Raw genomic sequence first — 72,089 nt, forward strand, 5'->3', positions numbered from 1 at the left:
TCACTTTCTTTTGCTTTTTGTTCATGATTTTATCTTTTTATTCTGATTCTTCTTTCACAACATGACTGATATGGAAATATGGTTAATATGATTGTACATATAACCTATAAAAGATTGCTTGCTGTCTTGGGAAGAGGAGAGCAGGAAGCAAAATTTGGAACTAAAAATCTTATAAAGGTAAATGTTGAAAATATCTTTACATATAATAGGGGGGGAAATACCATTAAGGTGGGGGGGGAGAGGAATGTAATGGAGAGAAGATAAGAATTCAGGTTTTCTGACTTCTGGTCCAACATTTTTCTTATTATACCACCTTGTTCTCTTTGTTTATCCTTTACAAAGAAAGAAAGTAATTACTGGGGTAGCAGGAAAATTTCTTTAACAAGCAATTATGCTTTTATTTCTAGATGTTATAATTTATTTCATCAATGTTTTATTTTTAATTTGCCTTCTATTACACATACCAGGTCTCCACAACCAGTCCCAGAGATCTATTATCTCATTTGGCAATTTCAAGATATTCAGTGATAATAGTTATCAAATCTTAGAAAACAAGTAGATCCCATGAACAAAAGTTGGGAGTATAAGTGGATACAGGATATTACATGACATAGCTGTGGCTTAATTTTGAAAGTCCTTGAATGTTTTGATGACCTGCAAACCATTAATCCTTTTTTTGTGTTAAATGGAGAAGAAAAAAAACCTTTTCATACTTGGAAAAGTGGTCATAGGTAGATTTGATAGGAATACCTCTGGGGAAGCTGGATTTTTTTTCCCTAAGATGAGTGGCCAGATTGGCCAAGATCCTTGGATAAACAGGACTTCATGGTTTTAGAGTGCACGCTGTCCTGAAATGAAGATCCTATGTGAAAACAAGGGTGGAGTGCAAGAGGGAGTAGTCTTTGTGAAGAAGAAAAATGGACTTTTCAGAACAAACAGTGAGATGAAAAAAGCTTAGGAATCCAATGTGAACAAACTAGGACACTTTTTAATGAGTTGGCCGAACCATGAGTTGGTTATTGACTTAAGTTTTCATTTCCCAAATAAGAATATTAAGTTAATGGTGATGAGTACTAAAAGACAACAATGAGTTCTGGGAGAAATAAGAAGACGGGGAGGAAAAAGAAAGTAAGGGGTTCAAAACCAGAGATACAACTTGAATGAAAAATAAAGGCTAATGGAAGAATTCTACCAAATAAATTAAGTATAAGAAAGTCCAAAATAGGTGGTGATTGTGAGCATTAGATATTAGGGAAAATTAGGGAAAAAAAGGGGGAGAGAGAAAGTTCCAGGGCTAAGATGGCTAACTTCTTCCTGTTTTTCATTGCCACCAATTTGTGTCTTATCTTGAGTTTGCTGGAGTATCAGCACGGGAAGGCACCTAGGTTCACAGCCATTCCATCTAACCTGCTTCTAAAAGAAGAGCCTTTCTACCATATATCAGGGTTTATCCTCCATTAGCTTGAATCTCTCTCCTGAGGAAAGCACACTGTCATCCAAGGTAGTCCATTCCACTTTTAAATAACACTTTTGGCTACAAGTGTCTCCTTAATATGGAGCAAAAAATTGCTTCCCTGAAAATCCCATCAAATATTTAGAAGTTTGTAATTACTCAAAAAGTAATACTTTTAATAATCAGAACAAGTTTAAATTATCTCCCAGATGATAGCCCCTCAAATATACTTAAAAGTTTACAGTGCCTCAGTGAGTTTGTTTTCCATTTCCCGACCTCTTAGCTTTGTCTGTAGGAAGGAGATAACAAATTTCTAATTCTTTTTTGTCCATAAATGACTGCCTTTTTCCTCACAATCACCTTTAACCTTATAAAGGCATCTTTTTTGTGTGCTTAATCTTTCATGGGAAATATAACCGAATATTTCAAGTATCTGAAATTTCATCTGAATGGCACTCACTAATGGAGATTGCAAGGGGAATACCAACCCTAGAGTATTATCAAGTATGGAGGATTGTATAGGTTCCCTAAGAGAAAGGAAGCTTATTGGAATGGAAAGAACAATTGTTAACTATGAGTTATGAATTATTTATGCCATTCACCCTGCTTGCCTCATTTTATACATCTGTCAAATGAGCTGGAGAAGGAAATGGCAAACCACTTCAGTATCTTTGCCAAGAAAATCTCAAATGGGGTGATGGAGAGACATTCATGACTGCAGCAACTCAACAGCAACAAACATACTGCAAATATAGCCATGTTTTGCTCTCCTGGATACTTCACATGTTAACTTTGTAACTGATGGGTTGAGGATGACGTAGTTTCTTTGAATGACTTTATTATGGTCATATGAACAGCCTTGGTTATACAAAGCTTGAGTTTAAAAAATGAGACAAATTCTGATTTCATTATTTCCTCTGGTTTTCTTAATTTCAACCATTTTACCTGACTTTCCAAGTGAAATTATTTCTTTTAAGCCTAATCTTTATGTTGGGCTCCAGTATGATTTATACTTACTCAAGAATTTGTCAATGCAAGATAAGTAGAAAGACAGATGTGTACATGTGTTTTCTCACTGAAAAACGTTCCCCACTGGAATCATTTTTCACCTATATGTATATTAAATTTTAATTTTGTCCCTAACAATGTAATAACTACAATAACAGGGAATATTTTGCCCTGTGGTCGCTCTCTGGGAATATTCACCAAAATCCAAGGGGCAGGTTCTAAGTCTTATTGGCAGCTTTCCGAAGCAAAAGTCATTACAACTGACTAGGTTTTCTATAAAGATACAGTTGTCATTATTCTTTCACTGACTTGGGCCCACTGGTTAGTATGACATTTAAAGACTCCTAGATGGTTGACTAAAGGAAAATTATTGTTGTCCAATGATCCTGGTATGTTATTTCTAACAATACCATCTTGCTGCCTCCTTTGTCTTCACCTGTCCATTGACTATACTTGCTGATTAAATGACTCGTGGGTGAATATTAAAATTTTGAAATCAGAACTACTATTCTTTCCTTCCCCCATTTTTCTAACTTTCTAAATTCTCTCTCCTTTTCTGTCAAGTTTTTCATTAGCTATAGAATATAAAAATACCTGGGAAGAAATTAGCAAATGTCTAAACATCAAAGAGCAAAGTTAACAGTATCTTTAGATTTTTTTCTTTTGTCATTTTATTGTTGATAGAAGACAATATGATTTTTCTAGGAACACTTTTTAAAAAATAAACCTCCTGATCAGTGTCAAACACCAAAGTGAAGAGAATGAAGTCTTTCTATCCTTATAACAATTTGATTTTCAAACATCAATACGCTAATTAATTCCTGTATTAATCACTGGACAGATAAGAAATGACATCTTTCTCAGGATTTACAAGATATAATTGTCTAAACATGAACTGATATTGTGGGAAATTTATCCTAAATTACTTATATCAATTCATAAGATGTATATGATTGTAGAAATACAGTATTTTACTATAAGGCCAGGAAGTAGATTTTCTTAAATCGGTTTTCCTTCAGTCCTTACATACCCAGAATAGAAAAAGGCAAAACACATAATTTTCATCATTGGGTATGTGAAGAGATTTTCATGATGCTAAGAAGCTACTTTTTAATTCTCTAATGCCAAGAGATTAGGGTTGTGGAATAGGTGGGCTACAGGGAGTGAGAAGGTTCCCAAGAATGAGGGAGGATACCGACTATAAAGTTTCTCTTTATTAGAGTAAGGGAAGGGATGATGTTCTAGGCCAGAATTCCTTCTCCCGAGAATCTCTGCACATGTGAAAGAGGGAGCTGCAGACAACATCGATCAGCTTGGAAATCTCCCACTTGAGGCTTTTAAGCTACTGGTAGATTCCCATCTACTGGGTGGAGACCCCTGAACTATGTAAATAAATGTCAAATGAAACCGATACCATTTTTTGTTTATTGCCTACTAGACTATGCCAATAGTAATAACTACAGTTTCTTAGGTGAAAGCTTTTTGTGCTTGGCTATCTCTATTAAATGGTATGGTAGCATATGTTTAGAATTAAATTTTATGGTTTGTTGTATTCAAAGTCCATAAAATCAAGATCATAAATATATAGCAAAACTTATGAATACTTCAAATCCAAGTGAGAGAGATTATCAACAAAGCACTGCTCTCACTAATCCAAGAATTTGTTTTTATAAAGAAATGCCAATATCTCTATACAGCCTACTGGCTTCAGCCTGTCCTAGATCCAAACCTCAGGGTATGGGTTGGGTAAATGGGCTGAAAGGACCCACACTGATTCTGCTGTCCCTCTAGCTGACCTAAAATTGTGTAGCCCATGTAGCAAAGCCAGGATCACTGTATTTCTTCTGAACCCTTAAATCTGAATAGGTGTCAACATGGATCCATACTAATAGCTACAGTCTAGACCTTGAAGCTATTTCAGTTACCCTTGATATTTGAGGTGTAGAAAATGGACACTTACATAGTGATTAGAACACTCAATTTGCTTCTACTCTGACCTTTGTCAAGATAGTCAGATACCCTAAGAAGCCAACTATTTACTAGTCCTTGTATAAAAATTCCTTATCAAAATTAACTTTGTTAATGCTCTTAAGATTAGAAATATGAAATTAGGACCTTGATACTTGGCTTTAAGGGCAAATAATTTTGTATAACTGCATAAAGTAGTATTTTATCTCACTATACATAAATGGTGTAGTTATGTTACCACTTTTTATTTTTTGCAAAATAATATTAATCTATAATTTTTCCTTGGACTTTAAATTATGGTCCTATCTCTTAGGGGAATTACAGTCTCCTTGAGAGTGGGAAATATAGTAGATTCACATGAGTATAATACAAGGAGAATGTGACAGGGACAAAGGAGAACTTGGAAGTGCTTCAGGAAAGTCTGTGCTACACATATATTGTATCTAGGTTATATTGTAACACATGTAAAATGTATGGGATTGCCTGTCATCAAGGGGAGGGAGTAGAGGGAGGGAGGGGATAATTTGGAAAAATGAATACAAGGGATAATGTTATTAAAAATTACTCATGCATATATACTGTCAAAAAATTTATAAATAAAACTTAAAAAAAAAAAAAAAAGGAAAGTTTGTGCTAGGAAGCCACTTACAGTTAAAGAATCAGAGCAAATTTCTTGAAGGTAGAACCTGAGCTGGACTTTGAAATATTTCCAAATATTTCTGTTCTAGAAGGGATACAGGTGTTAACTGTAAAATAGTGTTTTCCTGGGGAGGGGGGTGGGAGGAGTGTTACAATCTGGGGAAGATACACCAAAAAAATTATAATGCAAGAAGTCTAAGGTATAAAGTAAAGGAAAGAGAGGAGAAATATGGTTTCTAATCTAGGTAAAGTTTCAGAGGTAGTAATATATGAAATGGGATTTTTAAATGGCTAGGCAGGATGGCTAATAAAGGTTTTGCACTCCTCTTCTGCATGCAGTATGATTATCTGTGTAAGTCATAGCCCTCTATTATGTCTTACACCCCTATGAAGACAAGGGCCACATTTTATTTCTCCCAACACCCAGCATCATGTTTTATACAAAGTAGTATATATTACATACTACTAGAAGACATCATAATTTGTTGAACTGAATATTTAAACTTTATCCTGACTCTGTAGCAATTAAGTATAAGCTTTCAAATTTAAGGTTATACAATAAACACAAATGTAAGTTTTTTGTGAAATTATTTCACTCTTTACTATGAAAAACTTAAAATGATTTTTACTGCAGCTAAGGACAATGTTTCAAAACACTGTTGTAAAAACTGCAAATTTGGGAGCCAGAAACATACCTCTTGGCATTTTCTCTTCCCCAACTATAATTTAAAACACACCAAAAGCACTTTTCAAAAAAGCTAAGTTTAATGTGCTATATTTAAAAGATTTACACTTTTATCTAGACATAAACAAAGGACTTGAAATTTATTGCTAACATCTTCTGTTCTTGATACAAGGCACCTCTCAACAAATATCTGCAAAATATTAACTTGTGGGCTTCAAAAGATTCAGTTACTAATCTTTGATTTGTAAAGAATAAAATAAATGTCTTAAAATTGAATTATTATTCCTAACCAGTTTTATAAAACATCATCCTTCCTTAAAGGCTAAATAACTAATTATATTTTAAAAGTAAATAAAGAGGAAAAGGTCATCTCCTACTTGTATTTCAATAGTCTTGGTGACTTTCTAGGCAAATCTTTGGGCTTCTCCCCTGATATCATCTGCCATACTTTGATTTTAAGTCTCTATGTTTAGGAATAAAAGAGGTCTGCATATACTATTAAGTTTTATGTAGTATTAGCACTGGGTTTGACAAGAAACTTGACATTGAATCCTGGAGCTTCTTCTAACTAGCTGAGTGAACTTAAAGAAATGATTTAGCCTATCTAGGCTCTTTTGCTTCATCTGAATTATTATTCAAGTAATCTTTATGTCTATGTCTATCAATTTCTAGCAAACTATAATTTTCAAACTGTACACATCTTTTGATCTGGTGAAACCACTATTAGGGCTGTATCCCAAAGAGATCATTAAAAAAAGATAAAAGAGATTTACATTATGTATAAAAATAATTTATACAACTGTTTTTGGAGTGGCAAAAAAATGGAAATTAAGGGTGCCCATCAACTGAGGAATGGCTAAACAAATTGTAGTATGTGAATATAATGGAATATTATCGAGCTATAAGTAATGATGAGCAGGCAGATTTTAGAAAAACCTGGATTTACATGAACTGTGGCAATGTGAAATGAGCAGAACCAAGAGAACATTGTATATATAATAACAGCAATGTTACACACTGGTCAACTATGAATAACTTAGCTCTTCTCAGAAATACAATAATCCATGAAAATTCCAAAGAACTTATAATGGAAATACTATCTACATCCAGAAAAAGAACTGATAGAATCTGAATACAGATTTAAGCATACTATTATCACTTCATTATTTTTACGTTTTTCCTATTTTGGTTTGTTTTTTCTTTCACAACATGACTAATATATAAATGTTTTATATGCCCACATATAACCTATTTAAAATTTTTACCATTTTAGGAAGGGAAAGGACAAAGAAAATTTGGAACTCAAATTCCTTTTTAAATAAATGATAAAAATTGTCCTTACATATAATTGGAAAAAAATACTATCCAAAAATCTGTAATTCTATTTTATGACAAAATCTAAATGAGACTGCCTTAAAAAAAAAAAGAGTAAATTTTCTCAAGTACAATTCAATTATCTTCATTTTGATTCACGATGCTGTTTATCTGCAGTATGGAAGCATTGGTTTGTTGCAAATATAATTCATCAAGAAACATATTCACTATTTAAATAGAATGACACATTCTAAAAGCAAATGGAGAAAGGATTTTTGTTTAATCTATGTTTCAACTTAACTCTCTCAGATAGTTGGCTATATTGGTATTTCTCTGATACACAACACTGACTCAATTCTATTATAATTAAGGGTGTTAGTTATGTTTGAATGTACTTTTCAATAGATTTTGATCATCTTATTGACTGCAACAAGTAATCATATGAAAATCATATGTGCTCTTGAACACAATTTAAATATATATTTGAACAGACTAATAATGAGTAGCTTCAATCTATTAGGTGCTACACAGAAGGGTATTTTGAAGTATGCTAAATACAAAAAGCTGCCCAATATTTATCCTTGGAAAAACCCAGAGCTGGACAGATTTATGGAAATGTGATTTTTGTGGTGGGATTTAAGTAAAAGACAAGATCAGAGTATAGATATTAAGTGGAAGTTTAATCTAGGTATCACAGAAGAATAAATTTAATGTATGGACAGATAGCAAAAAAAGGAGAAAATTTAGACTTCTGAGAAGTAACTAAGCTAAAATGGTAGACAAAATTTTTTTCATACAATATTTTGCTGAAAACGAGGGTAGAATAAGCAAAGCACAAGAGTACAGGTAAATAAGAGGCACATGAAAGATCTGGCTGCATGAGCAAAGAAAACTCTCAGGATCTTTGAATGAGGAGTGGAGTGAGGAGTCAGACAACTCATTCTGTATTAAAGAAAAGACTTTAGGTGAGAAAAGAATCAAAAAAGATTTTTTAAGTATGAGAAAAAGTTACTCCAATGTTTTTGTGTTTTCTTATCTCCAAAATAGGGATAAGCACTTGCACCATCTAGGACACTTCAGTGCTCTGAAGAAAGCACACAATAAATTATAAATTGACATGTAAATGTAAGCTGCTATTAGGGAAAGATAAGCTGAGGTTTCAACAGGCTAAGTTTGAACCATAAGGCATATACAGTAAGACTATGAAGACAACTAAAAATAGAAAGAAATCAAGAGAAGAAAATATTTCCAAAGATTCAAAAAAGTTGTTGTCAGACAAATACTAAAAGATGTACACAATGTCTTTTCAAATTAATGTTAACTTCCACATTCAGGTTAATAATCAGTAATGTCTAGTGTCACTAAAATGAGTTACTTAAATGCACACTAAATAGCTATATTACCTTTTCCTCTAACAGACACTTCATAATTTTTCATTTAATATCTTGGTACTTAAAAGTAAAAAAATATATATCCCTGTTTACAAAAAGAACATTATTCAATTAGATGTGTTCAGTAGGAAAAAAAGATAATACAGCCTGAGCATTACTATTACAATGAAGAACATGCTAATGAATCTGTTTATAAGTATGATGTTCCAGCAGATTGTTGAGCTTTATACAACTAGGGCATAAATCATTAAGATCATGCTGTAGTCATGGCCACAGAGCCCCTAACTTCAGAAGAATTTGCAGAACTCTAGCTTTTTTCCTACTGATTCCCCACTACCCCAGATAATAGTAATGAACCTCCACTGTCATGGGCAGGACCAGCCTAGCTGTTGAATGAAAAAAAGGAGTAGCTAAGGAAAGGAGTGGGGAAAGCAAGTAATCAGAACCTCATTTTTCTTCCTCCATTTCTTCACTTTAAATTGGGATATAACTATAAAATTATAACTATGCGTTATAACTATAACACATCACAAAATGGGTCATTTAAAAAACATAATGGACAATGATGAGCAGGGAAATGAAAATGCAAATTAGCACCATTGTAAAGTTTAGCAGATAGTACGATCCCTGACACCAGCCCTGCAATATTTGAAAGTGCAAAATATAACTACATTTTTAAACTCATATTTTCTTTATTTTTTTTAAAGTAGTAACATTCTCTCCACTAGAGTCAACATTGGAAATATAGATCCTAGGTGTAACCTGAAGTACCTTTTGCCTTTACTACTATAAGGACAGACCAAATTTCCAAACAAATTTACTAAAAATATCCATGCTGATCATTTTGGTTCTAAGAGGTATCATTTGTTAAGTTTTTTCTCTACACAGTCAAGACTTGCAAATCCATTGAATGATGAACACAAATCATTATTTTGCCCACTCACTTATATTATAGTATTGGAAGAAACCTCCAAAATCACCCATTTGAAACAGAAATACCCTTTACATTTCCAAGTTAACTAGTGAACCTTTGTTTAAGATAACCCACCAAAAGGAACTCACTCTCCCAAGATATCCCAATCTACTTTTGGATACCTCTGTCAAGAAGAGTTTCCTTACAATGAACCAAAATTGGCCTAAATCAGCATTGCTTTTGTCTTCTGTAGAGTCATTAGTTGCTTTCATAAAAATGTTTAATATCTTGATTTTAAATCTAAAGGCAAAATTATTTCTTTTGTCAACAGAATCCCAAACCAAGTTCCTACTAGTTGTTATTTCAAAAAAGAAGCCAGGGAATGTTTTATAGCACACAGATATTTATCTCTGAAATTAGAAATGGTTCTTTAAAATGCTATTAGCAAATTACAAAATACAGCAATAATATTTAGTATTTTCATCACTTGCAGGTATCCCAAATATCCCTTACTATGCTTCCTCTCTTCATATTCTCTCCCAATAGTTCTTCTTAGTACTGACTCTAAAGAATCAAATAAATGAATTTCCTAAAATAAGTAATCTATAGACTCATTTTCTTTACTAAATATTGACATTTTCCATCTCATAACTTATTTTATATTAAAAATTTGTGAAGATGTGACTTCTAGACACAAGGATACTTGGACAAAGCTGTGGCAAAATCATTCAGTTTTCATTGTGGAACTTCGCTGTGCTTTTAAATGGACTTTGTATTTTCTTTTTGGCATGCATGAAGAACACAACTATGTTAGCACAACTCAGATTAAGCTTTTTAAAAATCTCATAGCCTGTCTCTATTTATTAAGTGAAAATAGGTCAAGAAAAAAGTTAAAACTTTCAATGTTAACCAACACGTGATTTTTCAGGTACAGATGATCCCATCTGTGGATTACTCAGGCTCCCGGAGGTTTCTCCTAGATCCTGCTACTTGCTTTTTGGCCATCTTGTGGCAAATTAGCACTTTCTATTAGAGAATAAATGGTAAGCAGGGAAAGGTGATCAAAGTCAAAACAACTGACTTTTGTTACTTGTTAGCAGCTCTAGAAAGAGGGTTTATTGAGGGTGAAAAGTGGAACAAACTAAATAAAGATTTCCTTTATTAATCATCTCTTAATTTCTCTCCAATTATTACTGGAGAGAAATGAAAGTTGGCTGTTTTTTATTGCAATGTGCCCATATATAGGAGTCATTATTCTCAAACATTCCACTGATACTCTCCTTTCCTTCAATTTCATTTCCTACCTTAATTGTGCGAGACTGTGCTTTAGGATTGATCAGAATACATTACTATAGCCTCAAAATAAAAAAAAAAATAGTTTTCACAAATTCTACATACAGGCAAAATAGGTTTACTGGAATGTCTTTAGTCACAGTTGAAAGTAGCAATATTGAAAACATTAGTTTCTTCATAAATATATGGAAGCCATTTCCAAAACCTAATGTTTTTACATGAGAAAAATTATACATTTTGTAATTATTAACTGACTCGTTACCATCCCTTTTTACATAATGTTTCATCTCTTATGTCCCACCCTATCCCTGAACTTGATGCAATAAATCCCCACCTCTCTAGTTTACAGTAGGAAATTGTGTTAAATTATAAATATCATCATCAATGTTTAACTCTATATACAAATAACATATTGGCAAGTATCTAGTTTCAAATTAGACTCCTATAATATGGCAAAGTAGATGTTTCTGTTTTAAAAATAAATTAATGAGAGCCTATTTTAGTGAAAGGGAGGAGGCTAATCAGGAACTTGTCAATGCTCCAATCTGAACTCGACACTTGCCTCTTTTTACTTCTTGGGAAAAAAACACTTTTGAAAGTCATATACATATTTTTAAAATTATGCAGCAATCTTCTTCTTCTTCTTCTTTTTTTTTTTTTAAACTTGTCCCAGAACAGTTTTATTGGAGATCTCTGGTCACTGAATCAAGTCCGATATTTCAGGACAATAGGAACTATAAGAAAAAAAAGAAACCAAGTCATTAAGAAGCATTTATTAAGTCCCAGCAATTGTAATACAAAAACAAAAGTAAAGAAAAGTTTCTGTTCTCACAGAGCTTACAATTAATTGGGTAAGACAACGTATAAAACTGTAGATATCTACAAAATGTAGTTAAATGTAGATTATCTGAAAAAACCATATAAAACAAAAGGCATTGTAATTGTATGGGGATCCAACAGTAGCAACTAGGAAAAAGAGAAAAGATTCATAAAGAAGATAGCACCTGAGCTTAGTTTTGAAGGAAACTAAGGATTCTAGGAATAGGAAATGAAAAGGAAAGGATCCTAAGCAAGGGAGTTAGCTTGTAAAAAGGCCCAGAGATGGGGATGGAAGACCAGTTTTGTTGGCCCCTAAGATACATTAGAGTTAAATTACAAAAGAGGAGTTTATAGTTAAGCTTAGAAGAGGCTGTCCCCAGAATTTAATGAGTGAAAGAGTAACAGAGTCACAACTATGCTTTAAGAAAATTTCTTTGTCAGCTATGTGGAAGACATTCATGTAGGGAAATGCTCGAGGCAAGAGACAAATTAGAAGATTACTTTAATTGTTCAGGCAAGAGGCCTGAATTGGGGTAGTTGCTGTGTGAGTACAGGGAGGTAATCAAAGATGTTGACATAGAAATGACATGATGTGGCAACCAATTATATATGTGGGGCAAGTAAGAGTGAACAAAACTGGACATGTTAACATTACATTTGACTATCCACCTTTGGTGACATAGTGAAATAGAAGGTAGGGTGCAAAGGTTTTTGGGTCTTTAACTTTTATCTTTGACCTTACCCCCAAATGGGAAATGCTATATACTAACAAATAATAAATACCAAATTAGAGTTCTTCAAAAGACTACCATGAGGAAATTTCAAATTTTAAAATATCCATGAAAAGCAAAAATAACCTTATTTTATAAATGAAGAAATGGAAATATATTTAAATTTCTTGCTCTACCTTCAAAAAGACAAAGTCTAGATAAATAAAACCATCAAATATAAAAATCAATATTGAAATACCCTGACAATATTCGTCCATTCTTGAATCAAAGTATATTATTTTCATCAAGAGAATATACAAAGCTAGCTAAACAACAGTGTAGAGTCAATTCTTTGGTCTAGAGTACAAGAAGTATTTCTAACTGGATAAATGACGTGCTTTTTATTTAATTCTATTCTATCAACTGGATAAAAATGAAAAGCAAATTAAACTCAACTCCAATGGATATTTTGCAATATTCTCTCCCAAGAACTCTCAATACTTACTGATAATCACCAGCAAAAGGATAACTGCAACTAGAGCCATGATGGCCTTCATCTGTAACACAACAAAAAACATGGAAAATCATTAATATTTGCTAGTAATGAACAAGGAAGCTTTTTAAAAAAATCAGTGAAATCTCACTTAATGGCCCAGAAATAAGTTGTTTTTACTAATTAAAATTTATTTTTACCCATGGTTGTTATTTCTTTTTTCGGTTGCTTTAATAAATATAGTAATCTGCACAAGATTGAATCTTGCAGAGCTATAAAATCATTACTTTTAAGTCAAATCCTTGTAAAGTATTGTGAAGATTGAAGATATAATTCAAAGAACAAGGAATTTTTGGCTCTCAGATGAATTAACTTAATCCAGTTTACAGGAAGTGTTAAAATAAATGTTAACTCCATTTGTTTTCATGGTTGTGAAAATTTTTTAAGCTTTCAACCCATAATATCCTAAAAGGCCCTAAAAGATTCCAGGGACAAGAGATGTGCTTCTAAACAAATAGCACAGAGCAGAACAAATGAGAAATACTGGGATGCCTCCCCAGAGGCACAAAGGGCCACTGCATCCAGAATGAGTTAAGCAGAGTTCTAGAGGCAGTGCCTGTCAACATGGTTAAGAAAAACCAGGGGTGGGAAGCAAGAGAGCACAACCAAGAGTACAGAATGCTGAGAAGATGGCACAGAACATAATGGGAGGAAGGCACCATCAGAGTCCTAAGGCTCAGAAGGGACACAGCTCAGCGGAGTTGAGAAATGAGAAACTAGAATAGTATAATGGAAGGGAGGGGAAGAAAGATATTACAGTATGGTTTGATTATGATGTTTCACAACACAACACAATGAAACTTGGTCAAAGCAATGGTATTATGGGACATTCCTAACATGTGGGGGCTCTGGTCATATATACTTACTATAGCCCTTCTGCCCAAAGCGGTAAACAAATGTTGATTTTTAAAGGAACCTAAAATTTTAACTGGAACATACATAGGATAAGAATGAAAGACATATTTATAGCTTCAAAGTGAATGATAATTTTTATTAAATTATTTTCATTGCCTTATAATATGTGTATTTTCATTTTGAGGACTATCAATGTTTTCTACAAAATCTTCAGATGAACATTTTAAGTGATTTATATAAGGTGATATGAAACTGAGCCTTGTTCCAGCAAACATTGCTCCTATTAGCTATGTGATTTTGGGCAAATCACTGAATAATGATAATCAATCAACAAAGATTTATCAAGTGTCTATGATATATAGACTGCTTTCAAGGATTTTACATTCTAACAGAGGAACCAACATGTATGTATACAAAATAGTGTGAATTGGGGGTCACTGCCCTAACAGAGAGGGACAGGAAAAACCTCACGTATACTAGGAGTCTTGGAAATGAACAATTCCAAGAAATGGAAGAGGAGGAAAAGTACATTGGGGCATGGTGGACAACCACATGGAAATCATAGATGGAGTTAGTAATAGGAAGACCAAGAAGCCAGTTTATTAGGACTTTACTTAGAGGGTTTGGAGGAGAGTGATGTACAGTGATGCTGGACAGAAAGCAAAAAACAGACCATGGGAAATGCTAAAGAGAGAACTTTCTATCTGATCCTAGAAATAGTAGGCTTATAGTGATTTTATAGAACAACATAACATAGACCATTTCTCCTAAATGATTCTGTATGAAGTAAGGATACAACAAAAAAACTACTGCAATCATCCAGGTAAGAGATGATGAAGGCCTGAACTAAACTAGTGGCTGTATGAGTGAAAGAGGAGGAAATATTTGGCCAATGCAGCACAGATGGAACTGGAAAGATTTGGCCCCAAACTAGATATAGGGGGTGAGTGAGAACCAAGTTCAAGATGACACCAATGTTGTGAACTTCAATGAATGGAAGGATGCTGATGCATTCAAGAGAAAGAGACGTGTGGGAGAGGAGTGGGAATGTTAACAGCCAGCTTACTCAGTCACAGGTTTTGGTGAGACCAATATCCTCACTCTCTCTTTACATGTGCATTTGAAAATGTCACACTGATTGATAAACACTGAAAGTGAATTCAAAAATTTATTTTTTGATGACTAAAAAAAAGCCTTGAGTAAAATTTTCTATAATTTCTGTAATATTCAATTTCCTTCTCCATACAACTTAAGAAAGGCTAACTTTGCCTTAAAGTATATTGTTGAAATCATACTTGAGACCTGACTAACTCAGGGAAATAAAACCTTGGCACTGACCACTTCCTGATTGCTGGAATCAAGACAATCCTTCAGTCGAGATTGAAGATTTGGCTAGCACCCTATGCTAGTTTGCTCAGAGAAAGGCACACTTTAGTCAGATGAATCAACTTTCAGTGTCCTTGTTGCACAGCCTCGTGGAATATTCTTCTTTTGCTGTGGGTAACTATCTCCTTTTATTGTTAAGTGTCTCACATTCCAGTATTTTTAAAATAATATTTTATTTTTTCAACTATACATAATATTAATATTCTTTTTTTTTAATTAAATTTTTCAGTAAGCAATTTGTTACAGGTTATAAATCATATTCCAACATGAAACCTAAATTACAGGGCCTGACTCAGGCCCAGCCTATTATACAGTGTGTCTTTATATGCATTTGAAAATGTTCCACTGATTGCTTGACACTGAAAAGTGAACTCAAAAACTGATTTTTCTTGATGACTCTAAATAGAGGTCCTTCAGTAAAAATGTCTGTAAATGATGTGGACTACTTCACACTGAACAGAATACATAGAACTGTAATCAGGCAAAAAAATTATTTTTTTTTCCTGGTACCACAAATTGTAATCTTCTAGGACCTGACCGAAATCTCTTAAAAAGCAAATTAACAATCAGATTCAACATTGTGTGTGTGTGTGTGTGTGTGTGTGTGTGTGTGTGTGTGTGATATCTATGTGTATTTACATACATATATATACATCTCCAAAACCAAAAAGACCTAAAGGATGACCTGTAGATCTTTGATTACGATTAAATTATTATAATTGAGGAAAAAACACAGAGAATCAAGCCAGATAGAAACAAGTGCCATATTTGAAGAGTTAAGTGCTTTAATACTTTTTGTCTAAATATTAAGTTGATATGGAACTAAATTCTAAGTTTTATAACCTTATCCAAAAGACGTATTCTGTCAATTTGTGCTACACTCAAAATTCATAAGATAGGAAAGAAAATTCTTACATAACTTTTAAAACACTTCAATGAATAGTGTTTTCTTCTTGGAATATATAACTCTGCCAGGGAATGCCTAAATGCAACAATAGTTGTATTGTATCTGTGTATGAGAAAGAAAGGGAAAGGGTGCCAATTTAAACTAAAAGTCAAAAGTTCAGGAAAATGAAAAAAAAAAAAAAGAAGAAATTTAAAAGCTCTTCTAAAATCCAATCATTTTCACTTATTTTATAAAATTATTTCAGATGTATTTTTTAAATCTCTCTGGATCTTTCCTATAATGCAAGCCAGTAGAATTCAACACAATACAGACTAATTTTGAACTCTAGGTAAAAGAGTTTAATCACTAGTCTTGGATGGACAGATCTTATAATAAGGTTTCAGTTAATATAATCAGATTCAAAGCTGGAAGATTAGAGATCAAAAAGTAACAGCTTCATTTTACAGATGAGAAACACAGAGAGTTTATATGTATTCTTCAATGAAATCTTGCTCAAGTGAAAAAGTCACTGAGGCTTTAGAACTTTATTATCAATATAGAAGCAATGGGGTAACACAGAAGGATGAAGAGGCAGCTTAAATTGGTAAAGCAACCTGACAATCAGGGAAGCAATGGGCAGAGAAAGCAGAAAAATACTGTTAATCCCAAATGTGAAATTTGTGTCTGTAACAGGCACTAACAACAAAAAGGAATAAATCTCTAAAGTTCTAAAAGAAATCCAAGAATAACAAATAGGTCAAAGGCAGAAATAAGGGATTTGGTACCATGAAATTTCAAAGCCACCATTTACACATAAAAGAAATATGTTTCCTCTAATGCTTGGTAGTCAAACTAAATTAAAGAGGTTCACACAAAAATTTCTGCAGGAATGTCTTTATAAATATACTTTTCCCTGTTAAAAATTTCTGTAGACTAGCAAAATTGGCTGCAATAATGTTGGATTACTTAGATTTTTTGCTAAAAATGAATTTGTCAAATTATTGATTTTAACATTGCCTATTTTTTCTTCTCTTTTCTGTATGTTCATTTAAAATAACAGTATCATTTCTTCTCAGTTGCATTTTTAGGTAGAGAACTACATTCATACAAAATTGCATATGCTGGAAACAAAATCAATGTGATGGTTGATTTTGCTGACTTTTCTTTTTTCACTTTTTGATCATTGTTATGAGAAGGAGAATACGAAAATTCAGAAATGAATGTAATATTAAAAGAAAAGACATCAATTAAAAAATTAGGGGAAAGAATGACTAGACAAAGAATCCTGATAAGAACTTATAGGGACTGACTGAAAATTGTTATATTTTGTATAATGAAATTAATTGAAATATAATTAAACAAGTAGGGGCAGCTAAGTGGTGCAATAGATAGATGGTGGATGGAGCAGCTGCCCTAGACTCAAATCTGGCCTCAGACACTTACTTGCCTTAGTTTTCTCATCTGTCAAATGAGCTGAGAAGAAATGACAAACCATCCTGGTATCTTTGCCAAAAAAATCCCAAATGACGTAAAGAAGAATAAAACATTATTGAAAAACAAACAAAACAACAACTGCATTCACTGTACTAATGTTCAAAATTAAATTTTTAATGAAACATTCCACAATAAAAAAAAAAAAAAGATCCATTTTTAAAATCTATGAATTGTTTTTAAAGGGAAGGCACAATGTGGAAAAACCCTGAGGGCTACAATTTTTCTAATATGATAAATCTATCTAGAGGGAATAAGCGATTGAAAAGATCCTGTGTATTATGTTGTATAAAAGAAAAGAAAAGCTCCATCTTTTGAAAGGATTCTTGAATTCTTTCTGCTTCCCATTGCCACAACAGGATTTATCACACCTTTTTTTACTTCTCTACTTCACTAGGTGATGATAACCAGCACTTTCCCATGTACTTACTTTGCATCCACGCCACCACATTTGTCTTCGAAGCTGTTTTGATCTGTTGCTAAAAGCTGTTGCATTATCTGACAAGCTTTCTAAATCACAGAGAAGATAGAGAATGATTAAGAGACACAACAGATATCCTTATCATGTCACATAAGGTCAAGAAAACATCAATTTTTAGTTCAGCAAACTTACTCCCTATTAATTACAAGTGTAAAATCATCCCCAAAGAAATGTTACAATATCTATTCCAAATAACAGAATTTCAATAATTATGGTTTATATTGTTAATTTATATGAACTAGGGAATAACTTTACAAATAACAACTTACAAACAAATAAACTTTTACAAACTGCTGAGTGAATGACTACAAATCTTTATCACCACAATACTAATTTTGGTGAGGAAATGTTATTAAAAGTCAAGTGGCTTGAGTGTTTAAGTGATTAGGGGTTTAGAAAAGAAAATGGTTTAATCATATTGGATACTTGCCATCTAGGGGAGGAAGGTGAGAGAAGAGAGGGGAGGAGAAATTTGAATACAAAGTTTTGCAGGGGCTAATGTTGAAAAATTATCCATGCATGTATTTTGAAAAATAAAAAGCTTTAATAAACAAACAAAAAAAATAGTTTAAAGTAATAGTTTTCAATCACTTTTAAGCTAGAAAATGTTGGGAAATTAACTGAGCCAAACCCACAAATTTCAGATAAATAAACAAGTTACTTGACAAACAAATCCACAAAGGACAGACTATCTATTAATTATATATAAATACCATGTAAGGGGTCAGATCTGTGGATAAATGAAGGTAACCAAAGCAGGACCAGCAAAACAAAGAACATGAAGGACAGAAAAGCTTGATGGATATGAAGTAATTAGTGACCAGAAGTAATAAGAAGCCCCTGACTCTTTTAGTTACCCAAAGCAGAAATCCTATTAGAATTCTAGAAAAAAATTATATCTTACTCAAGACAGCTTTTTCTCTCAACTTTGATTTTTACTTTCAACTAAATACCTGACAGCTAATTTATATGGAATAATGAAAAAATGAGGGTTAATAAAAATATTTTACTTAAATGTACATCAAATGTTTTACTTGGAAAAATGCTGGCAACATTTAATCATATAACCTATTCTTAATTTTAAGTTATTTATGCTAATGTTGTATGTTAAATCTAAACCATTAAAATATGAATAAAAATATTAATCATAAAATATATATTCACACCTGATTTGTCTTGTAGTTCATCCAGTCTTTCTCCTCTTTCAATCACTTTTGTAATATTTTCTTGCATGACATCAATTACTTCATCTACCTGATTCTGTACACTAGATTGAAAAAAAAAGATATAAAGAAAACATTATTTCTCCTTAGAAACAGATTTTTTTCTAACCACTAATTGATAAAAAGAAGAAAATAAATGCTCAAACCCCAATATTATCCACATTAATAGACTCTAGGATAAAAGTGTCAAACACCAGGCAACAGAGAACCAAGATTAAAATATAGTTGGGAATTATTTAACAAAAGAAATGAAAATAAAATACAACAAAGATTACGTTAATTTGTGATTTTCTATATTAACATGCAGTTTGCAGAAAGCCATGTTTATTTGCATTTGACATCACTGCTCTATGATGTTACCTGGACACACCTGTGATCTAATGACATTACCTCCAAAAGTGCACACTATAACCCATTTGTTATTTCCTAATCTTGTTCAGTGGTATCAAACTTAGAAAGAAATGGCTATATTAATGTAGAAAACCACAAATTAACATTATCTAAGTTGTACTGTGTTCTTATTTTGTTAAAGGTTTCCCAATTACATTTTAATCTGGCACAAGTCACACTGGGAATCCATCTGTGGGCCATTTGCTGCCGAGTTTGACACCTCTGCTCTAGAGAACTTCCTTAGGATCCCTGATCATTCTTTCTACTAAATTTCCCTGACCCCAAACCTTACATCATTGCTAGGTTAGAGAAAGGATTTTTTTCCAAGCTTAATCAGACAGGAAGAACTCTACTCCATTTTATTTTCATTTTGCAATCTAATCAGAGACTCTTGCAGACCCCTAAGTAGAATTACCTTGTTGTCCCTACAAAGTTAATCTATCAATAATAATTTATTAAGCCTTTATTATGTGCCAGGTACAGTGCTAAGTACTGGGAAAACAAAAGAAAGGCAAAAACAATTCAATCCTCAAGGAGTTTACATTCTTATGGGAGAAACAACATACAAACAAGACACTTATGAGGAAGATGGAAAATAATCTCAGAGGGAAAGCCCTAATCTGCAAATCTTAATCTTGACTGATAATTTGTGAACAAATAATTGAGTTAAGCACATGCAGGGTTAGTTACTGCAGGAAAGATAAACAACATAGGATAATCCTAAAAATGAACTCATCCAATCAATAGCCAAGTGTTTCAATATTTCAGGATATGGTACAAATCACTAGATATGCAGTGACTATATCAAATATAGATTGATCAATACTGCTCTGTCAAAGATTTAAAAATACTTAGCTTACAATAAAAATGATATTGTTTATGTTTATAGTAACTCTATCTAGACCCTATTATTTAAATAAGTTGTAGAGTACTTAGCACTTTTCTTAGAGAATATGAAGCAATACAAAAGAATCACTATAATGAAAAGACTAAAAGAATTTACAAAATGGCTTAGCCATTGGGAAGAAGAGGGACAATAAAGGTTTAGAGTAAAAGGTAATAAGCAAAATGTGAAATGAAAAATTGCAAGCAGTACTGCCTCATAAAATATTAAAATGCATAAAAATATTAAAAAGCAAATGAGGGAAGGATGAGATTACTTAGTTCTTAGTATGGGACCTAGCTCATGCCAATAGAAAAAACTGCAAAGAAGATAACAAATAGATATAAAATGAAATTATTTGACCAGAATTTCTGTTAACAATTTATTTCACTTAGTAGCTATATGAATCATATCAAGAATTGGCAAGAATATGGAAATTGGAAGTGGGAATTTAAGCATCTGCAAATGCTTAAATATGTGCACACACAAAAATCCACATAGATGGTAATGTAGTTCTCCCTATCCCCAGACTTATGATTTAATTGGTGTAGTTTCCTGACTCCTCCAACCAATATAAAATGGTCTAATTTCTGCAACTTATACTCTTAGAAAGATGTCTGGGACACAGAAAGTTTTAGGGTCACACTGTCCGGTATGTGTTAGAGATGGAATTTGAATTCAGGTCGTCAAGACTATTTATCTATCCGCTATTCTTCACTGCCTCTCAAGACAAAACAATTTTTAAAATATCCACAAGAGAGTGGACAAATCTAAAAATATTAAAAAGATCACGAAAAGCACTATTACCACCCCAGCCAAAATAAAACAACTAAGGAAATGTGAGCAAACAACAGTCTTCCTCGTCTCTATAAAACCTTTGAAACTCATAGAATTGATGAAAAGGGAATAGACAAGCTTTTGTTAAGAATTTTCTATAGCAGATCACATTTTTACAGTCACACATCTGGGGGATAATACTGAGAATGTAAGATCCCACTCTAATTTGTCTATTACTAAAAAGCATTTGACTTAGAACAAAATGTAGCAATAAAGGCTACCTTACCAAATGAAGCTACCTTTCATCTTTAGCATATATAAAACTCTATGACTGCATAAAACCGTAAAAATAACTCCATTCAATGACCCATTGAGTCAACATCAAGCGACGCACTAAATAATAAAAATAGCTAGCAGATATAGAGCCTTATGATTTGCAAAGGCCTTTAAAGGTATTATCCTGACAATCATTTCTTACAGAACAATAATATTCCATAACATTCACAAACCATAACTTATTTAACCATTCCCCCAATGTTGGGCCATTCACTCAAGTTTCCAGTTCTCTGCTACTACAAAAGGGCTGCTACAAACATTTTTGTATATATAGGTCCCCTTCTCTTTTTTATGATCTCTTTAAGATACAGACCCAGTGTTTCTACTACTAGATTGAAGGATATGCACAGTTTGATAGTCCTTTGGGCATAGCTCCAAATTATCTCCAGAATGGTTGATCAATTCACAACTCCAACAACAATGTATTTTCCCACATCCCCTCCAACATTTATCGTTATCTTTTCCTATTATCTTAGTCAATCTGAAAGGTATGTAGTGATACCTCAGAGTTATCATTCCTCTGATCAATAGTGATTTAGAGCATTTTTTCATATGCAAGTCCATATTTAGAATGAGAAAACTAAGATCCAATGGGATTGAGTATTCTGCTCAAGGTCACAGGCAGTAAGCAAAGAACTGGGATTTGAATTCAGGTTTTCTGGCTCTAAATCCAGTTCTTTTTTTCATTTTCTCCTGGCTATTATTAATTTAACTCATATATTTTATGCATTTTAGTTATTTCAAATGGAATTTCTATGATCATTTCTTTCTCTATTTTGAAGGGTGAGTAAAGTTTTTAATCATCATAATTGGTTTCAGCTCTGAATCTGAGATTTTCTAAGTACACTGCTGTGTACTTAGATTTAATTTTGTCTCCACTTTGTCAATATCTGCCTTTCATTTTGTTCTAGTCTTATTGATGTGGCTGGCATTTCTATAAGTATGCCAAATTATATTTTTATAACCATGCCAAACTAACTTTGGAGAGGAGAATTTATTTATATCCTCTTTGTACTAAGAAAGTTTCTAGTGTTCATTACAAATAATGTTAATCCTTAATCTTAAATGCTTTTTAAAAAATCTCATTAAAGTATTTTATTTCTGTGCACTTGAGAATCTTACACAAATGAGTTATTTTGTCAAAAAACCCTTTCTGCATCTACTGAAATAACTACATACTTACTATTTGTGTAATTATATTAGTTATTTTTCAAATTGGAATTAACCATGTTTATATCTGGCAAGACTCAAAATTCTATTGCATGGAACTATTTTCTAACTCTATTACTCTACTGTCCTTGTGAGGATTTATTGTAAAATTTTGCATCAGTAGTCATTAGTAAAACTTGTTTTTTTTTTTTGGCTTTGTCTCTCTGATTCCTCTGGTTGGAGTATCAGGATTGGGTTTCTCATATCAAAGGAGTAAAGGAAAATAAATTTTGTGAAGTATGATTTTTAAAAATATTTTATAGGATTTGCTTATAAATAAATCTATTTGGCCCAAATTTCCCCCAAGTTTTCTCTAACACTTTGGCAGCTCACTTATGGTTTATCATGATATTTCTTTTTCTAAGATTAGATTAAGACCTTTCCGTTTCTCAAGTTTTTTGATCAAAATGGTTGCCTGACTGTCCAACTCCCACATTCCTATTCTAAGAAAACTCTGAATTTCATACCAGATCAAATAATTATCAAAAAAAGCAATAAGGAAGTACTTCTCCCCCAGAATTCCACAAGAGGTCAGAAGCCTAATGACAATAATAAAAAAGGAGCATATGTAATGGGACTAGTATAGCCTCAAGTTTTTTGTTCAGAGGCCATTTCTCTCACCACTGTTCTGAACTGCCTTTCAAAGTTGTGACTGGGAACCAGAGGCTTTATCAAAAAAAAAAAAAAAATACAATCTCCAAGCCAAGGAAGATAAGAAGCCCATGAAATCCAGGTGTCCTCGTTTTTAATGCTATTTTCAAAGCCCGATATATAACCACTAAACTCAGTTTCTGAGCATAGCAAAAAAAAAATGCTTACTTTAAGAGCTACAAATTTCAGTCATGCAATAATTTATACAAAAATTCTGAGTTTTGTGCTTTATATGACTTAAAAGGACTCTAAGGAATAACAAAGAAAAATCTAGTAGTGGTGCTTTATAGTTTATGTAACTTTGTGATGGTCATTATCTTTTCTCAAGCAAACTTATTTATGGCCAATGAACTATTTTTCTTTTTCTTTTTTCTTTTTCTGGGTATATTTGGCAAATTTCAAAGTGGGAAAACAGTATTCTTGTCTACTATAAGGTCTAATAAAACTGACCTAAGAAATGATTCTCACATTTCCACAGCAAATATTAAATTATATCTGGTATTAATCATTTTGAGATAGTCAACTCAATCAATCATGCCAACAGTGGTATAAATAATCCATAATGGGTAAAAGATCCAGGAAGGATCTTGAAAATTGTTTGCATGCCTATTTTGCCTGCCTGTTCCTTCATTCATCCTAGGGAGGGAAAGTTCCCCTCTCAGGAAAAAAAATTATTGGAGGGCAATAAGTAACACTACCTTAAGGCAAACCTCCCCAATTAATAGATGAAAACAGTTTCCGAGACTATACCCTATACTCAACAGTTTTCTCAAATGCTCAGAAAAGGGAACAGCATAATTTTATCTTTTGGACACCTTGAACTATATAAGTCCTACAAATATCTCAAACTCAAAACAAGCAAAACATAACTTGTTATCTTTTCCCCAAAACTCAACTCTCTTTTGAATTTCTCTAATACAATGAAGTCATTCTATTATCCTTTCAGTCACCCAGGTTTATTCCCAAATTCCTCCTCAGTTTCCCCAATCCTCATGTCCAACTTTTAGTCTTTTTATTCCCATCTCTTTATCATTCACATTAATACATTTCTCTTCACTCACAGGACTATAATCCTCATTCAGACTCTCATTAACCAAGACTTTCTATGAAAGTCTACCTTGACTTGTTGATCCAATCAATTTTACTTCCTTAGAGCTGCCAAAAAGGTTATGCTAATGCACAGTTGGATCAGATTACCTCCCTGCTCAAAAATTTCCAATGTTCTTGTTAACTATAAATCACAAACTCTTCTGTTTGGCATTTAAAGTGTACCACAATCTGACTTCAGCCTACCTTCCAGATATTACTCTCCTATTTACACTTTATAATCATTGATGTATATTGCTCCTACACACATATTCATCATATCTCTCAATAAAATATAAGCTTCTTGTGAGTGGAAAATGCTCTAATCTTAGTACCCTAGAACCTTGCATAGTGCTAGGCCCAGAGTATGTGCTTATAATAAATGCCTTACAGAGAGGCTTGGTGAGATTTGCATCAACTGATGCTAAGTGAAACGAGCAGAACCAGGAGATCATTATACACTTCAACAATGATACTGTATGAGGATGCATTCTGATGGAAGTGGATATCTTCAACATAGAGAAGAGCTAATCCAATTCCAATTGATCAATGATGGACAGAATCAGCTAAATCCAGAGAAGGAACACTGGGAAATGAGTGTAAACTGTGAGCATTTTTTGTTTTTCTCCCCACGTTATTTTTACCTTTCGAATCCAATTCTTCCTTTGCAACAACAACAACAACAAAATCCAGTTCTGCACATATATATTGTAGCTAGGATATACTATAACATATTTAATATGTATGGGAATGCCTGCCATCTAGGGGAGGGGGTGGAGAGAAGGAGGGAAAAAATTTGGAACAGAAGGGAGTACAAGGGATAATGTTGTAAAAAATTACCTATGCATATGTACTGTCAAAAAATGTTATAATTATAAAATTAATTTAAAAAATGCCTTAACTTTAATGAATGATAAAAACTTGGTATGCTATTTCTGAAAAGAAAACTCTCCCTCAATCTAAACCCAAAGCTATAACCATTAATTCTGGTACTGAGTTAAATACTACAAAATTGGGAGGAAGAGAAGACCTTGGGTCACCATTGTTCAAAAGGGGAAGAAGCAGGACAGAGAAAGACAAGGAATAAAAGGGGATTGAAGAGCACAGTGGACAAGGATGAAGAACTTGACTCATTTACATTTTAGCTTTCCTTAGGAAAGTTGTAGAAGTCGTAGAACAACTACTTATCTCTAGTCATAGAAATTTCCTATATTAATGGTAGACAGAATTTCATCAATCAATCAATAAATCTAATGTTGCCTAAACCTATTGATTTCACCCTTGTAAAATCTCTCAAATATGTCCTCATTCATCCACTAACATGATTTTCTTTTTTTTTTTTTCCACTAACGTGATTTCCTTAAAGGACAGCTCCCATCATGTCACCTCCCTTAATCAATAAATTCCAATGGCTACATTATCACTTCTAAGAACAAATACAAAATTTCCTAGCCACTACCCTGAATTAATGAAGTCACGAGTCCACAAAGCAAAGTGGGTGCTACCTTTAGTTGTTTCTATCTGCTGAAAGAAAACGTTTGCTTAATGTCTGTTAAATTTCAAACTAGGCCAAACCCATTACTTCATGCTAGTTAACAACTTTAACAAGGCGTTCAATCAGGCAACAATCAAGCAGTTACTATATTCCAACCTGACACTGTGCTAGATGCTGGATACAAATAAGCAGCAAAAATAGTCTCTGCCCCCAAGAATGTTACACTCTAAGACCGGAAAGAATGTTCTAAAAACAATCTTGTCAAACTCTTCACAGGACTTTTTAAAAATCTCTTCTTGGCCTGCAATTAATATTGGTATAGAACCTGAGGGATAGCCTCTTTGCAAATAAATGTGATAGCAAGATGATATGACCAATTATCCCAAGAAATTCTGTTTCTTGTTGGCCTTGGCTACACAATGAAACCAATTCTGCTACTTCCTCAATTTGTTTTTTCAAGTAAACCTGGGCCATTCCTCCATTTTTTCTGCATTTGCCTTTTGGTTTCATCTAGAAAAATGCAGTACTGACATGGTTCAGTTTGTCCACTCTTATGACAACTCATTGTTGATTGGACAAGGATCTCACATTTAGAATACCAACAGTCTTTACAGACGCCTAAAAATTGTGTTTCTTAGCACCATCTCTGCTTTTATTCCACTTTTCCATTAAGAAGTGGAAGATGTTGGGCATATAGGACTGAGGTCAACCTGGCACTTTTATTTCATGGGTGATTGTGGCCACAGAATTCATCACTTCCTGGCCAACCTCTTTGGCAGTGAACTTCTCCATACTCAGGCTTTAGAACGAAATGATTTATCAGAATATCTAAAAATTTTCCAGTTTGATAAATCCTGGAAGAGTCTTCAAGAACAAAAATTGTCACTATGAAACTATAAAGGCATTATAATAGGGCCATTGGGAACTGATCAATAGAAAAAAATTGTATTATCTTACATCCATCAAAATTAAAACCTTAAGACATCATCATTATTGTTGTTTGGTCATTTTAGTTATATCTGACTCTGCAACCCATTTGGGATTTTTCTTGGTAAAGATACTGGGATGGTTGGCCATTTCCTTCTCCACCATATTTGACACACAAGGAAACTGAGGCAGAATAAAGTGGCTTGCTCAGGTCATGAAGCTAGTAAGTATCTGAGGCCATTTTTGAACTTAGGAAGAGTTGTCCCGACCCCAAGCCCAGGGCTTGTGTTACCTCAAAGTCTCGACAATATCTTCATCACACTGTTAATTATGGTATTATATTTTATATATATATATATATATTTTTAATATATGTGTATGTGTATATATATATATATAAAAATACACACACACACACACACACACACACACACACACACACACACACACATATATATGGCTATTTCATAGGGTGATTTTTCTCAGTGGGTTCTACTGACTCTTTCCGTGTTACAGTTCAGTTTTTAAAAGAGAGAAAACAGGGGTCTCCAAATGCATTGATGATCCCCTTATTTTCTTGCCTGTGTCATAGTACCATAAATCATAATAATAAAAGAAATATCATGTAGTCCATAAATCTTCATAGGATCATAGATTTATGGCTAAAAGGAACCTCAGAGGTGACAATCCACTCCTCTCATTACAGAGACATGGAAACTGAAGCTAGAGAGGTTAAATGTTTGCCCAAGCTCAGTGGTAGGATTTGAATGCCGGTCCTTTACTCTAGGGCAGCGTTCTTTCCACTGTAACACAGTGCTCTCTCAGTACAGATTGTTGTTCCCTGCTAAGTTGATGCTTTGATTATTTTTTCAGATTTTATCTTGAATTAATAAGCACTAAGCATAATCTAACTAGCAAAGTGCTACTTTAGTACTATAAGGTAATAATCAAACTTCTTTTAATTTTATCAGAATTGCCTATGTAAGTCTATTTTCTCTTTAGCACAATGCTTATGGGTATATACTTAAAAAAAAAAAAAAAAAAAAAAAAAACCTTCACTGAAGCAATGCTTAAATTCTTCTCAAAATGGCATCATCCAGAAAAGCAATCATTAAGCATTTACACAAATTTATTGTAGCCTTTATCTGGATATAGAAGGGCTGCATTAAGGGGAACAGAAGAAAAAAGGTAAATACTAGTGCCTAGTATCTACCAGATATTGTGCTAAACACATCTCATTTCATCCTCACAACAATCCTGGGTGGCAAGGGCTGTTATTATCCTCATTTTACAGTTGATGAAACTGAAACAAACATAGGTCACATGACTTGCCCAGGGTCACACAATTATTAAGTGAGGTCTTCCTGAGCCTCCTAACTGCCCTAAGAACGCCACAAATACACATGGTCTAATATCAAAAGGGAGAAATTATGTAAAATGTAGACGAATTTAATTCTCATTATATTAGAGAAAAATGAGTAACTAAAATACTAACTGTTAAAACATCAAACATATGAAGGTGAATAAGGTTTGACTTTTGTGGATCCCCCGACAGAAATCTGGTAAATATAACATCATGCCTTCATTCAAGTATTGATAAAAATATTAAATAACAAAGCCAAAAATAGTGTTCCTTTCAAATAACAGACTCCTGAAGGAGCCCTTCCAAGGTGACACTGAATTCCTTAACAGTTATGCTTCACAGACAGCAAGTCAGTCAATTCCCAATTCATTTTATTGAACCATCTTTTCTACAAGAATAACAGATTTCATCAACTACATGGCTAAAATCTATGTTCTATTCTCTGTTCTTGTTGAAACAATAGGCGCTTTAAGAATACTGTTTCCTTTTTAAGATGATAGCTAATTATTGCTTTAATTACACATCTGGTTACTTCACCAGACCAGGTAATCTCATTGGTCTATGGATGTAATTCTCTTCCCCTACCTCTTTTTTTTTTTTTTTTTAACTTGGACATTGTTTAATAATAATAATGACCTTTGTATAAGTAAAATATCACAAAATAAGAGAGAATTTGTGGCATTGGGAGCTGGAAAGAACTCTAAAAACCATCTAGTCCAAGTCTACCATTGTATGGAAAATAATACTAAAGTACCTCCACCTTACCATGGCCATGAAGTAATGTGGCAATTCTGAGAAGCAAACAAGTTCAGATTGTATTGATCTCTTTTGTTTTTATATCACTTTTGTTTTCCCAATGTATCTTCCCTTCCCCCTCCCAGAAAGTAATCCCTTGTATAACAAAGACAATTTTTAAAAAAGGAAAAAATAATTAGTGATATAACAAATGTGTAAAAACAGAATATCAGAAATGTTGACTTCACACACAGTACTCCACATTCACAGTCCCCAGTCTCTGCAAAGAAGGGGAAGGGCCTTCTCTTTTAGGGGGCCAAGTTTGGTTACCAATGCCCTTTAGTTACAACATGCTGTCTCTTCTTTAGTACCCTGCAGTGTATTCAATATAAGCTCCTCTATATTAAAAAAAAAAAAAAAAAAAGATCTGCTTAATTCAATAGTGTTTCTTCCTTTTCATTTGCTGCCTAGACTTGTACTTACTAACAGAAAATTGTTTCTCTTTCCAATATAATTTCTAAGTATATAACCATCCTTACAAAATCATGGCACTCTATCCTGTATTTAACACAACATCCAAAGGGCTAAAAATTAATTAAGCTGGTAACCTTTTATTAGGTAAACTTTAATCACATAAAAAATATCTGAAATTAAGCTAAACCAAATGCTTAATATTACTACAGTTAATATTTTAGCATAGATTCAAAATTCTGAAAATTACCACAATTTTTTTTTAAATGCTAAATGTAATCCTTTAAGATGTGATGTAGTTTTTTAATTCATTACATTGCTGGTAGAATTTTAATTACCATAAGATGTTACTAATGAAACATTTACTTTTGAGTATTATGTATGTTCATGTGTATGAAATAATTCAAAGGTAATAGATTCATTGAGAGTGTATAAAAACTGAAATACTGAGAAAATTTCAATATATTAAATAAATCAGGACAAAAGAATCATTTATCTACAATGGGGAAAGAGTCTACTGTGTATGTACCTTTTAAAATACCAAGGGTATTTGGAAACAAGAGATGAAATTATTTCACCTATAAAGTAGATCTGTTGATTGTAGAAGCCAAATTAGCTATTTCTATTTTATAACTTTTTCCTTTGGCTCAAAGTATCCTAGCTCGATCTCTCTCTTTGCTGTAAATTGTGTACTTTTGTACAGGAAGATGTTGTTTGAATACCAGTCTAACTTAAATAACTTTTAGGTAACCCTTCAATTTATTCCTTTATGTTTAAATTCAGACACTGGAAAAAATTTAGACTTGCCGATATACTGACCTCTTGAGTTAGTTAAAAACCACATCGTAAAGACAGCAATTTTTCCCCAATTAGTCAACAGCTTAATAAAACTCTTGGCAAATATAATCTGCTAAAATGAATTAGTGGTTTTAATTCCACAAGACTTGTAATTTAAAAATTACATAATTAACTTCCACTGGAAAATGTTGGAAGTAACTCAGGTAAAATGACACCATAATTGTGATATATAAGAAGGTAGCTTTCATTGAAGATAAAGGGCAACAGCATAAGGTAATATTTATTAAAAGCCCAACTAAAAGGGAAAGATTTGAGGTTTTCATATAAGGATATATTTATTTAGTATATTCTGGGATCAAACTGTAATTTAGACTTTTGGGAAAAGAGACAAAATGCATAGATATTGCTGATTACATCACAGTTACAAGATGAATAACTCCTTAGGATAAGACTTTCCTATAGCCTAATCAATCAATGAGGATTTATTAAGTATTAAACACTTCCTGTGAGCCAGTACCTGGCATCAATGCTGAACATATTATAAAAAAGATAAAATCACAGCCCTTATTTCCAATGAACTTAGGTTATAAGGAAGGATATCATATAAATGAAAAGGTAGATGCAATGTATGTAAATACTGCATGGAAGGGACAAATGTCACAGAGGTATGGGGGCAGAATTGTTGAGATGATGAAAAGAGTGTTTGCAGAGTTTGGTGAGAGTCCATGATGTTGGCTTTTTCAAAATTTTTATTTGACTCAAAACAATTAATCTAAAGAAGAGTACAATGAAAACAATACTAGACTTGTATCACAAGAACTATGTTTGAGTATGAAGTCCACCATATACTAGCTTATGATCTGGTCTAAATAAATCATTTAACTTCTGAACCATGGTATCCTCACATCTGTAAAACGGGAATGATATTCTCAAAGTATTCCTGTTAGGTTCAAATGAAATAATGTTTGTAAAGTGTATTTGGGGAGGAAGGGGGAAGAGCGAGGCAATAAAATTAAGTGACTTGCCCAGGGTCACATACCTAGCAAGTGTATATTGTCTGAGGCTGGATTTGAATTCAGGTTCTCTTGACTTCAGGGCCAGTACTCTCTTCATTGTACCACTTAGGCACCCCATAATATAGATTTTTATTCAACAAAAAAGTGCAACTTAACTATAAATAAATTACGATTATCTCAATTGCCTGTAACATTATGTCCTGTTTTCCCCCAATGTGTGCGCTCTCTGTCTCTGTCTCTGTCTCTGTCTCTGTCTCTGTCTCTGTCTCTCTCTCTCTCTCTCTCTCTCTCTCTCTCTCTCTCTCTCTCTCTCTCTCTCAGCTCTTTAAGTCCCTCCAACAGGCTCAATCATTTTTCTATAAATAATAACCAAATTGAGAGCTATTCCTAATCTCTGTCTAACTTTAAGTCCTACATTACAAACTGCATGCTAGTTATCTTCAATTGGCAATTCCCACAGGAACCTCAAATATAACATGCCCAAAACAGAACTCATTTTCTCCCACACACAACTTTTCTTTAAATCTTTCCTACTTCTATTTGATCTGACTGATCACTTTTCTGGTCATACAAATTCACACCACTGGCATTAATTCCTGATCCTCTCTTTCATCCTCTAGCCTCACATCCAATCAAGGACCAAATCACATCAAATCTGCCTCCACTTATCTTGCATCCATGCTCTTCTTTCCACTCACATAAGGAAAGTGATATAGGGGGAAAAATTCAAAACAGAATATTAAACTCAACCTTGTATTCAATAAACTAGAAAACATAAATTACTTAGGAAAGAAGCAACTATTTGATTAAAAAAAATTGCTGGTAAAGCTAAAAAGTAGGATGGCAGAAATTAAGCTTAGGCCAACATCATATACTATATTTCATAATAAATTTTAAAAGAATATGTGACTTTAATATAAAAGATTGTACTATAAAAATATTCAGAAAAAAAAGAGACCATTTATTTTTCACAGTCATGGTTAGGAGATAATATTCTTAATCAACAAGGGATAGAAATAATAATAATAAAAAATGTAACTGGTTAAATGAAGCTGAAAAGCTTCTGCAAAAACAAAATCAACGCACCTAAAATAAGAAGGAAAGCAGTCAAATTAAGACAAAAATTGTTGTGTCAAATTTCTCAGATAAAGATATACATAGTTAATACACATATGAATAGCTGTTATGTGTTTATGTGTGTGAATATATAGATGTTAACATATACACATATATGACCAAAAAAATCAAGAAATAAGGTTGTGTTCTCAAAATAAGGATTGCAAATTATTAACAATTATATGAAAGATCGTTCCAATTAATTACTGATAATAAAAGAAACAAACCTGAGATTTTTAATTTTATAGCCAAAAAAATGAAAAGGTAACAAGCGATGGGATTAGTTACTATTGGAGAAGATGTAGGAAGATGAGAACACTTCTGAATTGTCGGTGGAGCTATAAACCAATTCAAATATTTTCCAAAAATAATTTGTAATTATAAAAATAAAATTACTAAAATATTCATATCCTTTGATATAGAGATTTCACTACTAGGCTTATACCACAAAGAGGTCATTTGATAAGAAGAAAGTTCAGAAATACACCAAAATGTTTACAATAGCAATTGTTTGTGGTCATTGAAAATTAGAAAAAAAAAAAAAAAAGTAGATTAAGCTCATCATTTGGGGAATGCCTAAACAAACAAACATAAAACAAATAATATGTGAATGTAGTGGAATATTACTGCACAGTAAGAAAATAAATATAATGAATACAGAGAAGCATAAAAAGACATTTTCTGCTGCAGAGTGAACCAAAGTCAAGAAAATGAAATTCACAACATACATAATATCACACAAAACAATATATATTACACAATAACTTCACAATGTAAATGGAAAAAATTACAAAACAATCAAAAGCAAAATTACAAAAATCAAGCATGATCCCAAAGAGAAGCCAGGAGAACATGTCCCTATTCTACTCCTTAGAAAAAGTTAGAGGTCCATGGGGGTATAATATTGGACATATGTTCTGATTGTTTCTATGTATTGCCCAATTCCTCCTCAAGATTTTTTGATCATATAGGATAGTTCTCTGGGAACAGGAAGGGAAGAGATGCTGGAAAAGTTATACTGTTGTTTAAAAAAAGATATGATTTAAAAGTTATTTTGAAGAAACAGAATATTAACTGTGACTGGAAGGGCCCTTAGAGAAAGCCCAACCATCTCATTTCATAAATGAGAAAAATGAAGCTCAGAGAGCTCTATTTATCCAATGTCACAGAACTAATTAAGTGACAGAGAAACAAATGACCAAAAAAAAAAAAAAAAATACATCCAAAAACTTGTTAATTTAATTCTGAAAGGGGGAACTGAAATAACAGATTTTTAAAGGATTAATGTTTAAATCTATAAACTTAGCCAGTGATTTTGATTTTGATTCCTAAGAGAATCCTAGGTAGATCTTTAATGAAATGTCTTTGGTGATCTAGAAAGAAAGCATTAATTACAAAGAGCTAGCAACAGGATATGCCAGACTAATCTCATTTCCCTTTTTTGACAGGGTTGTTAAATTAGTAGGTGGAGGTAATAAACTGAGGATGTAATTTACTTAGGTTTTTAGCAAAACATTTGCCAAAGCTGGGACAATGAGATGACCTGGGGAGAGCAAGCAGTGGGTGACAGGAAGTAAAAATAATTCTGATGCATTAGAGAATTGGACTGGGTTTAACAAGTTTAATTTCAGTGGAGATAAATGTAAAATCATTTAAATCTATAGTGGTCTATGAGCTCAATGGAAGTCAGCAATGAGGTGTGGCAGTCCAAAAAAAAAAAACAAAAAAAAACCCTGGCTGTATTGAGAGGCTTCACTCCCAGAAATAGGAAAACTTTAGACCTACTATGCTTTGCTCCTACCACACCTCATCTGAGGAGTATGTGCAATTCTAGTTAATCGTATAGAAATAAATACACAGATGAGCTTGGATAGTGTACAGAAGAGGACAGCCAGAATGGTAAAAGGCACTGGGTCTGTGTCATATAGGTATTGTGGGAAGGAATGAAGCATGTGACCATGGAGAAGAAAGGACTCAAAAGGGGATTAAAATTAGTCACTGTGTTCCACTGCTTTATTCTCCTTAAATTCTTTTTTAAAAACTCAGTAAGATATCATTCGATCAATGTCAATAATTTTTTCTTTCTTGGTCAGCATTATCTGGTTTCAAAATCAAGCCAGTCTTTCTAGACTGTGTACCTCACCATCACCTCTCCATAGATAGCCAGCCTTATCTATTATTGAGGATTGCTTCCTCATTGAAGATCTTGAGTAACATACTTATCCCTATTTTTATTTATTTATTTATTTTTTGATAATTGTTTTTTTTAACTCATCTGCCTTATTTCTTCCCTTGAAATGGATTTGATCAAGTTGTTACTTCTCAGTGTTGCCCCTTGGAACTCCTTCATTTAATTCTTTCCTATGTCAGGAGCAAACAATCATATTGGTTGTTGAACCTTCCCTTATCTTGGTTGTGTCTCTCCTTTCTCAGCCTGAGTTTGACTACTCTGTGTGATTAGTCTTTGTTAAAATTAAACTGAAAAATAAAGATCTTATTCTGGTTGGAAAAAAAAAAAAAGGATTAATGTTTAAAACATCTAAGAAAGTTCTTAAGATACCTCATCATGGTATGGAAGGAGCTCTGGGTTCTCAAATGCTGTGCCAGTACAGTATAAGCTCTAGTAAGATCTTTCAAGCAGAAAAGCTTTGAGAACAGATTCTTTTCCAAGAATTAGCCTAGCTAAATTTGGAAAGGCTTACTCACCAGAAGGTTGGCAATCAGATAAAAGACTTTTTTATTGTTAATTAAGATGTAGCATATGTGCAGTTATACCAATGGAAGGAATAACCACACCAATGAAATCATGCATCTCTGATATTTTAAAACATTGTTTAAAAGCAAACTTCTAAACAAAACTGTCTGGGGAAAAAAAATCATTTGTTAAACTTAGTGATCTTTTTTTTTTTTTAATCCCACATCTGGAATTTAATTTTCTCAATTATGGTAAAAGGATAATTAGACATCTTTGTGAAAGTACTATTGATTAGGCTCTTATAACACAATATTCATAACATAAGTCAATCTGGATTCTTTTGATACATAGATTAATCATAAGAAAATATACATTATCTCATGAATGAGTACAGCAGGAACTTACTGTCTAATTTTGTCATTCCGAGGTCCAAATTTTGGTCCAGATGGGCCTCTTCTGAAATTAAAGAGTAAACATTAACAATGATTATTATTTTAAAAGGCAAATATAGCTAAATCATTGTATATAGTAAAATAGCATTTTATTGCTGCATCTGGAGTTGTACCACATTTAATTTATTCTTATACTTCATTCATATTCATTGCTATCCTAATCTTACATAATTCATATTAATGTTATCTTTTCTAGAGAATCAGATGCATAATTATCATTAATTAATAACTGTGGCTTCTAGTAAATGAATTTCAAAACATCACAAGGAATAAATCATAAAATATCAGTAACTGTAAAAGAGATAATAAGTCACCAAAAAAGCTGAGCCACCAAAAATATGCTCCAGGAAAAGGCAAACTCACCACCCATTCTTTTTTTAGTCAAAAAATGCTGGATGCCAAGATAGTATAAAGAAATAATTCCTTCCAAAGATTAGAAATTTCAAAATATATTATATTTGATTAATAGCATGAAATTTACATGACAGTATGGAAGATACAAATATGATAACACTTCTCAAATTATCTGTCAAAGTGTATCTCACCTTAACTATTTTTAAACACTTTTCTGGATATTACAAATAAATCTGGCAAATTCTGGTGAATATGTGGGATGAGGAGATATTAAAGGGCTTAAAACACAGCCAAAAGCTCACCTTCATATATCATCATCATTGGTACTACCGAGGGAAAAAATCAGAAATGGCTTAGTGATATTTATTGTACATACCTATCTAACCTTAAAAAAAAAGTCCTCCATTACTCCTCTTTCATTTTCCTTCATGCTTAAAACATACCAGATGCAACTTTGTATAAAACTCTTACTAAGGCTCCTCTGAACTATGTATTGCTTCCCCAAAGAATCTCCTTAATACAAAAACTTTCAGCAAGTAGTAGAATGAGAATTGTAAGGAAGCAAAAAATTTCATATCTCGCTCAAAAATAACCTAAGCAATGAGAAGCAAAATTGCTAAAAATTCAGATGAGAATATCTGAATTAGTAAATCAGAGAGTTCTAAAATAACACAAATAAGACACTCATCAATTTAAAAAAGTTTTAAAACACCAGAAGCAATGAATTTGGGAAAAGGAAACTACCACATAACAACTAAAGATCCTTAAACGGCTGTCACATTTAAGAAAATCACACATAGAAATAAAAACATACGTTGATTTTTAAAAATCTTAATAGAAAAAGATGCTAGAATTGAATGGTCCTAAAGAAGATCAAAAGAAAGTAATTTTAAAAGTTATCAATATAGCAAAGAGCACAGAAAATATGAAAGTATTAAATATCATGACTTTATTGCAAAATACTGACCACCTTTATAAAAATCAAATCTTTTGAACCTAAGGCTACTCCCCAAAAAGTGAGCTACTGAAAAGTATAATAGAGGGGAAAAAAAGTTCCTAAAGGTAATAGAAGCAAAACCAATTAAAGTAACTGGAATGTTCATAAATTAACAGTATCAGTTTGTCAATAACCCAATAATGAGAATGGAAAGATTTCGTTTCTGTATAGCAAGAGACTTACAAAATACTTACAAGAAAAAATCCTCTTCTTCATCTGAATCTTCTTCTAGAAGATTTCTCTGAAAAATAAAGCATTTTATAAAATAACTTTGAGATATGGTACAATTATCTTTCTAGAAAATCAACTTTATTCTCTAGGCTTCAAACTTTAATGTCATGCATCACAGATGAGTCCAAAATTTAAGTATTTTTCCCTTAACTCCCTGAATTGAATTTTTAAAAAATTGAACTATGACCTTAGTAAGAAAATAGGCTTTAAAACATTTCTTTGACAAGATTCATTCCTAAATGCTTGTTTGATTTCGATTGTCAATTAACAATTTAAATGCAAGTGTCATTTCTGAAGACTTATAGAAAACCTTTCTATTTGGCTAATACCCTAAGGAAATAAATTTTCTTCCCTTTTTCAGAATTAGAATTTAGAATTTCAGAATTGGAATTGTCTTCAGAGTCTGCAATACATTTTTAGAAAGAAGATCTTTAATGGTGGAAAAATTTTATCCTTTGAAGATTCATTTGATATTTAGAAAATAGTCAACCTTGTGAGACAAAATCCAATTAATATGATGGAAGAACAAGTTGTACCTTTCTTTTTTAAAATTTCAAACAAGACATGACCATAAAAATTACAAACCTGATTTTTTAGTTCCCTAAACTTGCAATGTTCCAATACTTTCTGAAGTGTGGGAGGAAACAATGTTGGAATATGTGTATAACCTCAAAACATGACCACCTTAAAGAACAACACTCTTTCATACAAGTTTCTGGTATAATTGATTAAAGAAAAATAAGTCATACTATTAAGTCACACTTGAAACTAAGAAATGACTTTTTAAAAAAGACAACTGTTTGACTAATGTATTGTTGGTGGAACTGGTCACTGATCCAACCATTCTAAAGACCACTTTGAAACTTAGGAGTTGTACTCCAAACTGCATTTTCTTTAATCCAGCAATACCACTATTTGGTCTGTATCCCAAAGAGATCATAAAAAAGGGAACGAGACCCACATGTACAAAAATATTTATATCAGCTCTTTTTGTGGTAGCAAAGAATTACAAATTGAGGAGATACCCATCAATTGGGGAATGACTGAACAAATTGTGGTATATGAATGCAATAGAATACTATTATGCTTCAAAAAATGATGAGCAGGCAGATTTCTGAAAAACCTGGAAAGAGTTACAGGAACAGGTGCTGAGCAGAACCAGATCATTATACACAGTAATAGCAACTGTGCAATGTTCAACTATGATAGACTTAGCTCTTCGCAATATCAGTGGCACAAGAAAATTGCAAGACTCATGATAGAAACTGCTATCCATATCCAGCAAAAGGACCTTTGAGTCTAAATCAAATTTTCAATGTTTTTTTTTTCTCTCTTCCCCTTTGTTCTAGTTCTTCTTTCACAATTAATGTAGAAATATGCCTCATGTGACTGCATATGTATAACCTCTATCAAACTGCTGTGTTAGGAAAGTGAGAAGAGGAGGAAGGGAAAAAAAATTGGAAATCAAAATCTTATAAAATTGAATGATGAAAACTATTTGTACATGTAATTAGAAAAAATAAAATGCTATTAAGTTAAAAAAAAAAAAAAAAGACAACTGTTCAACCCTTTACTTGGAATGCTACATATTGTCATCCTATCCATGACTGTCACCTTGAAAAAGTCACTAAATCTCCCTGTAAGTTTTTTTCTTTCTTTAAATAATAACATAAATAAAAGAACTAACATTTGTATGTCTCTCTGCGATTCACAAAAGCATCGTCCTCACAACAACCCCAACAAGCACTATCCTCACAATAATAATGTGAATATTAAATCTCACTGGACATGTGAGCAAACAACTCAGACAATAAGTGAGGTACCCAGGGTTACATGGCTGGTAAACAGTGGAGTTAGGATTTGAATGCAGTTCTTCTCACTGCAAATCCCTATCTTGTGTATTTGTCAATGCCAACAATACACAGCATTCTGTTGGGGTCTGCCAGAGTCTGGAAGTCTATAAATAAAGTTCAAGAATTTATTATGAAATCTGCACAGCTGCATTTCAGAAGAGAAGCCAGTAACTGACCTGTACTGCACTAGATAGGAACATTAAATATACAGAGCAACAAATGTATTGTTTTTATACTTGGCACAATGCAATAACATTAGGAAACACTTGTCTCCACAACTTTCTGCAGAGTAAATTAGCAGACACTTGACAAAAGTCAAATTATTGTTTGTTATCTGACACAGAATTTTAGCATTTTGGATCCAGATGAGACCTTTAAGATTATATAATCTAATTTCTCCATTTTATAGAAAAGAAAATTGTGTTTTCCAGAAGTTAAGTAAAATGCCAAGGTTCAAATGGCTCAAGGACGGTATGACTCAGGTTTTTCTCCTGCCTCTCAGTTCAAGATACTCTCTGCTATACTATCCTGCCCTCAGATGTAGACAAAATATCAGTTAAATTCCAATATGGAATTAGCTGATATCAACATGTAAAGACAATATATTTCAGGAACATAGTGAGTCAATTAATTGACAGAAAGCCATGCACTATAGCAAAATACTTTTAATCTAAAATCAGTTAAGATTCTCTATATAATAAAGGACTGAATATACAAATGACTATGCTGTTTATTATTCAGATAGTGCCCTACTAATTTATAAATCTTCAGCAATTTTGTGAAGCGAAATTAAATATTTCCTGAGAAATAATTTCTAACAGTCTACTTTCATATTTAATGAAAAAAGATATGTTATATTTATAATTTTCTCCCTAGAAAAACTATTGGTAATTACAACTTCTTAGCACATAAAAGATTAAAAAAAATTGGAAAACAAAGAGAAAATAGGCACAAATTACCAATTCCAGAAAATACCAATCTGATATGTATATCCCCATCAAGATAGTAGCCATTTATTTAAAAGGTCACATGTTAATTTAAATTTTTTTTTTTTTATCATGTGAACAGTTTGCTGATTTGCTGAACAATGAAAGAGAAGTAGTCACTAATTATCTGGTTAATGTTAGACAATTAACTTATATGGGTACAGTTTAACAGAAAGAAAAAACTCCATGACATTAAATCTCTTCAGGTTTAAATGAAGCTAATTTACAGACACTTGGAGCCACTTTTCCTGCCACGTAATGCTACAGGACATAGTATTTAGAGCTGCAAAGAACCTTAGCTCCCTGCACAACATCAATCATACAGGAAGTAGAATCAAGACTCAAAGCGCAGTCATATGGCTCTAAATTCAGTGGTCTTTCTAGCTATTTCACAATTATTCAATTCAATATTCATTTTTTTTTTAGCACTATTAGATATGGCATTATGCTATGCATATAAAAATACCTGTCTTTGAATGTGTTTATCTCTTTGTTTTTAATCTTAAAAAAAAAAAAAAAAAAAAGACAATTTAGTTGATTACTTACACACAGATTTTAGGATAACCAGCCTATGCCCTTTAACTGGATAAATTTAGAGTTTAAATGATAAAAACAGCAAATTATATTTGTGCATGTATAGACTAAAAGCTTCTCTTTAATGCTTACTTAATAACAAAAATTACAAGGGCAGGACAAGTTTTGCTTTGCTGAGCTAAAATCTCTGCAAGATAAGGACTTCAATCAGCTAGCTGGATCAATAAAAAGAAATAAATGAATACCTTCATTTTCTTAACAGGAATTTTAAGTGCCTGCTAAAAAAGCAATCTAACAATCCATTTCAAAATATCTTTTAAAATGCTTCATGATTTTTTTACCTATAAGTGTAATTTTCATGTACTGTTCTCAAAATAGACTAGTAATTTAGATATTATACAAGCTGCTTTTAAAAATAAGGTAATTATATATCTTTAAAAAAAAGAATCTGTCGGTATGAAATCATGATAAATGATGATAGCTTCTCAATTAAGGAATTCATTGCTCTTGATAAAAGTCTACCTACACACTTTGTTATGTACACTAATAATAGATAAGGAACTAATCTATATATTCAAATACTTTTCATTTTTCTCTCTAGATCAAATTACAGTAAATAAGAAAACTCTTATTTTAATTTACTATTTTTAAAAGCTTCTTGCAAGAACTTACTCTTTCACTTTTCACGGAACCAGTGACATCATCATCATTTAGGTGGCGCTTGAATTTAGGAGGCATCTTTGTTACTCAAAAAGCTGTTATCCTTTCCCCAACTTTAAAAGGTTGATATATACCACCTTAAAGAGAAAAAAATCATGTTGATAAATTCAACAAATGAAACTTTCAACTGAATCAAAGATTTGACAGAGTAAAATCTGAAAGGTTTAACCTTCATAAAACATTTTAACACTCACCTAATTCTTCCTTTGTCCACTTGAACATAATCTTATGAATAATTTTTTAGAAATTATTTGACTTTCAAAAATTATCCAGTTCTTTCAGATTACACTTAATCCCAAACCCAAATTCATCAGTTTTCAGTCCTTCCAATTTATTTTATTGCTTCTTATTCAGTTGCTAACACGAAGAAGATCAGAAAACAAGGCCCAGAGTTATTTCATATGTACATCAGGGGTTTAGGCTTGATAAAAAGTTACATGGGACCCTTTAACAATTTCATGAAGCCTATACAGAACTCTTTCCAGAATCTTTCAGAACACTGACTGAAAATATATATGTCAGAGTATGAGGAAGGTAAAGTGAAGAAACAGCAAGGACAGAGGCAAGAAGACAAAACGCAAAAGAGAGAAAACCAGACAGCAGAGAAGCAAAGCATCTCAAGAGACCTATAAGCATAATCAGCAAATTTAGAAAGGGGGAAAAGGAGGTCAGATCAGGTTCACAGAAAGAGGCAGAGCCAACACTAGTCTGTAACTGTGCAAAATCCAGAAATTACTGAAAAAAGATGAGATTAAGTCTTAGACAGCACATTAAGAATGGGACCTACTCACAGCATTCAAGGTACAAGAGGAATCAGCAGGATGTAAGCACAAAAATCCCAATTTTAAAAACTAAAACTAAAGATATGATTAATCAGAAGAAAATGCTGAACAAATGATTTAGTCCTATGGACTGATAGGAGTCAGAGATGAACCCAGAAAAAGAGAGCAAGGTAACAAGTCCAAGGGGAATCTCCAAGAAAAGGCCATTCAGGCCAAAAAGACACTAAGAGTATGCAAACAAATGAAACAAGATACAAAATAAAATGTTAAAGAAAACATCAGTTAGGAAATGGAAAATCAGCAGCCTAGAAGAGATGATAGTAAACCTTACCTAAAGGACTCCACTCACTATATGTTTCACAGGGGCTTGCCCATAAAACAAAAAGAAATCATGCTTAAGATATTATTATCCAATCTACTAGAAGCTTTAGCCCCCTCTACCTCCACACCAGCTATTATACCCTAGGAGATGTCTTCCACTCAATCATTTCTTAGTCCTGCCTAGAACTCACATTCTTCTATTTTATTCTTCAATCAATATAATCTACAGCTTCCTAGGCCTCCATCCTAAGATCAACTCAAAGATTAATGAATCTCTTCTGGGATCTTCCATGGCCAGAGAAGGCCCAGATATGCTGCTCTCATTAACCCCTTCAACTCATTCTCCATTCTGCTCTCCTATCCTACACTGGTACTTTGTATACTCCCCCTTCCCAACCAGCTTTCCAATTCCCCATTAAGACTAGGTTCCATAATTGGATTGTAAGTTTTTTGAGAACAAGAATTGTCTTGTTTTCATATGAGACTTAGCACAATACTAAGGAAAGAGTAGGTGTATGGGTTTAATGTTTTATCTGTTTTTTGTTTGTTTGTTGATTTGTTTTTAATGACTAGGAGGAGACAGGATTCAAAGAGAAATAATCTAATAATCATCAAACTACCTAAAAATCATGACTTGAAACCTCCAAATGAAAAGTTCCAGAACAACGTAGTGAAAATTCAAACTTTCCAGGCCAAAGAAAAGAAAATGACAAGTAGCAAAAAAGAAAATTTCTAAGAGTTAGTGTCAGGATTACACCAAACAGAGCAGCTATCATTCTTAAGGTGAAAGCAACTTGGAATTCAATATTCCAGAAAGCAAAAGATTTAGACTTACAACAAAGAACAATCTGTTTAATAAAACTGAGTATAAATCTTACAAAGGAAAAGAAATGGAACTTTAAAGGGAAAAAAAGGCTCCCAATCATTCCTGATGAAAAGGCTTGAGCTAAGTGGAAACTTTGAAATACAAACACTAGATCAAAGGATATATCAAAAGGAAAATTCATATGATGATGCAGAATTACAAATTGTTTACATCCTCATGTCTTCAATTGTCATAAATGAAAGGTGAAAAGCCTGGAGGTGGTTCTGTTCTGTTTTGATGATTTTAGAAGAAGAAAATAGGAGGGAAGAAGAAAATATACTCAGGAAAAAAGAAGGGAAGAAAAAGGAACTTACTATCTCACATAATAGGGGTACATGAAATGAACACTATAAAAACAAGAAGAAAAGATTGAGAGGAATAAGTGTCACATGAATCTCACTGTACTCTGAACCACACAAAGAAAGATTGAACACAAACACACAAAGACCATTAAGTTCAAGGAAAATAGAGAAGAAAAACAGCATGATGTGTGGGGAAGGTCATGATAAAAAAAAAAAATTAAAGTAAAGAGAGAGTAAAAATCTATGATCAGGGACAAAGCAAAGGGAAGAGAAGAAAGGCAATGGAGTGAAAACAACTGAAATTATAGATCACCAGTATTAAACACACTCTATTTTTCACCACTTTCTTTGAAAAGAGAAGAGTAAGATAAAGAAAGGAAAAATAACAAGGATATAGGATAAATATACCCAACTGACAAGAACTATATCAAGAAGAACGGGATGGCCTCATCCATAAAATAGAAGATAGCAATATGAATTACAAAGCAGAATGCAATGATATATCATATACAAGAAACACTTGAAACACAAATGTTTATGAAGACTTCAAATAAGGGGTGGAAAGTTATCCTGCTTCAGGAAAATGAAAAAAAAAATCAGGAGAAGCAAATTATTTCTTTAAAACTAATAAAAATAGGATAAAAACCAACATAGAAGAAACTATATTATGCTTAAAGGAACCATAGACAAAGAATCAATAATACATAACATATATGGGCTAAATGACATACTTTCTAAATCCTTAAAAGTTAATCAAATTTTTAAAAATTAAAAATAAAGAATAAATTTTAAAAATTAAAAAAATGTACTCTTTTTCAGATTTAGACAATTCTAAAAAAAGATAAAAAAGAAAAGAAAACAAGGACCTGAATAAAACTTTTAAATTAAAGAGTTTAGGATGATAAATCTCTGGCCAAAACTCTTTGATATTAAAACAAACAAACAAACAAAAAACCACTTAATCAGTAGAACAAATTAGATATATAATATATCAAAACAAATCAACATATTCAGCATTGTGTTTAATAAAATTAAAGCTCACAACCACCGGGACAAGGATTCATTATTTGACCAAAACTTGAGAAAACTGGAAGGCAGTTTCCCAAAAACCAGGGTAGACTAACACCACATAATATATTAGGATATGTTCCAAATAAAGATATAAGGAAAATTCAGATTTATGGATGAGGAAAAGTCTGTGATCAAATAAAGGAGAGAGAAGACAAAATGATTTTGATTATGTAAAATTTAAAGGTTTTTAAGCAAATTAAAATGCACTCAAAATTAAAGGGAAGAAATTAGCCACAAAAATTATCTTTACAGCACTTTTCTCTAATAAAGTTCTCATAAGTAATATATATTTGAAAGAAAAGTTGTACATCATAAGAGATTTACTATTTCGTATACAATTCTATACACACTTTGATGTTTAAGGCCAGAATTTAAAAAAAAAAAAATCAAAAAACAAAAAACAAACTTGTGGTTAAGCAATTTATTTTGAACAATCTAAAGAATTTTTTCCTTGAAAGGGAAGCAGGAATGTGATATATTAAAAAGAGCATTTGTTTTAGTTTCAGAAGACCTGAATGTGAATGTTCTCACTTATACAGAGTAGATGTATACAATTCCCTTAACCTAAATTCAACAACTATCTTTTAAATGCCTACTATGTGTCAGGCATACTAAGCATTGGGGCCAGCATGTTAAAAGTGAAAGCATTTTGTAAACTGCAAAGCATTCTAAGGTATCATTTGTAATAAAAAAGATGTAAATTGCTGTTTGTTTAGACAGATATGGGCTTCATTATAACTTATAAAGAAAACAAGAGATTATTAACAAATCATGAAGTTTATTCTATGTACATGTATATTTAAATCAAAATTCCCATTCTTGTTTAGTGTCCTGTATATAATTCTTTCATATGCAGGACTTCACTTCCACAAAAGGATCTTCTGTATGAACAAGCAATACAAGGAAGTCAGAAAAGGATATGAATCAGGTTACATTTAAAATTCTAAAATGCAAATCTGACTTAAATATGGAACAGACTAAAGCATTTTAATCAAAGACTGGAGGTTGGTTCTGGTTAAAAAGATTTAAAAATGTAAAATTTCAGAATAGTTAATCAATCAGTGCTATTTAATCCCCAAGTCACTCCTTAAAGGAATATTAATTAGTATCTGACTGACAAAGAGTCAAAGGTTCACTGAATGACCTAAATGTTCAGAATCATCAATTAGATCAACAGCACCTATCTCTCTAACTCATAAAAGGATTTAAGTTTGTTTTGTGGGAAGTTTTTAGAAGACTTATTTCATGGAAGCAAGCATTTCAGTGTTCACATGTTCCTAAGTTTATGTGTCAGTGTAACTAGGAAATACTGAATATACCAAAACCCCTTCTCAGTGCCACAATAATAAAAGCATCATAAAATCCAACTATTATTATAAATTAGATGACAGCAGGATTAGGCAATGTAGGCATATGTAGAGAAAAGTAATGAAGGATAATTTTTATTATTACTTCCTATAAATAAATATATACAGATTTTTACTAACAGAAAAGTCTGGATTTTCACAGCTCCAATGGTATCTCACTAAAACATATTTTAATAATTATTGTGTAAGCTGTTACTTAATATTTTTTAAAACTGAAATCTAATGTGTAAAAAACCTGATTTCCATATATTAAATGTGAAATTTAAAAGAAAAAAAAATCTAAACTGAAAGGGACTCTCAAGGCCACTTAGTCCAGCCCATACAAACACACAAATTCTCTTGCACATATCAATATGCACAATACATATACAATATATATTACAATATCCTTGCACCGAGAGATTGAACCTTTTCTTGAACACCAACAAGGAGTACCCCAGTATTCCTCTCATCCATTAATTTAAAATTCTTGGAAAAAAAATTTCTTTGGTGCTGCCTCTCCCCGCCCCCCCCCCCACTTCCTAGCCATTAAAACTGGAAATTGAGTCTTACATACCATTGTGACATAATGAAGGATAGAAAAGAAAAACAATGATCCAGGTGCTCACCACTCTGGCTCCATCCTTGTCCAAAACTACTCTGGAGTAGAATTATGTTAGCTCGATTCCTGCCTATGCCCTCATTAGAAGTCCCTATCTATCCAAAAATGGTCCTATTCCCTTTTCTGACAGAAACCAAACCATCCTGATCCAAGCTGTAAATATTAAATTGATTCCTATTTCTCGGCTCTCTTTCTGAAGTAAAGACAACAGCTGTAAAATGTTGGACTAAGTGCCTTCTCAGTTTCTATGTCCTGCTAAGGAGCCTTTAAAAGATCTCTGCCTCAATTGCTCAGGGTAGAATGTTTTTTGGACATGAGTCCCATTTGATCAACTAGTCCAAATTCTCCACAATTAAAATATTAAAAAACCAATCTCTGTCTTGCCTCAGTTTCTCTGGCATTACCAAAAAAACAAAAACAAAACCAAACAAACAGGAAATGAGGTTAGTCTGAAGTGATCTGTTTTTGATAAAATCATACTGGTTCTATGTAATCACTCTTCCCCTAATCTAGAGGATCACAAATCATTCTCTCTTTAAAAATTGGTTCTAGAATTTTCCAGGAATTGAATTCAAACTCAATGGCTTGTAGACTCCATTCTCTTGATTTATTTGAAAAATCAAGGTGTTTGCTATTTTCTAGTTTTGTAGCTCCCCTTCTTTTTCCCTTGACCTTTCAAATATTTGTGACAGAGATTCAGCAATAACATCTGCTGTATGTTATTGTCATCTTTTCTGTTTTCTTCAGAGGGTTGTCTCCTTAATCATTCCCTCTTAATACCTAATATTGAGGCTCTCCTCAACCTCTGCATCTTTTTGTCATCTTTCAAGTCTCTTTTATAATTAAATCTTCCCTAGACCCCATTATTTCAAGGTATTGTCTAACATGTTTCCTTCATCAAACTTCTACAAAAGCTACCTTTGTTCATTGTCTCTATTTCCTCTCCTATTACAGCTTCCTAAAACTTTTTTTGCAATCTGGCTTTCAACTTTCTTAATGACCAATGATCTCAATTGCTAAGTATGGTAGTATTTATTTGGCCTTCATCTCCTTGATTTCTCTGCTGCAGTGGCAGCATCCTTTCCTCATAAATGGATACTCTCTCTTCTCTAGATTTTTGTAACACTAGTATTGATCTAAGTCTAATTACGTCTCAGTCTCTTTGGCTGGCTTAACATCTATATCATGCTGTCTGTGACCATTTCCCAAGGCTCTGTCCTGTGCTCTATTTTCTTTTTATTGGTTATTTAATCAGCTCCTATGAGAACTGATCTATATATATCTAACTATATATTGATATAGATCTGTATGTCCATTCTCTAATCTCTCTTCTGAACTTGAATCCCCCATCATCACCTATCTTTTGGCCCTTTTAAACTGGATATCCCAGAGTTATCTCATAATTAAAGTATCTAAAATAGAACTTCTCTCTTCCCTCCAAAATTACTCCTCTTTCAAATTTTCATACTGTGCATTGTTGGTGGAGTTGTGAACTAATCCAACCATTCTGGTGAGCAATCTGGAATTATACCCAAAATGTTATCAAACTGTGCATGTCCTTTGATCCAACAGTGCTACTACTGGGCTTATATCCCAAAGAAATACTAAAGAAGGGAAAGGGATCTGTATGTGCAAGAATGTTTGTGGCAGCCCTTTTTGTAGTGGCTAGAAACTGGAAAATGAATGGATGCCCACCAATTGGAAAATGGTTGGGTAAATTGTGGTATATGAATGTTATGGAATATTATTGTTCTGTAAGAAATGACCAGCAGGATAAATACAGAAAGGCTTGAAGAGACTTACATGAACTGATGCTGAGTGAAATGAGCAGAACCAAGAGATCATTAGATACTTCAACAACAGTACTATATGAGGATGTATTCTGATGGAAGTGGATATCTTCGACAAAGAGAAGATCTAACTCAGTTCCAATTGATCAATGATGGACAGAATCAGTCACACCCAGAAAAGGAACGCTGGGAAATAAGTGTAAACTGTTTGCATTTTAGTTTTTCTTCCTAGGTTATTTTTACCTTCTGAATCCAATTCTCCCTGTGCAACAAGAGAACTGTTTGGTTCTGCACACATATATTGTATCTAGGATATACTATAACATATTTAACATGTATAAGACTTCTTGCCATCTAGGAGAGGGGGTGGAGAGAGGGAAGGGAAAAGTTGGAACAGAAGTGAGTGCAAGGGATAATGTTGTAAAAAATTACCCAGGCATATGTTCTGTCAATAAAAAGTTATAATTAAAAAAAATTTTCATACTGTCAAAGATAGCACCATCCTTCCAGTCTATCAAGTTCATAAATCCAGCATTATTCTAGACTACTCATTTTCCCTCATTCCATATATCTCATACATGCCACTATAGAGGGCTCCAAATAGTGGACGAATTCTGGGAACCTGTTGACAATGTTTGGTTTGGCTCCCTACGTCCCTTTGGTGTTCTCACTTTGCCTGAGAAGTCAGGGAGGGCATGAGTGACCACCTGTGTTCTACTTGAAGCAATACTCAGTACAGAGAGGCAATGACATATCAATTTCCGAGTGATGTGATGATATAATGGTTTTCTAGGTGGCACATGCTTAGTGTGCTGTAATGATGTAATCATACTGAGGTATTTATGGGCTAAGAGGACTGGAAATAAAGACTCTCCATCTTTGACCATCCTCAAGAGTCTTCTGCCTCCTTCACTCCTCCACTAAGACCAAGGCTGGTCCAGAAATCCTCCAGAGAGCTAGTCTGGACACTACGTGTCATCTCTTGCCATTTCTGTCTCTTCCATCTGTTCACAGACGCTGCTTTAATTTGAGTTCTTATTACCTCTTGGCTAGACAATTACAATGGCTTCATAATTGGTCTTACTAACTCAAGTTTCTCCCCACAGAATCCATCCTCCAAACGACTGACAAAGTGATTTTCCTTAAAGGATGGTGCAGTCATGTTAATCCCCTACTCAATTAATTCCATTGCCTCTAGAATCCAATAAAAGCTCCTCTGTTAAGGTTTAAAAGCCTTTCACAACCTGATCCTTACCAATCTTTCCAGTCTCACTATAAATTACTCCCCACCCCTTGCATTATATGATCTAGTCAAAACATCCTCCTCTCCATTCCTCAGAGACAATGCCTCATCTCCTACCTCTGGGCCTTTGCATTAGTCATCCTCCAATGCCTAGACTATATTCCTTGTCCTCCTCCCATATCATAGAATGGTTGGCTTTTTAAAGTTTCAGTTCCAGCTCCACTTTCTACATGAACCTATTCCTAATCCTCCCAAATACTATTACTATCCTTCTTTAATAACCTTGTGTTTATTCTGTTCATACATCCATCTATCTTATCTATCTGTACCAGTTTTGTCTCTGGTTAGTATGTAAACTACTTGAGAGTTGGGATTATTTCATTTTCTGGAGGCAGCTACATGCCACAATGGATAAATTACCAGCCCTGGAATCAGAAGGACCTAAATTTAAATCTGGCTTCAGATATTTAACATACCTAGCTATGTGGCCCTGGGCAAGTCCTTAAACCCAATTGTTTCTCACAAAAAGTTATTTAAATCTCCAATAACTAGCACAGTTCTGGATAACACAATAGGTACTTAATAAATGCTTGATTGATTGGTGAGCAGCCTAACCCAATATAAAGGGAAGTGGTTAAAAGTAACCAATTCCAATAATTTAGATGTTTAATATTAAGAGAATCTAATGAGGCCAATGATCTTTTATAAAACATTGACCTGGGATGCAAATGTTTAACACAGAAAATCCCTGCATCATTCTCATTTCTCTTTCCTTTAGAGCTGTTTGCTAGGTCATCAGTTATCATTTCAACACAGCTACCTAATCGATCAGTTGAAAGATCAAAAGAGAAAATCATTCCATAAATTGTCTTGTCTACAAATACCAAATGAATGGTTTGAGTGATTTACACTAAAATGACTAAATTTTGGTACTTAGACTATATGTCTAATTTATACTTTATACAAGTATAACCTTTAAGATACAACTTCCTTGCAGATTATAAGTGTCTTGTACAAGGAAATGTATTGTTCATCTTTGAACCCATAGAGCTCCTACCTTGTTTTGCACAATTAGTCAATCAAATATTTGTCGAATTTATTTTCCATGGCCAAAAGATGCCCTTGGTTCCACAAAGGTAAGAAATTCTGTGCTCTAACCATTGACTTTGTTTTTCCTATTTTTTTCTTTCCCCTTCTCAACTTCTTTAATAGCTCTCACGTCAGAGACAATTAGTATTGAACATTTAAGGCCATAAACCTAGTTTAACTTGCAGAGAATAGTGTAATAATGCTTCACTTTAATTCATAAACTATGATAGCAAATATGGCAGACTATTACGAATTTGTAATCAGACTGAGTTCAAAGCCCAATTCAATCTTTGAAATCCATAAACAGTGATTGAGTATTTAATATAGGCAGGCAGATAGCATCGTATATAGAGCACTCGACATAGTCAAGAAGACTCATCTTTCTGAATTCAAATCTGACCTCAGATACTCATGAGCTGTAGGCAGCTGTAAAGAGCTGAAACTCTTGAGTCAATGAACTGGGCTAAGACAATTGAGCACTTGAGGCTAATTACTGACTGGACAATACTCTATAGGAATATGCTTGGAAAATGGCCCTTCCCACTATCCTGTGCTGGCCCAATGGTTTGGTGTATACAGAGAATTGTGAGAGGGACTAGGAGGTGCAGGGAGACTAGCCAGACTCACTCTAGTCAGGAGAGGAAGAGGTGAGGTCTTGGAGATTCTACCTAGCTATTCCCTTCTCTTCTACCACTAAAGACCAAGAATAAAGACTTTTGCTTATTCTGACTCTGGCTGATTCTAACGTATCCAGGGTGCTAACGCAGTAGCCACAGTCCTGGGCAAGTCACTTAACCCTGTTTGCCTCAGTTTCTTCATCTGTAAAATTAGTTAGAAAAGGAAATGACAAACCACTTCAATATCTTTGCCAAGAAAACCCCAAATAGGATCACAGGGAATCAGACGTGATTGAAAATGACTGAATAAGAAGAAGAAAATGCTGTGTCCCTGATACTATGATTGGGGAAAGGTTACCAAAAAAAAGAAACAGCTTTCTGTCAGTAAATCAACAAGCATTCATAAAGTGCTTACCATGTATCAGATACTATGCCAAACTTCTCAAAGAAATCAGTCTGAGTGGACAGAGCACCATCCCTGAAGTCAGGAGGGCCTGAGTTGAAATCAGATCTCAGACACTTAACACTTCTAGCTGTGTGACCCTGGGCAAGTCACCTAACACTAACTGCCTCAGCAAAAAGAAAGAGAGAGAGAGAGAGAGAGAGAGAGAGAGAGAGAGAGAGAGAGAGAGAGAGAGAGAGAGAGAGAGAGATCAGTCAGAGAAAGTAACATGTAAACAAAAAAGCAAATAGAAAACATATACAAAGTAAATAAGAGAGACATAAAAGGAGATACACTAACAGCTGAGATGGGAGGAAGGATAGGTAAAGCTAAGTAAGGTAGGATGGTCCTTGGGCTGAATTTAGAAAGAAGAAATCCAAAGATTTTAAGAGGCAATGTAAGGGACAGAGGATGAAAGAGTGTAGTGTGTCCAGGGATTACTGGCAAGTAATGTGTGCAAAGGCAGAGCCTGATGGAATTGGGGGGATGAGGAACAGAAAGTGGTCAGTATGGTTGAAATGTAAGAGTGTCAGTTGTGCTACTTAATCACAGTTCAGCAAGTCACTTAACCTCCCCTGCTTCAACTTCCTCTTTCCAAAAATGAAAATACTGGACTAGAAACTCTGGGCTAACTTCATATAATTTGAATTTGCATCAGTAACATGTCACTCCTTTTTGGGTAAAGAAATAGATTTTAAAACCTGGTATTTTGAGATTTCATCAAACGGTGGGGGTGGAGGGGGCTATTAGATAAAGTTTGGCGATTCATAGACATCCAACTTGTCAAATCTTAAACATGGCAAAGAACTCATTTTGACCCTCAAGTCCCTAGAATACAACATTTTAATAAAACTTCGCGGTTAATCAGCCGGACTAAGAAGCAGATCAGGATACCTAGGAATTGTCCATCTCTTGGAGCCAGGACCTCCTCCTCTACAAAATAAAGGGTGGGAATGGACCAGCTCCACCTTCCTTTCAATCACTAACTTCGGCTCTGGGATAAGTGCTCGAGTAAAACCTTCCCTCTTTCTCCTCCCACGCCAATCTTTGTTTCTACTTCCCAGAAACGCAATCAAGAAACGAGGGCAGGTGAGTAATTTACAAAGCAGCCAAAGAGGGACACATCCGGGCCAAAGAGTGACACGGAATAAGAGCTGGCCCATTATTCCTAAGGCAAGTAAAGGAGCGCAGTGGAATCGCCGAGTCCAGATTTTGCCTTGCCCTGAGACTCAGGGCCAAACGCTTACTTTCTTTCCATCTCAGTTTCCTTGTCTGTAAAATGGGATAGTAACAGCATCTCCCTCAATGAGTATCATCCGAGATGATGTCAGTAGGGCGCTTTGCAAAAATGGTAGATGAATGCTCGCTGTTCACCTTCCACAATGGGTTCAGATCCCCCGGGTGAGGGAGCGTCCTCCACCAAAGCAGATGGGTTTATTCCCAGCTTCAGAGAGAAATCAGTCAGTCGGTCGGTCGGTCACAGAGCATTTATTTAGTGCCTACTGTGTGCCAGGCACCGCTAAGCGCCAGGCAAAAGGAGCTCACAAACCACTAAGTAACTGACTAACCACGGACAGGAAAAGCTGGAGCTCCTCGGGAGTGATGGAATTCTGGAATTCTTAATAACATTAACTAAAAGTTCCGCCTGGATGTCAGCCCCGAGAGTCCCCCAAGTCTTCGAGCAGGTCAAACGACTGAGGCGCACGGGGTTCATTCGGGGGTCTCATGTTGCTGGCTTCACTTAATTGGCTCCGGCGCTCTGCCCACCTCACCAGATGCCCGCCTACTTCATAGCCCAGAAGATGCTGTGGACTCCAGCGCCGCTGCCCCCTCCGCGGGGGAGCCCAGCCACCTGTCCTCCCCTCCCCCCCCAGCCCGAGACCATCCCCTCTGCCCCGGGCCCTCCCCGCGGCCCGATCACGGTCCCCGCGCCGCCCCCGCCCCAAGCCGGGCGAGTGTCCGTCCCGCCGGAGTCGGCCCGCCGGGGACACACTGGCCGTTGGGGCCGGCGTTTGTTCCGTCCGCAGTGACCCTCCCGACCCGCCACCCGCGGACCGAGCCGGGGGCTCCCCCGCTACCTGAGCGTCCGCCGAGACTTGCGGCGCCCTTCGGTGCCGGGCCAGGCAGGGCTGGGCCCGCCCGGGAAGAACTGGGCGGGGGGAGGGAAGGGGAGGAAGGAAGAAGGAAGGAGGAAGGGGACGAGGGGGAGGGGGAAATGGCCGCGGGCGCTGACCCAGCGTCAGCCGCTCCGCTCCTCCGCCGACCGCTCGGACCAGCGAGCATCCAGGCGCTCGGCGCTCCTCCGCAGGGCCGCCTGAAGGGGGGTGGGGGGAGGGAAGGCAGCGAAGGGGGCGGAGCTACTGCAACGCAGGCGGCGGCGATCGCCGAGCGGATCGATGAGCTCCGAGTCCAGTCCCGGAGGCCCGGGTGCTGCTCTCTGCTGCCCCGCCTCCACCGCGTAAAATGCCCAGATAGGGAGCACTGAGCCGCTGGGTCCTTTTACCTCCACCCTCTCTCTCTTCCTATTTCCACTGCTCTGCACTTGCGATCAATTGGGGGGATTGCAGTTTGTGGGAGGTGGGCCATCCTCCCCCTTCCCCACTGAGCGCTGGTTAACGAAGGGGGATGATGATGATGATGCTGGTAGGGGGAGTGGGAAGAGTTGCAGGACTGGACCAGATCACAAATTCAAGGGCACTGGAGATTCTCCCCCCTCCCCCATCCCCATCCCTCTACGGGAGGTGGGGAGAGAAAAAGTCTAGTGTCTGCATTAGGAGTTTTGGAGATTCGTTTTGGAAAACGGAAGTCCCTCAAACACAATTTGCCCCGGTGACTTTTTCCCCACCTCTTTGGAGACTTCGCCCCGTTTTTATGTGGTGGCTGAGCCCGTCTCCCCAACTACCTTCATCTTACGCCAGAATTCATTCATTAACGATGATCGTAGTGCTTTAATATTAGTCTACATTTGTGGCGTCTCATTCCAGTCTACATATTATCGTATTAATTTGTTGTGACTATACAGTCGTTGTTTTACCCATTATGTCCTTTCGTATTTACTTTTGGACCTTTGTTAGTTTTTATTTTATTATTTTGAATCATCCTGTTCACTCCCTCTTATCTGTGATAAGTGTTTTATAAAGTGTAACCTATGACCTTTAAACCCGTGAACTTAAAAAAAAAGCTTCATAACTGTATTTTCACATAATTGGCTTCTTTTTAAAAGGCAAAATACGGCATAGTAGGTGTCACCTCCTGTAAAAGCAGGTACATTATATCAGATAAAAAGAGAAGAAGGAATAAAATTTACAACTCAAAACTTAAAAAAAAACTAATGTTAAAAATTATTTTATATGTAACTACGGGAAAATAAAACATTATCTTTTTAAAAGGAAGAAGAAAAAGTAGCTACAGTAGTGCTGAATCTGGCATCAGGAAAGACCTAAATTCAAATTCAGCTTCAGTAATTTACTAGCTGTGTAACACTGGGCGAGTCATCAAACTCATCTGCCTCAGCTTCCTCAACTGTAAAATGGGGTAATAATAATCTCCCAAAATTATTGTTATAAGCAAATGAGATAATATTTGCAGAGTTGTTAGCACAGTACTTGGCACATAGTGGACAATAAATGCTTGTTTGCTTTCTTTTTTTGTAATTATGTAATCTAAGAAAATATTCTAAGAAGACATCTATGCTATAGATGTCCCTAGACTGCCAAATGAGTCCATGACATTTACAAAAAAATAAATAAGATCTGTCTTACCAATTCCAATAGACTTGAAATGGAGAGAGCCTCTGCATCCAGAAAGGGGATTGTAGGGATTGAATGTGGATCACAACACAGTATTTTCCCTTTTTTTTTTTTTTTTTTTTTTTGGTTTGCTTGTTTTGTGTTTTTTCTTTTCTCATTTTTTTTTGGTTTGATCTGACTTTTCTTATGCAGCATAATAATTGTGGAAATATATAAAGAATTTTTGAACATGTTTAACATCTATTGGATTACTTGCTGTTGAGGAGAGGGGTGGAAGGAGCAAAGGGAAAATTTGGACCACAGGGTTTTGCAAGCAGGAATTATATAAAAATTATAAAGATATCAAAATTATATGTAAAAACTATACTTGTATTTTGAAAATAAAAAGCTAGTATTAAAAATAAATGAGTAAATAAATATATATATATATTTTTAAAAGAATGTCTTACACAGGCACAGCTAGGTAGCACATTGGATATAGAGGCACTGGCCCTGGAGTCAGAAAAACCTGAATTCAAATCTAACTTTAGAGACTTACTAGTTAGGTGCCCCAGTCACTTAATCCTGATTGCCTCCAAAATAAAGAAAAGAAAGGAAAGGAATGCCTTATACAAAGGAATACTTTACAGAACAATTTGTTCTAAGATTTCCATATAAATGATTTTATTTGATCCTGAAGTAGGTAGGACAGGAATTATGAGCCCCATTTTATAGACAGTAACTGCACATCTGTAAGGTTAAGTAACTTTAAGAGTACAAAACTAATGAGATAAGATTTGAATTCCATCTATACTATGCACTACTTCCATTATACCAATTTTTTTTTTTTTTTTGTCTTTTGATTAGAACCTGTGATTTCATTGATGCTGGGAACTTCCAGTCAGCAACCTACCCATCAGAGTTACTGGGGTCAACTAGATGTTGACTGATCTATGCATCTTGTCAGTATGTATTAGAGATTGTACGTGAACCCAGGTTTTCCAGCTCAGAGGCCTTCTGCCATTCTGCCCCTCACGTCAAAGATTTAAAATAAAGAAGTGAAAACAACAATAGTAGTTCAAATAATAGAAAAGAGGAAAAGCTGGAAGGAAAAAAAAAAAAAAAAAAGCCCTAAGAACAGCAAATAGGTAAGAAGACTAGCAGCCCGTAACAGTTCTAATCTTACAGAATCCCATTCTTCTCAAACCTTCATCTAGATCTATCAACCACCTTCTTATACTTGGTTATAAAGTATGTGATATAATGTAAAACAAGGAACTTTGTTCACCTGGAGGATGCCTGTTTGTCTATTCCCCATGTTTACATATAAATATACAACTATTCTTACTATCAATAAAATCTTGGTTATTTGTGGAATGGCACAAACCCCATCTCCAGTTGTTAGCATTCTGCATGAAACCTTCCCTCACTGATCTAGCTCCGACCTCCCAAAATTAACATGGATTTGTTTTTTACTTTGTATATGCTTACATATCTTAACTCTTGATAGAATATAATAAGATATTTTGTATCTACTTATATTTATCTCCCTCGATAGAAAATCAGTTGCTTAACATCAATGACTGTTTTCCTGTTTTCATGTTTTAAATGCCTAATACTGTGCTTGGCATGTAGAGAGTGCTTAATAATTTTTAAAAATTAAATCCATAACCTCAAGCAAGTTTTTCAACTCTTCTGTAAACCTATTTTGTCTTTAGTAAAATTGGGATATCTTATCCAGTTTATAGGACTCTTGTTGTATATGAAATAAGAAAGTATTTGTCTTTACAAAAGCAAAGATGAAACGTAGTATACCTCACTTATTATTACTATGGCACTTATTAAATGCTTATTATGTGAAGAATTTATATTATTATTTTTTAAAATGCCTATAATAGGCCTGGATCTTTCTCCTTGGAATCTTTCTTCAGAACCATATTTTTTTATGTGATTTTTTTTTTTTTTTTACCAAGTACATGTAAAAACAATTTTAAACTTCATTTAAAAAATATTTTGAATTCCACATTATTTCCTTCCCTTCTTCCCTCCCCCCATTCCCTCCCTGAGACAGTAAGCAATTTGATACAGTTTATATGTGTAATCATGCAAAACATTTCCATATGAGGCACATTGTGAAAGGAAACAGACACAATAAAAAACCTCCACAAAAAAAAGTAAGGTGAAAAATAGTGTGCTTCAATTTGTATTCAGACTTCATCAATTCTTTGACTGTGAACGGTATTTTTCATGATGAGTCCTTTGGGATTGTCTTAGATTTAGTATTGCTGAGAATAGTTCAATTATTCACAATTGATCATTGTATAATATTGTTTCTGGGTACAGTGTTCTCTTGGTTCTGCTCACTTCACTTTGTATCAGTTCATGTAAGTTTTTCCAGGTTTTTTTTTAGAAATCTGCTGTCTTGTCATTTCTTATAATATATTAGTCTTCCATTACAATCATATACCATAACTTGTTCAGCCATTCCCCAATTGAACAGCCTTTCAATTTCCAATTCTTTGCCACCATTAAAAGAGCTGCTATAAATATTTTTGTACAAAGAGATTCTTTTCCAGATTTCAAAGAAACCTAGACTTACATTACCTGACATTGATTGAAGTACGCAGAACCAGGCATTGTGTATAGTAATAGCAACATTATATAATAATCAACTTTAATAGACTTAGCTCTTCTCAGCAATGCAATGATCTAAGATAATTCCAAAAGATTTTTGATGGAAAATGCTATCCTCATCCAGAGATATAACTATGGAGTCTGAATAGAGATTGAAACATACTATTTTCATTATTTTTTTTTTCTTTCTCATGGTTTTTCCCCATTGTTGTGATTCTTCTTTCACAACATAACCAATGTATTTGTTCATGTATAACTTATATAAGATGCTTGCTGACTTAGGGAGGGGTGAAGAAAGGGAGAGAGAAAAAAATTGGAAATAAAAACTTACAAAAGGAAATGTAAACTAAAAAGAAAAAAAATTTTAAAAAGGTCCTTTTCCTTTTTAAAAATTTCTTTGGAATATAGATCTAGTAGTGGTATTGCTGGATCAAAGAGTATGCAAAGCTTTAAAACTTTTTAGGTATAGCAGAAGTGTATTTTAAATATTAATTTAATATATTTAAATATAAATTTACTAATTAATTAAAAATTAATTTAACTATTAAATAAATATTATTATTATTATTATTTTGTTTGAGTATATTGGTCAAAAGAATTTTAAGAGTTTTCAAAAAGCCAAAAGTCATAGCAACACTATCACCAAATACATAAATTATTCTGTGATATAATTTGTTAGTGTCTCCTGACTAAATGTAAGAAAAACTCATAGTGGAGTCAAAGACCATACTTGCCACTACAATCAGTGTAATTATTCTTACATTAATTTGGACTTTCAGTATCTTTCATATTAAACTTATCCAGATGAGACTAATGATTTGTTCTTTCAGAATAACATCATTAGGTAAATCTTTAAACCTTGTCAAGCTCTATATATTGTTATTAATAGTATGACTAATGAGATTTTTGACAGAACAGGTACAAATTCTCTTTCCTGTCTGGCTGTAGTAGAGTGTAGGGGAAAGGAATCCTATAAACCTCCAAGAATGACCTCCACACTGGGAAAGTGCCAAGTGGCTTATAGGTGCCTGACTATACAAGTACACCACTGAATAACAAAGTAATTTTTATTGGAAAATAGCTTTTCTATTGTATCTGTCCATTCTCCTTATTTTAAGTGAAGGAATATTAGAGTTAGCTGTGACTTATGAACTCAAAAAAGTTAGAACAGTAAGCTACTAGAAGTTAGGAAAGCAGATTCCATATTGGACTGAATGATCAATTTTTTTTTTTTCTTTTTAGATTTTGTTTTTGAGAAGGGGGAACATTGTTAAAAGAAATTTAAGATAAAAGAAATGAGGAGAGAAATGAGAAAGAGATAACAGGGAAATGATTAAAGTGTAGAGAAAATATATTTTGCCACATAAATGATGAGACTGAGAGAAAACTGTATTGAATTCCTTGCTGGGGCTTTTTGATTTTTATTCTTGAGGAAGACACTTATTAATACTTAATTCCATTTTCCTGTCTTAAATACATGGAAAATCATAAGTGACAAGTGTGAGATCGGGGATAGAGCATTGGACTGGCAGTCATGAGGCTTAGTTCTATTATCTTAATATGTGACCTTGGATTAGCTTTTCACTTATTCACCTCTGCATAAGGAGGTGATTATACAATAATACCTCTGCTTTCCCTTTCATTTTTAAAATTCTGTGATTATAATCTCTGCCCATTATTTTCCAGAGTTATTATTACAGGGCTTAGTAAACAAGTTTGTTTGCAAAATATCCCATTAATTCTCACATGAAAAGTTTCAGTTTAGTATTAAATATATCTTATTTATATAGTAATTTGTATTGTTTTCTGTATCACTGTTTCATTAAGTTAAATGTCAAAGATAAACTGTAGCCATTTGTAGCCATTATTTTCATTTGAACAAGACAAAACTGAGTAGCATTATCTATTTCAGAAATATTTGATTTTGCAAAAGGATAGGGTAAAAGAAAGATGTATTTTTACTTTTTTTTTTTTTAACCTTAATCTTGAGTCTCATCAGATAATGTAATGGAATAGTTACTAGATGAGGCACTGTGCTTTGATAATATGCCCTTATCTTACATATCCATTTATGCCTTTGGCATAAATAGCCTTTTAACAAGATTCTGTATTCCTTAGAGGCTCTTAACTTTCTGCTTTATCCTCACATCAAGGAAAAGTCAAAAGAGTCACATTTATAACAATGAACTCAAGTACATCACTGAATAACAAAGTAATTTTTATTGGAAAATAGCTTTGTGCAACCCAGGAATCCATTTCAAACAAAATAAATGTAGCTAAAATAAGAAGCTGGCAATTGATTTTTTAAAAACTGCATTTTTTTTGTTTATTGCAAATTTCATTGGTGTTTCCAGTGGTGGAATTTATTCCAATGAATAACTTCAAGCAATATCATTAGCTGGTTTGCAAATTGTAGTTTAAAGACAGTTGCATCAAGACTTCTAATAAAAGTTTGATATTCAAGATATATAGGAAATTTGTCATAAAATTTAAATAATGGGTTTTTTGCTACCTTTTGTTTTTACATCACCTACATTTCCCCTTATTCCTCATCTTTCTACTCCCCAAAACTCATTTTTAATAACAAATTCTTTTTTTGAAAAAGAATGAATATTTTAATAGAAAAAATGTAATCTCTCAACGTTTTTGAAACTACTGTGTATTATTAATAACAAGAGAAATGCAAATTCCAACTGAAATTTTACCCTTTACTTATGTTAGAATTTTTCTGGAAATACCATGTCCTGTTGGTATATAACCCCTTCTAGAAAATAATTTGAAATTATATTTTTTAAAAAAGTCATTAAGCTCTTCAGATTTTGATTAAGCAATCCTACTGTAGATGTATTAAGGAAGTCAAAGACAGAAAAAAAAAAAGGTGTATGTGTATACATGCATATATATATATGTACATATATATATCTTAGTGTGCATATCTATACAGACACACATATATGTATGTGTGTGTACATATATACACTAATCAGCATCTTGTGGTAGCAAAAAAAACTGGAAACAAAGTGAATCAATAGGGAAATGAAGGAACCAAGTGTGGTATATAAGAATGAAATGGAATATTTTGTAAGAAATGAAAAATGTGAGCAATTTAGAGAAACATAGAAGAAGGTTTGACCTATTTCAAAGAGCCAGAAGAAAAAGACACAATATATGCTTGTCTTGTGTATATAAAATATATCCAAAAATATATTACAATTATGTAAATGAATATAACATTAAGAGGAAGTTGTACAGAGATTAATTGCATTGACTCATTTTGGTACTAGAGAGCAGATGATGACACATCATTTCCTCTTCTTGATGTGATAGAGGGTTACAGCAACAAAATATTGTATGTCACTATAAAGAGAGCTGCTTTGTTAGTGACTTTTTCTTTGTTATAAGGATTCAATGGGAAATAACTACTATAAAAATAAGAAACATAAATAATACTAATTCTTTCCATTCATTATTTTTATCTAGTAATACATTCACATTTCTCTGCTCTACTGGATTTCTTTAAACCATTAATAATTTTTCTTTGCTATTTTTTTTTTCAGTAAAACTAATTGGACATCTAGCCTTTTTTTGAAAGTTGCTTCTAACTATTTTCTAAAAGAAACTTGATAATTTTCCCAATGATTTATCTAGGAAACTGAAAGGACTTGTAGCTTACTCTTTTTGCAAAACCTGGCGTTGTTAGAATGCCTTTAAGCAAGTCATTTTGGTAGTGTCCATTCTGCCTCATTTCCCCCTTAGGAGGATGATAATACAATTACCAACTTCATTGTACAGTATGATGAGAATGATTTTTTTTTAAGTTTGTGCTTTGAATTACTTAGAAAAATAACCCTTCAGAAGCACAAGTGCTTTGAACCTGTTTCCCTTAACTTAGATAAATGAACCTGTTTTCCTTAACATAGTTCATGGGAAAAGTAGCCTCTACTAAATCAGTAGGAGGAATATTTTCTATCTGTGGGTATACAAATAAGAGTAGAAAAAGTCTTCCTAAATACATGAAGTTCTGTGTGCATATATGTGTGGTCTAGGGTTATGCATTATTTCAAACACAAAAATGAAAGGACAGGTCAGAAGCCAGCCAGCACTTTTGCACCATGCTATAGTAGTTAGTGTGATGCTATTACAGTCAAAAAAGCTCTAATTTTGAATCCCATAAACAGCACTTACCAGCTATGTGCATTTGAATAAGTCTCAAACTATCTCATCAGAATAATATCTCAGAAGGTTGTTTGAATGGTTATATCAGATCAAAGGTGAGAAAAGTAAAGTATTTTGCAAACATTAATATGCCATGTAAATTTCATTTGTCATTATTTTTATTATTTCAAGTCTATATTGTAGCTGTTGCTATAGGGCCTTACTTATTGTTTGTTCTGAACTTCAAAGATACCCCCCAAAAATCAAATATTTCCTTATACCAAGCAGAACAGAAAAAGAGAATTATATGACAAACTGAATTTTTCTTTTGTACAGTTTGCTTTTTTAAAAATAGTATTTTATTTTTCCAATACATGCAAAGATAAGTGTTCAACATTTACCTTTGCAAAACTTGTGTTCCACTATGCCCAAAAAGTTATCAAACTGTGCATACCCTTTGCCCCAGCATTGCTGTTATTGGGCTTATATCCCAAAGAAATACTAAAGAGCTGAAAGGGACCTGTATGTGCCAAAATGTTTGTGGCAGCCCTTTTCGTAGTGGCTAGAAACTGGAAGATGAATGGATGTCCATCAATTGGAGAATGGTTGGGTAAATTATGGTATATGAAGGTTATGGAATATTATTGTTCTATAAGCAATGACCAGCAGGAGGAATACAGAGAGGCTTGGAGAGACTTACATCAACTAATGCTGAGTGAAATGAATAGAACCACAAGATCGCTGTACACTTCAATGTTGTATGAAGATGTATTCTGATGGAAGTGAATATCTTCAACATAAAGAAGATCCAACTCACTTCCAGTTGATCAATGATGGACAGAAACAACTACACCCAGAGAAGGAACACTGGGAAGTGAATGTAAATTGTTAGCACTACTGTCTATCTACCCAAGTTACTTATACCTTCGGAATCTAATAATTAATGTGCAACAAGAAAATGGTATTTACACACATATACTGTATCTAGGTTATATTGTAACATATGTAAAATGTATGGGATTGCCTGCCATGGGGGGGGGGGAGGGAGTAGAGGGAGGAGAGGGATAATTTGGAAAAATGAATACAAGGGATAATATTATAAAAAAAATTACTCATGCATATATACTGTGGAAAAAAATTCTAAATAAATAAAAAAATAAAACTAAATAAAAATAAATAAAAAAAACAAAACTTGTGTTCCAAAATTGTGTTCTCCTTCTCCTCCCAACTTTCCCTTCCTTAAGACAACAAGCAATCCAATATAGGTTAAACATGTACAATTTTTCTAAACATATTTCCGTATTTGTTATTATGTGCAAAAAAAAAAAAAAAAAAAGACCAAACAGGGAAAAAACACAAGACAGAAAAAAAGCAAGTAAACAACAACAAAGGTGAAAAACCTATGTTTTGAATCCTCATTCAGGCTCCATAGTTCTTTCTCTGGATGCAGATGACACTTTCTATCACAAGTCTATTGGAATGACCTTGAATCATCTCATTGTTGAAAAGAGCCACATCCATCACAATTGATCCTCACAATTTTCTTATTGTGTTCAACATTCTTTTGGTTCTGCTCACTTCACTAAGCATCAGTTCATATAAATCTCTCCAGGCCTTTCTGAAATCAGCCTGCTCATCATTTTTTTTTACAGAACATAATATTCCATTATATTCATATACCATAACTTATTCAGCTATTTCCCAACTGAGATATATTCACTCAATTTCCAGTTCCTTGCCAATACAAAAAGGATGGCTACAAACCTTTTTTTGCACATGTGGGTCCTTTTTCCTTTTTTATGATCTCTTTGGGATACAAACCCAATAAAGACCCTGATGAATCAAAGTTGCATACACAGTTTAATAGCCTTTTGGCTATAGTTCCAAATTGCTCTCCAGAATGGTTGGACCCCATCACAATTCCACCAACAATGCATTAGTATGCTAGTTTTCCTATATTCCCTCCAACATTCATCATCTTTTTCTGTCATCTTAGCCAATTTGAAAGGTATGAAGTATGTACAGTTTGCTTTTTTAAGATTTATAATTCATTATTTTCAATGCTGAACTCTTGTCTATATTTCCTTCTTCTGAACTTGTTTCCTTCTGCACATTTTTACACACTTCAGTGATCATTTCTTTTTTTCTTCGGTCAACACTATCTCAAGCTTTCCATTGTCTTATAAAGTGGGGGGAAAAAGAAGAAAAACAAAAGTTTGTTGTTACAGTATAGTCAAGTGAAACAAAATATACATTATTCCCCATGTGCAAAAAGCTATGTCTCATTCTGCACCTTGAGTCCTCAGTAAGGAGGTAATCAGTATGCTTCATCAGTGGTCCTCTGAAATCAGGATTGGTCATTACAATGATTAAGGTTCTTTAATTTTCCCAGGATCTTTTTCTTTAAATGTTGCTGCTATCTCTGTATAAGTTTTTTCTTGTGGTTCTACTCACTTCACTTTGCTTCATTTCATATAAATCTTCCTCTGAATTATTGAAATTGCCAGTTTTTGTCATTTCTTCTAAAGCAGTAATGTTCTATTACATTCATATAACATGTTTGTTCAGCCATTTCCCCATGTAATGGGTACTCCCCTTAGTTTCTAGTTCTTTGCCACCAATATAAGAGCTAATACAATTTTTATTCTTATCAGTCCTTTTCTGCTTCCCTTGATATCTTTCCAGACTAGGCCTAGTAGTGGTTTCAGTGGAGTATGCCCAATTTTATGGACTTGGTATGTGTATATAGTTTTGGGATGCTTTCCAGAATAGAAAACCATTCTTGTTTTCTAAACAAATGGACTAATCTATAGCTCAATCTGTCCGGTTTCCCTGAAACCCTTCAACAATGATTTTCTTTGTTTTTAAAATAAATTTTGCCAATCTACAAAGTATGAGTGGGAACTTCAGAACAGACCCTTTTTTCTTCATTCTAGAGAAGAAAAAGGAAGAGGAGGAGGAGATAAAGAAGATGAGAGAAAGGGGAAAAAGAAGGAAGACAAAAGAAAGGGAGGAAAAAATAAATGGAAGGAAGGAAGAGAAGAAAGGAGAAAGAAAGAGAAGAGAAAAGAGAAGGAGGGAGGAAGAAAGAAAAAAGGAAGAAAAAGAAAGTTATAGAAAGAAAAAAGAAAATGATACCTAGGGATTTTTTTATCCAGTTAGTACTTCTCCTGAACCTTCCTCACCTGAGAAAGTAAGACTGAATGGATGGCAGGATTCATTGGAGTATTTGAGGAAGAAAGATCTCACCCCCTGAAATACCAGTTTGAGATCACAGCTCTGAAGATCTCGATAAAATTGCCATGGGAAGGAGGAACAGAACAAAGCAAGAGAAATAGCTGTCTAATTGTATCCTAAATTCTATTGTTTCTACTGTGCTAGAAGACTGCAAATGTTGTCAACACTAAACTTGGTACCATTAGGCAAAGCCCTTCCCAAGAAGGCAAATTACATATATCTTCCTGTGTACAAACAGGACAAAGCCCATTATCACTCATAGTAAGAAGTGAGCAAGAGTGTGAACTGGGCCATAGTTTCTTTCAGTCAACTTTATTCATGGTGATATTTTACTTCCTGCATGATTTTCTTGAACCATAGGTTATGTTGCCAAATAATTTTTTAAATTTAATTGTGTCTATTAATGAAAGATGGAAAACAAAACCAAGTGCAGTCATCTCCATTTATCACACATGTTGGATGGACCCTTCACTCGCATACACACAATGTTTCCTTTGCCGTAACAATGACCATTCGTCACTTCTCCATTCACATATCCTCCTCCCAGGCTGTTTTTAAGAACACTACTTATGCTGCATCCCATATCCAGATGTTGTCTCACAAAAGAATCACCTCTGAGCTGGTTTCCCCTGGCTCTTATGACTTTACTAGTGAATGCATCCATTCTTCCTCTTGCAGTAGAGTACAAGAAAAGTTCAATGTACCTGTGTTGCATATAGGTTTTCTCCTTCACCATGGCGGCCACTGCATCCTCATGTGTCATAAAATCAACATCAGCTTCTCCAGTTGCCTTCCCATCTTGCCCAATTTCAATGTGCACTCTCAAGGGACAGAGTGGTGAAAAGAAATGGTAAATGTCATTCACAGTTGCTTTATAAGGTAGTCCTCTCATGTGTACCCAGTGGTGGCAAGTTGCATTGTGAAAGATGAAATTTCCATATCTGTTATCAGCTGTCCTCCTGGTACTGATGTTGACATCAATGTTGTGGTTATCACTGGATCTATTTTTGCAATCATAGTTTCCATATACCCTCTCACAGACTCTTGGTCTTATTCCCTTATCAGAACCTTCTCCCCTTATGGTTTTAAGCCTCAATCCAAGACCTTGCCTATCATAAGGGCCTGGTCTCTGTCTGACCATGAATGCCTGAAAGGGTCCCCAATGAGTGGGTATTTGTATTGAGCCAGGCTTGAGATTTCCCAGATGGCTAGGAGCTGCTCTTCCTTTGTGTTTCCTTATAGCTATTTCTGCTGCTTCCTGGGAAGCAAATTGCACCAAGGCAGTCCCAGTGCTCTTTCCCTGAAAGTCCAAAGGAAGTATTATTCCACTGGGCACTGTCTCTAACCCTGAAAAGAAATGCCTAATGGTTTCCTTATTGCAACCAAAAGGGAGCCCTCGAATACAGAGAAGGCCACCATTAGCAATTAGGGAGCCATCAGGAGTAGCCCGATTAAAAACCTGAATCATTTCAACATTATTCCAGGAAAATCCTTCATTGTACCCAGGTCCAATGCACTGACTCTGTTTCTTCATTTCTAGCTGAGGTTTACCATTTGATTTAAGATCTGCAAAGGCTTCACTTACATAATCTGTAATCCTTTTGGAGAGAAGTGAGTCTAAACAAGTCTTCTTTGAACTTGGTCTTTGGAGAAGCAGCTCTCAGTCCTGTTTGGACAGTCTCTGTATCTTCATCATGTTCTGGTTACTGCTAAAATGTTCAGGAGCATTTAAACAAAAAGATTTGAACTGATGTGGTTAAAAAGATAAGAAAGTTCTCTTGATAATTTTCATTTATAGATACAGAGAAACCTACAAGATATCATTGGCATTTGTCATTGAAGTTTTGCTGTAGCAGAAGAATGAATTTTTATATCTTCATATTATTTTTAGATTTTTGTCTTATTCTGAATATAATTTTTTAAGCAGATGAAACACTGCACCTTCTACTAACATCTCAGGTTAAATGTCCAAAAAACCCCATAGGAAAACCAAGCCTTAGGTCTTGTTTCAGTGTATTAATGTGACATCATAAACCAAAAAGGCTCGGTTTGGGTGCTATGGTTACAAATAGGATAGGAATAATTAGGCAGGAATGATGTCACAACCTTTCTCTCTGGATGGACTCATAACATCCTCCAGAAAAGAAAAAAGCAAAACATTAACTCCCTTAATCCTAAATAATAAGAAATTTGCCGTATGTTACATTTTATAATATATAATTCCCCATCTTTAATCGTTTCTGTTTATTTTTCTTTTTTAGTGCGATAAACATGGTTAGCCATTGCATTCCTGCTATATGTTTATTCCTACTGAAATGCAGTAGAAAGGGATCAGAGGAAAGCATTCATGATTGAAAGGAAGGGAGGAAAGAAGGGAAAGAGGGGAGGGGAGAGGAAGAGTGAGAGATAAAGGGAGAGAGGGAGAGAAAGAGGGAGAAAAATAGAGGGAGAGGAAGGGGGGAAGGGGGGAAGTGGGAAAGGGAAGGAGAGAGGAAAGAAGGAGGGAGAGGGAAAGAAAGAGAATGAGAATAAGTACTATAGTTATTTTTTGGTCACATAATTTCTTTGCCTGAGGGCTCAAATCTGTAAGAAAAATAATTATTGATTGATTTTTAAAAATAATTTCCTGGGCAGAGAGAAAAGATTTATACTGCTCAGCACCTAGCACATAGGTACTATGTAGTACCTATATAGTAGATACTTTAAAAGTGTATTGATTTGCTTGTGCAGCAAGATAATTGTATAAATATGTATGCCTATATTGGATTTGACATGTCTTTTTACCATGATTAACATATATTGGATTACTTGTCATCTAGAGGAAGGGATGGGGGAAAGGTAGGAAAATTGGAACACAAGGTTTTACAAGGGTCAATGTTGAAAAATTATCCTTGCCTATGTTTTAAAAACAAAAAACTTCAATAAAAAATAAGTTTGCCACATGAGGTCTTTTCAACATTTTGGAGGGTTTTTCTCATTTTCCTTTGACACAATCATGATGCCAATAGAGCATGAGGCTCCCTTGGTATTTTAACAAGAATGAGGCATAATTATGATTCACCTATCACTTTCACTTGCATAGTTCTTTGATCATATCTTTAATACTTATTTCTTATTTCCTTGTTAGTGTGAAGCAGCCAACTATTCTCTCCATTATCCCTAAAAAACATTAAAAAATTGACCCAGCCATTTGCCTTCTTATCCATACATCCAACCTTCTCACCTGCAGAATCAGAAAGCTTAGAGGAAGGCATGAATTTTGAGAAAAGACAAAAGATGTGTGAAAGAGCTATGCTTCATTATTTAAAGAAAAAACATTAATAACCATATGAAAAAGTTTTCAAATTCTTTAATACAAAAATAATGCAAATTAAAACAATTCTGACATCTTACAGGCATTCAACTAGCAAAGATAGAAACAATAAAAATCCAGTGGGAGGATGGCTTATGGAAAAATAGTCACAATATTAAATTTCTGGTAGAGTTGTGAACTGGTACCATCTTTTTTTGGAAAGCATTGTAGTATATAAGATGAGCTAGAAAACTATTCATATCTTTTCACCCAGTGATTCCATTACCAAGACTATATAAAAATGTTTTTGGCTGAGAGAAAGAAAATTGACTTGTTTACAAAAGTGTTCTTGTGAGCTGGCTGACTTCAGAAAAACCTGGACAGACTTACATGAATTGATGCTGAGTGAAGTGAGCAGAACCAGAAAATTATGCACAGTAAGAACAACACTGTGCAATGATCAACTCTGATTGAATTAGTTATTCTCAATAATGCAGTGATCCAAGACAATTCCAAAAGACTCATGATGCAAAGTTTCATCCACATCCAGAGAAAGAACTAAGAGACTGAATGTATATCAAAGAATACTATTTTTATTCTGTGTGCATGTGTGTGACTTTTCCTTTTTGTTCTATTTCTTCTTTTACAACATGATTAATGTGGAAATATGAAAAAAAAAAACAAACAAGGTATTCCTAGCAGCATTATTTGTAAAGCAGAAAACAATCAGGAAATCAACCATGTGCCCAATGCTTTGGGAATAGCTGAACAAATTTCAGTTTATGCATGTCATATTAATTTCATGGTTCTTGAGTTCAGAAATTTAGAACTAGAAGACTCTTTGGAAGTAATCTAGTTCAATCTGCTCATTTTACAGAAAAGGAAAATTAAACTCAGAGAGATTAAGTGATTAATATGGTTTAGAACATATAGGAAGAAAGCCACAGTTTGATCTCAGATTCTTTTGCGTGCTATTCTAGCATCCCTTCCGAGGGCCCCATTGCCTGTTATTGAGACACTGAGACTTTACAAATGGAAGCATTCACATAAATCTGAAAAGACCTACAGAAAATGACAGAGAATAAAGGTATACACAATATTTTTATACACTCATTATAAAAGTTTAACAAGATCTAGAAAATACAAAGGGGGAAAAATGGAAGAGTATATAAAATCAAACAACAATTTTATCACTGTGCTACTAAAGTTAATATAAACATTTGAAGATAAACCTTAAAAATGCTCTTATTTTTGCTTGAGTAATTGAATGTCGTTTTCAAGTTGTGTTTTTGATTATTGCTAGATTTATTTTCTTAAAAGGGTTCAAATTCTCATCTATAAGTTGGATTTATTAAAAAGGGGACCTACATCTAGTTGCCAATGCCCCAGATGTGAACGGATCTTTTCTTTTGAAAAATTGCTTCATGGTTTTAACCAAAGTTGTAGAGTTAATTAATGCCCTTGCATTACTCATTAATATGCAATTTGCTATGTGTTTAAATTTTAGCTTAGCTAAACAAAAGGGTACTCTTTTTAATCATTAATTACCTCAGAAATTCCCCAATCATGTGCCCTAAGGGCAGAAATATGGCAAGGATTGCTTAGGTGATTAAGTACAAAAGTTTGCTGTGTTTTGGTGATAACTTATCTCTTAATGACTAAGTAATAAGTACCATAGATAGTTCATAGATGAGGCAAAAATAATGACAAATTTTGGATACTATAGCCTCTCAGGAGTGTTTCGAGTGCTACCATGGCAAGAAAATAATTTTAGAATTAGAGAAAGACCAAAATCCGATTCTTTTTGTACAGCAAAACAACTGTTTGGGCATGTATACATATATTGTATTTAATTTATACTTTAACATATTTAACAAGTGTTGTTCAACCTGCCATCTGGGGGGTGGGAGGAAGGAGGAGAAAAATTAGAACAAAAGGTTTGAGAATTGTCAATGTTGTAAAATTACCCATGAATATATCTGGTAAATAAAAACCTATTATTATTTAAAAAAAAAAAGAAATTTATAATAAAAAAAAAGAATTAGAGAAAGATTACTTTTAAATATCACTTATTTGTTGGACTAAAGGGAATTTAGTTCTCAGATTCCATTAAAGAACTGACTTTGAAAAAACAATTTAATGTCTTTAAAACCCCATTGGGTTTGGGGAAAAGAAGCCAATCAAATGAGTGATTTCATTGTTTTCCATTTTATTTTTGAATCCTAGGCATATGTGGTGGAAAAAGGATCTTATTTTAGTACTAAGACAAATCACTTGTAATAAACTGGGATGGATACCTGAGACGCTTGTAGTTGGATAGCAAGTAATGAGTTTTTCAAAGCAAGTCTGTTGAATGCCAGGATTTAGCACAAAAACAACTTTTTTAAAAATTCTCATCTCCCCAACTTTTTTGGTAAAGAACATGTGGCTCAAAGGTTTAGAATGATGTTATGGAGAAAACATTGCAACACTCTGTCTCTTTAAACCATCCCAATAAACAGGCTGTAAAAACACACATGAGATCCAGAGGAAGCAATGCCAACCTTCCCATTTGGGGCTCAAGGAGACAAACCTTTGACTTGGAATCACTATTGAATCTGAATTTCCAATTTTTAAAACTTTCTTTTTTGTTGATCCTAGGAACAAAGCACTTACCATATATGATGGAATAGAACTAGACCTGTGATTTCATTTGTATAGGGACTTCCTTCTATCAATAGAGGTTGGTTGGTACCTATTCTGTAACTTAAGTCTTAGAAAATTGCCTTAGCAATTAGAAGTTAAGTAATAATAAAACTAACAGGATTTATATAGTGACACATATTACCATACTGAATCCTCACAATAATTCTCTGTAGTAGGTGTTATTATCTCTATCAGGTTAAGTAATTTGTCCAGAATCACACAGCTAGTACACATCTGGGGCAGGATTCAAATCCAGTTCCTCTTTACTCCAGTGTTTTATCCACTATTTGACTGATCTGCCTTCAAGAGATTTTCCTGAGGGGGGGTAATGTGGGAGGAGGTAGCACTTGACCCCAGGTCTTTTTTACTTTATGAGGACTTGCTTTATGAGGTCTACTACTCCAGTCTGCTGATTAACTTTTCTTTATCACCACATGTGATATACCCACTCCCCCCTCCACCTACTAAATAAATAGGTCTCAATATTTCTTCACATTATGCACTAATAGTGTCAAGATTCTTGAAAATGAGAACAAAGAGTTTTCAATAAACACTTAATAAAGCTGTGTGTCAGGACTATCTAAGTGCTGGAGACACAAAGAAAAACAAAAGACAGTCACTATTCTTAAAGGACTCATAGACCAACAGGAGAGAAACATGCAAATAACTATATACAAATAAATTGGAGATTATCAACTATGGGAAGATATTAGAATTAAGAAAGA

At 33.9% G+C, this 72,089-nt stretch overlaps 1 protein-coding gene across 4 annotated transcripts; it reads right to left on the bottom strand.

Annotated features, from left to right (window-relative positions):
• Positions 1-10,777: 10,777 nt before the first annotated feature.
• VAMP4 (vesicle associated membrane protein 4) lies at positions 10,778-53,957 on the bottom strand. 4 transcript variants are annotated; one of them, XM_074308345.1, is made up of 9 exons: positions 53,712-53,957; positions 52,881-53,077; positions 41,096-41,220; positions 37,014-37,060; positions 35,422-35,472; positions 19,012-19,112; positions 17,795-17,874; positions 12,699-12,750; positions 10,778-11,398 (listed from the first exon to the last, which is right to left on the bottom strand). In XM_074308345.1, exons 3-9 carry the CDS (start codon positions 41,159-41,161, stop codon positions 11,370-11,372), a joined length of 426 nt encoding a protein of 141 aa, XP_074164446.1. In that variant the 5' UTR covers positions 41,162-41,220; positions 52,881-53,077; positions 53,712-53,957; the 3' UTR covers positions 10,778-11,369. The 4 variants fall into 4 exon arrangements, 3 of the variants coding, with proteins under 3 accessions (XP_074164446.1, XP_074164447.1, XP_074164445.1); XM_074308346.1 differs by lacking the exon at positions 52,881-53,077 and having other exon boundaries at positions 35,422-35,469; XM_074308344.1 differs by lacking the exon at positions 52,881-53,077.
• Between the last annotated feature and the right edge of the window lie 18,132 nt (positions 53,958-72,089).

This window comes from Sminthopsis crassicaudata, chromosome 4, assembly GCF_048593235.1.
Source record: "Sminthopsis crassicaudata isolate SCR6 chromosome 4, ASM4859323v1, whole genome shotgun sequence".
NCBI lineage: Eukaryota > Metazoa > Chordata > Mammalia > Dasyuromorphia > Dasyuridae > Sminthopsis > Sminthopsis crassicaudata.

Bases quoted from the DNA above. Each gene is read 5' to 3' on its own strand.
- VAMP4 (XM_074308344.1), bottom strand. From the start codon at position 41,161: ATGCCTCCTAAATTCAAGCGCCACCTAAATGATGATGATGTCACTGGT. The intron at 17,875-19,011 runs GTGTGAATATAT...TCTGTGATTTAG, and splicing joins TGAACTACAAGACAAATCAG to AAAGCTTGTCAGATAATGCA. The intron at 11,399-12,698 runs GTAAGTATTGAG...TTTTTCTTATAG, and splicing joins CCTTTTGCTGGTGATTATCA to TTCCTATTGTCCTGAAATAT.